This window comes from Bacillus rossius, chromosome 10, assembly GCF_032445375.1.
Source record: "Bacillus rossius redtenbacheri isolate Brsri chromosome 10, Brsri_v3, whole genome shotgun sequence".
Taxonomy (NCBI): domain Eukaryota; kingdom Metazoa; phylum Arthropoda; class Insecta; order Phasmatodea; family Bacillidae; genus Bacillus; species Bacillus rossius.
The window spans coordinates 29,962,340-30,034,428 of NC_086337.1; positions in this window are offsets into that span (position 1 = coordinate 29,962,340).

Here is a 72,089-nt window from a genome sequence, read left to right on the forward strand (position 1 = left end):
GACGATCTTAGTACATTACAAGTAATTTTGTGGAAAAAAAAAATTGGTTTTCTGTAAAATTGGTTTTCTGTAAAGTCGGTTTACGGACGATAGTTTAACGTGACAACGTCATAACAAAACATTGATGAAATGATTGCATACTTCTATGAATAAAATTGAATCATTTTTATTGAATTATTACCATTTTGTATGGATACAAAGAAGGAGTGAAGGGAAATCTACAATTTAATTTATAAATATACCTTTATTTGCACTCTTTAATTCAAATATGTTTATTACTTTAACGAAGGGATTATTTTAACTATAACTTTTAAACATGTTTGCTATTTAACTTCTTCCAATCTGTGTTATTATGTTAATGATAGGACGATGATAGGACAAGTAGGAAACGAATGGGAGTGTTTCAAGTTTAATGTGCCTCGAAAAAGTCAAATCAAAATTGTTGTTCCAATCGAGTGGAAGAGATAAAGATGCGGCGAAAGCGTAAAATGAGCGTAACGGGACAATGTGCGTAACGGGACACTTTTTCGTGCGTGCAGCCGGCGTTCATCGATTTATTTGACGTTGTCACGTCAAAAAAGTATAAAATAATTTATCCTAGGCCCATAGGGATGTAAAACCCCATAAAGATGTATAGCTCCATACATTCCGTCCTGAAAATGTTTCCATTGTAAATTTTTAATACCTATGAAAATGCTTGTTAAGATATAAAAAAAGATAAATGCACTGGGCTCATGCTATAGACAGTTGACACAGTAGTTCATTTTAAGTCACTAACAATTTTTTAATTGCACTGCAAATGATATAAGAACTGCTGTGTGATTTTTCTCAACTACAGCTATATTCCCTACACTCATTATTTTATATTGCGTGCGCTCTACTTTTTTTTTAATCTTGCAAGTGTATTCATAGGTACCTATTAAAAATTCCCATCGGCAAAGCCTAAAGGCGTAGGTAGATCACCTATTTCTTCTTGACATGTTTTGGAAACTTCTATAAACTCCTTGAACATTTTAAGAACTTAATGTACATAGAAGCCTGTATGTATGTTCGTTAATATTTTTAAAAAAGATCGATTAACTTTTTCTCATATTCGACGCAGCAAAAACATTTTGAAGTTTTTAAATTAATGCCTCCAGCATTGAATGTCTTAACGAATTTCATATTATTGCTCCTAAGGTATTTATGCAATCATTTTAAATTTTAAAACACTATTTTTCATCCCTTACACTAATACGTGGTCGTAAAAATTTTTTTTGGACATAAGTTTAAGGTAATGTTAAGAAGGTTATTAATAAATTCCGACCAATTTAATACAAACTAAGTTTTTTTTTCATTTTTTACTTTGTTTTTTACAGTAATAGTTCGTTTCATTAAAAATTGTTTCTGCTAAAGGTTATTGATAAAATGTATAAATTTTACAATTAATTATAATGGATTTGATATTATATTTATTAAAAAAAGTAATGAAATTTTGTCCTTCTATCCTCATTGTTATCACCCTTTGCAGTAATGATTTGTGATATAAAATTAACTATGGACAATAGTTTTCAACAAATTTAAATAGTTAAACAAAATAAACAGTAATTCAATGGAGTACATGGTAAGGAAATTTTATTTCTTTTCTTATTTCAACACCAGGTTTTTTAAACCCCTTGCAGTTACTGTATGTATTATGAAAATTATTTCAGAAAACAGTTTTAGGTAAAAATTATAAGATTTACGAACAATTTTAACGAATTTTATGGCGTGCCTACAAAGGGAATTATGAATTTTTTTTGTCATTATAACTCTGTTAATTCTACCCCTCGCAGTAATGTTTGGTGGTATAAAAAATTATTCAGACAAAAATTGGAGATAGTAATTTAAGGTTTTACAATAAAATAGAACGGATTTAATTGTGCACATGGTACGAAAATTATGATTATTTTAATTCTACCCTTTTATTTTATCAACCCCTGAAACAATGATTCGTCTTATCAAAAATTAATGTGGACTAAAGTTTCAGATAAAAAATGATATATATACGAACAATTCAAACGGATTTTATAGTGTACCTATGTACTAAGGGAGTTATGAATTATTTTTTAATTCTACCCCTTATTTTTTCAACCTCTTGTAGCAGGTTCGTCTAATGAAAAATTGTTTCAAACAAAAGTTTTAGATACAAATTATACAATTAAAACATAATTTGCACTAATTCGATGTTGTGCCTACTCATGTTTTTTTCAACTCCTTGCAGTTATGGTTGGTCATATCAAAAACGTATTAAGACAAATGATTTTGGTATTACTCCTACGAATTATGATTCGTTCAACCGAATATATTTTCCATATTATGGAAGTTACACAGATTATTCTGTTTTTCAATAAACCTTTCCCATTTCTACACCTTAGGTCGGATATTGCTCAGTAACGAACTTGACCAAGATTTTACACAACTAGACTTTATGATTCAGTTTGGAAGTGATTTGTGAAAAATTGCGTCACTTATCGTGTCCACAATATATATATATATATAAAATATACTTTTGATTTGATGGTTTTGAGTTCGTGAGACAAAACCCATGAAACAAAAAACTATATTAAAAAATTCCTAAAGCCAAACCATGGTAACGGCTACAAAAGGTAGTAGGGGAAAGTGGCCCAAAACGATCCCTGCGGGTAAAATGATCCCTCGCCGTTTTTATTATACTGGTGATACTATCCAGAGGCCGCCACCAGAACTGAGTGTAGAGACGCGTAACGAGTCATTTTGTTGATGTTTAGTGCCGGAACAAGCGTATTTTTTTATTTAAACGAGAAAAACGATTTTTGAAGTGCGTGATCTAAGGTAAGTGTTTTGAAAACATAATCACTAGTGTATGTGTGTTTAAGAGATGGGAAATTTCAATAGCGCACGTGTATACACAAATGTCATACAACATTTTGTGGTGTTCATGTAATCTTCCAACATGGCTGTTTTCTTAGGATGTGATGTGATTGTGGATACCAAATTTTGGGCAAAATGATCCCTCTGGTGGATCATTTTGCCCGCAGAGGGATCATTTTTCCCGTTTTTAGTTAAGTGCTGCGAATTTGTTTATTAATCTATTGTAACTAGTTTGAACATGGAAAATAAATTTTAGTAACTTTATTTTATCTTCCTTTACTGAGATATTTGTCTAATAGCTGGGTTTTATTTATTATTTGCTCACCCGAAGAGAAAAAGTTTAACTCAATAAAATGTAGGATATTCAAGGCCATGTTGTAACATTCTATTACACTACACAGTATGTTTCATTTCAGTCAAACACCTTCAAATTGCCCATAATATGTACACATGTTTTTATAATTTAACCATTGTTAAGAAATAGGAAAGGGACCAGGTGTGTTTCCTTGCAATGATTCTGGGTGGATGAAGTTGGAAGTATTTTCACAGTGGTTTGAACATTTTCTTGCTCATGTCAAGCCCACAGAAGATGATCCTGCTCTCCTAATCCTTCACGGGGGCATCTCTCATACACCAAAAACTTGGAGATCATTGATGAGGCGAGGAATAACTTTGTTCCCATGTTGTGCCTACCTCCTCATTGTACGCACAAGCTGCAACCTTTGGATGTAGGTGTGATTTTCCCACTGAGCCACTACCATGATATGGCACTTGAAAAGTGGATGAATAACCATCCTGGGAGAGTGGTGACATTGTTTCAGATTGGTCAAATCTTTGGTGAGTCGTATCTGAAAGCCTGCACTCATCTTTATGCCATTAATGGATTCAGGAAAACTGGCATCGTCCCATACAACCTCGAAATTTTTACAGACATCGACTTCACAGCTGCAGAGACAACTGAACAAGCTGCACCTGATGAACTCGTTATGGGTGATAAAGCTGATGCACCTGATGAACCCGATGTGCCTGATTAACCCAATGTGTCTGATAAACCAGATGTGCTTGAAGAACACAATGTGTCTGATGAACTCGATGTGCCTGATAAACCCATAGATTTTGAAAACAATCAAAACACAGAGCCAGAGGAGCAACAAGCAAACAATGACCTTTGCCTAGCTAGTACCGGCAAACAGCCTACTTCTTTAATAAATCCTACTTCATCTTGTCACACATCTCCAGCAGCTGGTTCATCCACCGCTCATCTACGTGCAGCTATTGATGTCAGGCCTCCTTACGAGCATATTTCGAAAGATGTATCCCTTTCCAGCTCAAGATTTTTTGTAACACCTCAAGCAATCATACCTGTTCCAAAAATGTCAGTAAAAAAGCGTTCTGTCAAAATGAGGAAAAGCCAAGGCACACAACTGTGTTAACAAACAGTCCTTACCGGAACATGCCAAAAGCTAGATCAGGCAGAGATAAAAGCTGCTAGGCAACAAAAGAAGCAGAATTCAGTTACAGCACAGAAATAAGCCAATCAAAAAAGATTTGCTGCTGTTAAATCTATGCCTTATGTTGGTTGTAAGAGGAATAGGCAATCTAAGCTGTCCGAAAGTGACAGTGATTCAGATGGTGAACAAAGTATATGTATTTATTGTGGTGAACTATTTTCTAATTCATTGCCAGGGGAGGGATGGATCCAATGTGTGGCTTGTAGAATGTGGGCACATGATGAATGTGCTGGAGTCGAAGATGACTGTGGAACTTACACGTGTGATTTTTGCAACGAAAAGCGAAAAAACTGCAATGAGGAATGTCCGCAGGAAGCTTTAATACACACAAGTGTTGCCAGAACTTGCTTGTTTTAAAATTTATAATATTTAGGTATTTTGACTCAGTTTTTTCTTACAAGCCATGCAACACTTATTAGCAGTGTGTAATTTTTTTTTTTTTCATTCTATCACTGCTATATTGTTGTAAGTAAAATGTTTTTAGTGTCTTGCCTTTAATAAATAATTACATTTGTGTGACTGGAATGGTTAGTTTACATGCCACATTAAAAAAACTATTTACCCATATAATTTACACAGGGGATCGTTTTGTACCATGGGTGGGGCAAAATGATCATTTTGCAGGTTTGTGTATTATACCTTGGCTCATATATTTCTATTTATTTTAAAAATATGCTAATATTATATGTTGTACTACAGTAACAGAAGACTATGATCAAATAGTTACTTTAAGTCTAGAATGTCTGTTTGTAATTTTTTTAGTGATTTTACCTTAGGGGGATCATTATTGGCCACTTTCCCCTACTTCTTTTAAATCTACCTAAATTCACATAAGCACATATTTTCAGGACAATCGTATGGAGTTAGGTATCTTATTGGGGTAAGGAGAAATTATTTTATACATTTTAGTCCGTTTTAAAAACGCCCTATCAATATTTTTACTAAAATAATTATTTCCTGCTTTCTAGTCATGTTTGCATGAAAATTTGCAATCGTTTTTAAAATCTTTATGTGATTATGAAAGAAACATTTGGCCAATTTCAGGTTTAGTGCAGTGTCTCTGCAAAATTTGTACCAAATAGACGAACAAACAGACAGACTAGTAAGCTAGTTAATATTACAATTTCTTCCAGTTCTTCGTAAAGTTTCAAGTCTCTAGCTCATCGGGAGTTTGTTTAAAATAAATTGCAAATTTTTTACAGAACAGACATACAAACAAACGGACAAGAAAGAGAGTTAATATAAACGTGGTAGTAAAAACATATTTTATTCTACTTTTCTCAAGAAAAAATTCACAGGATGGCTTGCAGAAAAAATACTATGGTTCGGTTGAGTTAAATGCCAGTATTCAAGCTGTGAATCTCGGGGTAATGGTTTTTGTAATCATTTTGCTATTGTTTTATAAAAAAATATAGTATTGAAATATGTTTAATAAATGTGGCGTAATAATGCAGAACACATGTACATCACATGAAAAATCTTTTTTGTAATTTTTAAAAGCAAAACCTAGGCTTGTAATTTTATACAAATATATATTAGACTGTTTTTCTGTCATTATTTTAACTAATTTTAAATATAAATATAAATGTATAGAATTTTGTTTGTTGTTTAACTGTTTTGTGTGTATTTAGAAGTATTCTTAACGTTTGCTGAAAATATTTTATGAACATTATGTCAAAGATATAAAAGAAAATAATGAAATTCGGATTTCTCTTGAAAATATTTTGCTGTAATTCGCCTTTTAAAAATTCTTGAAATGTTTATATGCATTTCTACAGAAAGTTAATTTTTTTTTAAACGAAATAAAATGGTAAAGTTTCATGTTTGTGTACTCACAATATTGAAATCATTAGATTCTGAATATAAGATAGAAGGGAATAACTAAAACATTACAAAAAATATATACAGAATGATTCTGAATTATACCAAAAAACTTTCGGCTGCATGTTGATCACGACAAAAGCGAATGAAAACATTAATACTACATGTGGTCTTAAGTTCTTCCTGAGGCTGGCAAAGGTAGGCTACGTCTTGGAAGATGGGTCTTAACAAATTTGTTATTGTAAGCAATTGAGAAAGTATTTAAAATAGAACACTGGGCGTCAGGATTGCATTTGATTGCATGTCGTTCTACAATCCTCACGTATTTTGTCGCTGTCGTTAAGTTAATTCATTTAAATAGTTAGGGATTGTGACAAGTTAAAACAATATATGAAAAACAAAAGTTTTACCCTGAATTAGTTCAATGAAAATATTTTGCAATAGCAAAAAAAAAAATAATTCGTGGTGCTTTTAGAGCTTTATTCATCTTAACTTTGTCCAGACGCTCAATGTTTTATTTAAAACCCTTTATAATTCTGTGGTTGCCTCAAGCAACCACATAAAACTGCTCTGGAAACACCTCCACTTTTTGAGATGAAATTTTACAGTGGCATTGTGGTTACCTCAGATGACCACACCTATAATCATTATTTTCTTTATTGTTAAGTGCCATAGAGTGAATACTCTAGCTGAAAGAGTTTTGTGTTGGCCACTCTGGTAAAACATTGTGGCTATTAAAATACTAGCACTGATAGAAATACAAAAATTCTTCTTTGTGGTTAGCTGGGATGACCACAAGGCTCTATTCGCACCACTGTTTTGTGCTTGATGTAACAAGTTGCTAGGTTTTACTTCAGATTATCAAAAACAGAAAATTCATATACTGTGGAAGAATTGGTAAGTACACTTATTACAAATTTGTTATTTTATTGATGTAGTCATTTATGCCAAACATGTTCTTAAAAAATTACAATAATTCATTTTATTGGGCCTTGCAGGCTAACCCCCATGCTCTTTATAATCCTTTTGTTTTTTGTATGGCTTATCAACACACTTTTGTCATGGTTTGGTGTTAAAAATATATTCACAGCATGTGCACGGATAATTTTTAAGGTACTGTACATTAATATTTTTTTTGGCAAAGATGATATTGTGAGAATTACTGGAGAGTACAATTCTTGCAGACACACTCTTTATTATTTAAATACATTATAATTTGTACTAAAGTCATTATAAATCGTTTTGTCATCATTTGCAGTTAGAGATTTCATTATGTGAATATAATTTGAGTTGTTAATAAACTGGTACATTAATTATTCAAGGGAAATAGTATCGTTTATGATACTGGTGTCAGAGCTGGAAGGACTGACAGTAGAAAAGATATATATTAAAGGTTTGACCTTCTAACTGAAGATCAAGCATTTATATTGGAGTTAAATTGTTGCGAAATGTTGATAATGTTTCATTGTGTCAATACATGTAATATAATTTCTATAATGATGTATTACTTTCAAGAAATATTATATAATTATTTTTGTTGAAGCTTTTGCTATGTTCCTTTTGCTAGTATTATGATGAAATAACATTGTAAAACCTTTCACTGCAAATTATAACTTTTACATTTTTAATTATGTTCACATTATTGAAATAAATAAGAAACATAAAGCAATGATACTAACAGCACTTTTGCCAACAATTAACGATGTGGTTACCTGAACCAACCACAAATCTATTACAACATTCGTATTCAACAATTCAAGTCGCCGACAATAAAGGATTGTGGTTACCTGTGCTAACCACCACTAAATGCTACTTTCCAAAGACTACACAATGTGAAATTATTTTCAAACTTCAGAATCATTTATAATATCATCTAAGGAAATCCACTAGCATAATCGACAATCTAAACCAAACAAAAAAATTCATGATTATTTGGAGTAAAACAACCGTGGTCAACTCAGGTAACCACAAAACCTTTTACGATTAATTTGAAATAAATGTCTGCTTGTTAAAGGGTTTTAAAGACTTAATTTTTTTTAATTGAAAGTTGGTTCAGCTGTAAGTTCAAAGAAGTTTACCAACCTTGGGCCAGAACTTTAAGACCATTAGTCGTAAAGACGCTTTTGTCGTTATGAACTGCAGCCGAAATTTGTTCGTTAAAGTTAGACTCAGTCTGTTTAATGTGTGCGTACATTCATTTATATACATTCACGTTGATAAATGCTCTATTATGTTCATACACAAATGTGTTTAAGAATATTGTGTGAGCTCGTGTGCTAAATTACTGTGTTGTGCAATTAAATTGGCATACATGCGTATTTATAGATTGATGGAAAAAGGTTATGGGTTCATACTTATAAAAATACGTAAATATATATTCGTACAGAAAAGAAAGTGTTTTGATAGATATTATTTATAATTTTTAAGTAAAGATGCATATAAATGTACACATTAATAAAATTGTATTTTCTGGCTAGTAAAATAAATACCCTAACCATTAATTATTTTTATTTTAATAATTAACGTCGTGTAATTCATTAACTCGGTAGAAACTATTCGCCAAATAAAACACGAGACAGTGAGTGCCCTGTGAAAAAAAAAATGAGTGTGGTTATATGGGTGCCGTGAAAAAGCTACATATTTTACAGTAAATTTTGATTCAAACAAGTTTTGTAGGTGAAAAGCAGTTGTCATTGTACAGATAATCTACAAAGCACTTCCAGCACTTGGATAAATATTCTATGTTACTAAGACATTGTAGGCCCTACAGATATGTGTACGCAAACTATACGAATTGCCATTGTTGATGTTTCATTAAAAAAAATTACAAACGGACTTAAGTATCAGTGTTTCTAAGCAAAGGTATTACATAATATGAAAGTCATAATTCTTTAAATCCTTTTAAAAAATATTTTTGAAAAAAACTGCATGCAAATTTCTGTTACTGTGAAAGTGATTTAAAATTAAATTCTTTATCTAGTACTACTCAGCATAATGTTAAAAAACTTCTAAGATAAATAAACATAATTTCAATTGTTTTCATAAAGTATTTAATGTATCTTATATTTATGTAAACATATCTGTGTGTATGTTTTGAACATGTTTAAAAAAATGACAATATTATTAATATTGATTTGATTAAAATAAAACTATAACTAACTTTCTTAAAGTCATTTTCCAACCATTTAACTAGGCGTTTGTTTCTTTTAAGGATTCTTGCAGTTGGAGAAAATTGATAAATATATATTTTTTATGGACATGCGCCATTGCTAATTTATACTGTATGACACAGAGAAAACTAAAGAATGAACAAAGAAGGATTATTTAGAATATGATTGCACCAGAAATACTTTTTTCTTTTACATAATGAAATAATTTCATCTATCTAAATCACTCTTTAATAAGCCGTAAATTTCTAATTTGCTGAAATAACAACTGCCTAAGCCAATATGGGAATTTTGGAAACAAAATTGTTTTCTTTTTATAAAAATTACTTATTAAAGGAATTTTAAATAAAATTTGGTTTACCAAATCCTTTTATAGAAATAATCGAATAATAGCCAACAATAAACTATAATTTTAATATTTTCTTTACAAATAGTTTAGCTAATTAGGTTTATTACTAAATAACACGACCAAATTTAAAACCAAGTAATTAGTAAACACGTTGATTGGATTGTTTGTGGTTGTTTATTTATGTTAAATCTATTTACAAAAAAAAATGATATGAAAAAATTAAAAAAATTAACGTACATTTAGCTTAAGTTTTAAATATTTACCTAAATAAATCTACTAAAAATTTTCTAAGCTAATTAGCTTTATTTAAGTTTTTGTATAATTTATCTTTTTAAATGTACATTCACTATCTTCCAATAGATTTGCGGCAACATGTGTGGGAAAAAACTCATTGTTACTTCCGTGAATTATACTATTTATGAAAAGTTTTCTCACGTGCGTATTTTTTATACTTAACCAGAGATTCTCTGGAAAATCACGCGGTCAAGTGTCTACTTGTGCTGGATAACGGGAGCACATGTCAAACACAGAAGCCATCCTAAGACAAAAGAACAGCGACGTTTCAGGAACTGTGTTGTCGTTTATTGGCGGAATATACCTACGTTAAGTTTTATTTCTGTGTTCACCTGTGCATTGCTGTATTGTTGTTGCGTTGTCTGGATTACATCATTAGTATCATCTTTATGGTTCCTCCGTTTGTTTCTGTGTTGTCCAATGTCTTTGTTTGTTTGTATTTTCTGTTTTAATTGAAACTTTCTAATAATTATCAACCCACTCTGTTTGTTTGGGCCATCATATTTATTTGACTAATTCCTTTTAAAGAATACTCTGTGCTGTCTATACATTTGACATTTGACATCGGATGATTTGGGCTCGTTTGCTGCGTTTTTTTGTTACCTTCGTTCTTTGTATGTTCTTCATTTTTCTCTATGGCATACAATGCAAACCAGCAAGGACGTATTTTTACAAAAAAAAATAATGGTTATGTGTTTTATCTTTGAAAGATTAGTGAAATGGGAGTGCATGACTTGATGTAAGCTTTTGGTCATACGCCATTACTAAGAACATGTATGTCTGTAGAAGAAAACTACAAAAACCAAAAGACAAAAAACACAAATTAAGCAACAGGATATATACATCACATAATATTCCATAAAAGGAATATGGTCAACAAACAAAAAAAAAATGGATTAACAGAACGAAAAAACCCCCCACAAATGATGAATTGAACACCAAAATAATTCAGCACAACAGTTGAAATGAGACAAAAACACAACAAAACGAAAAGACCAAACTTAACACAATAGTTTTCCAAAACAGAAACAAGCCAGCACAACAGTTGAAACGAAACAAAAACACAACAAAACGAAAAGACGAAACAAACCTAATATAGTTTTCCAAAACAGAAACAAGCGACATTTCGGTAACTGCTATCTGCTCCCGTCAGGCAGAGACGCACATGGTACGAAAACACAGGTGCGATGTTTTCGTGATCCTTAAACGTACGATTCAAATATTAGGGAGACATCTAATTTTGACGTTTAATTTCACAAACAATATTTTTTTTCATATAATTAATTCCTTTACATGTGAATCAACGTTAATAAAAATCTTTAGAGCATAATGTTATCTTACACGAAATATTTTAATAAGAAGATACCCATCATACAAAATGTGTTTGTAGATTACAGTTAGTTTCTTTGTGCAGTTACAAACATCTGTTTTATTTTTTCTTGAATGTATTACCACAATAAGAAATTTAAATACATCATTTTACATTCAGCCTTTATGTAGCAAAATAAAAATAACTATAAATTGTTTTTCCGGATATCATAATTTATGTCAAAATTACTTTGAGCAATAATTAGTATTTTTGAATTTCACTTAACATTCTACTCTGTACGCTGAGTAATATATTAAATTATTTTATGAATTAGCTTGTCCTATTTGATGTTAAATGTAATTATGTGTGTCTAATAGTCTTTTTAATTTTAATATGAAAACATTTTACATTTGGAGATTAAAAAAAGATCGCTTTTTAATATACTCGTACAATTAGTTGAAACAACACTTTTTTTATTTGTTTTCAGGTTTTAATTTTTCCTGGAAATTGCAGCTTTAGTTTAATGTTATTCCTAGCTCTAATCGTAACAAGAATAAATACTAACGTATTAATGCAAATTTGTATAAAAGTAAAATAAACCGCTACATAGAAAAAAATATCATTAACAGTTAGTTAATTTCAACTCCGGTTCAAAATTTATCTCTGCTTGAAAACACAAACGTAATTTTTGTATTCGAAATACATACCTATAATTACCTATAATTACCTATAACTACCTATAATTACCTATCATTATCTATCATTACGTTTTCTGTAAACGACAGAAGTTGCAGTTTCAAAACACTAAATATTTCCAATGAGAATTGTTTCTTGGCATATGTGACGGATAGTTGAGGATTTTAACTTAAATAATAACTGGATAAGCAGGAGTTTTAAAGGTAAATTTCCCCACAATGCCTTGGGCCACCACTGCCTGTTAGCTTCTGCACCTCAAGAAACTTGCCTTCAACCATTTCAGTGCTTCCCGCGTCGCTTACGTCAGATAGTGTCCGCTGCTAGCTCTGTCTTCGGGCTGAAGACATAAGCTATTTATCAATAAATAAATTGCAAAGAAAGATTATCAAGTGCAATAAAATACACTCCACTTGGTGAAATACTGCAGACAACGTTTAAGAAGAATCATTTGAGCAAATCCATTCTGTAAGATATTTTTGAGACACAAAATAATTTATTTATATGAAGAAATTGGCAGGTCATATTAAGTAACTTCAATTTTTAATGTTTAAAGATTTAACAAATATATCTACGAAAAAGTTTGTTTTTTGTTTAGTTTGTTATTCGTCCTTTTTGAATTATTGTTGGGTTTTCAGCTCATCAACAACGGGGTACCCTAATTTAAGAAAGTAAAACACAACCCAGATCAGTAATATAGATGTGAAGGTTGAAGTTAAATTAAAAGTCAAACAATTTAAATAATTTTATACAAATTAACTTTTGACAACTAGTTGCTAAAAACTCAAGTTGGTTATACTGAATATATAAGTAACTTACCATTTTCTAAAGAAATCAGTGTTTAAACATTTTTTTGTTTTTTTATTAAGTACTTTTGTTCACATAACTTACAATAAAATAAATAGGTGAAACGCCCCTGGTGCCCTAAAATTATATTATTTTAATTTAATACAAAAAACCTTGGAAACTGCTGGGCAAAATATTAAGAAAATTAAAGTTATTTACCAGAGGGGGCACGAGGCGGTGAACAAGACAAATTTCACACTCCCTGCACACACGCAACTTGGGAGTTCGTGGATCGTTATATAGAAGGTATATGATAAATAAATACACTACATAAATAATTTGGTCTATAGGTTTCCCTGGTTTATTTTGAAGAGGTTTTGTTTTCGCATTATTTCGATATCACAATCAAGATCTTAGCAAGTAACAAAATATATGGGGGCGCCCCGAAATTATTTAAAGCAATTTATATTATCTCAATTAAACATAGTCACAGAACAAAAATTGAAATATTCCACCCTCTTAGCTTCTTTCGATGATTACATAAATCACAGTCTCATGAATTTTACAAATACATCGTCGATTAAGTTCTTAAGGCACTGTTCGCTGGTATGTATTTAATTAATTTAGTTAATTATATGCAAGTAGAAAATATATTGCTAATATCACCCGGGTCTTCAAAGTATGACGTCGGGGTGGGATAAACTCTCTTCTTAAGGGGACTCTGAGCTCGAGGTCCCGAAGAATATGCGGGGAGCAATTTGTCTCCCCAGCATTGGACCCTGTCTGAAACACAAGTCAAATTCAAAACGAATTAGACCTGCTTCCAGACAGTCATACACAGTCGGCGCGAAAGGCCAGCAAACAGGAATTTGGGGAGGAGAAAAAAAGACCGGATTACTCACCAAACAGGGTGTAGATTCAGGGCTCACGAGATGTCTCGCACCGACATCAGGATGGCGCGCACCGAGAAATCGCGGATGACGCGAAAGAAACCAAATTTTTAAGGAAAATAAAAAAAATTAATAAACTTTAGACAAAAACATGACTTGTACAGCAGCCAGTCAGTAGTAGTAATTAGTACAACTGGGATCACATCCCTTAAGGCAACTGACTACATCTCTTATGCACACGAATTCGCCGTTCCCGCGAAAATCCTCTTAACCCAGAGGACGCCGAGATGACGCGGTACGTAGCCGAAGTCAAGAGTACTGAGTGCGGCGATTGCGGACAAAGATCCTAATTAAAACGGGCTCTAGGGCCCTAGGGAGAAGTAGGAGGAAGGTTCGGCTTTGGACCGAACATATCTGGAGGTGCCCGACGTGGTCGTCGCCACGACTTCAGTTTTTTTTTGCGCCAAAGGGCGACTGCTGCGGTCTCTACCGGCAGGTACAGAAAGCAACATACAATCGACTATTACAGGCCGCGAGGAGGAAGCTTAGGGCCTTAAGGTGTAGCTTGTGGTGCGCTCTGGCGGCCTAAAGGGGAACGCAAGGAGGCGGTGAACTGAACCGCCGCCAGGTGTCACTGGCGTAGTCTCTGCTCGCTGGCCACCAGGGCCGAAGTTGCTTTTTCTGCCGCGAGATGTCGTGGAGGTCTCTGTAGGACAAGGGAGAATGTCCTTGGAGTAGGCCATCGTCTTGGCGAGGTTCACGTCAGGTCACTGCTGCTAGCACAATTTCTCAGAACTAAGGTTGTGGAGAGAGAGGGTAGGGTGGACAGAAAACGCCACTAAGCTGGGAACGGAGGTCCACTGGAGACTCGTTCGTGACGAGACTGCTACTCTCAGCAGGCCTCTAAGAAGCAGCAGCTTGCATGCTAGAAGCTGCTCTATGCAATTTTAGTCCTGCAGGGAATTAATATTACAAACCCGGGACGTGGCTGCAGGCGAGAGAAATTTCAACCGGCTTGCCCACGACTACATTAGACAGCAAAATATCATATTGGCCCCTGAGAAAGGTGCTTCAGTCCACTAACACAAAGTTTAACTACGTGGCGTACACCAGCCTAACAAAGAGTAAATCGCCCTATTGTAACCAAATAAATTGAAAAAAATAAAATTTCCAAAATTAATTTAAAATTATAATAACAAATTAAAAAAGGTGTCGAAATGCCTAATTTAAACCCCACAAAAACCATGTAAAATCCCAGACGAATATTGTTAAAAAATTTCGTACTGTATCGGGTATTCGTACAGAAGACGAATTTTCCTGTGTAGAAAGAGAGATGTCAAATTTTGCCACAAATATATTTCCCAAGTAAAATGCAAATTTTATTTCCGTTAGATATAGACCGAACAAAGACGGCACAGGCGACTACTGTAGGTTAAAGCCTTCCTGTTGGTTTGCAGTACAGCTGCCGCTGTCTGTATGATGCAGTGTTTGGATCTCAGGCAAGCTGCAGTGTGGTGCCCGCGTCACTGTTAACCCATGCGACCCGTAGCGCATCCTAGTGTTTAAGGGCAGACACCACTTCTCCCGGACAGTGTTGTGTCACTGCCTCGACCTTCTTGGTATTGCCCTCTCTTCCTACTGGGGTCTCGAGGGGAATGTTCCGTCTCAGTTTAACTTGATTCGTTTCCATTTCCGTGCCGCTTTATAATGGAGCTTAACAAGGCTTTCTTCAAATTTATGATCTCCTAACGGTCGTTTAGAGGTATCTGACAGTTTTAAATGTTATTTAAACTTGCTAAAGTATTCGGCATTGCCTGGTCTTAATCCCACTTGGGAACTGATTTTCGGAAAACCATGTTCTCAGTTTATGTGAAAATTGGAAATTCAGATTATTATGTTACCGCAGCCCCACTTGGGAGCTAACTTTCTTAAAAGCCCTTCTTAGCGGATGCCTATGTAGCCCAGTATTAAGTATGTTGGCCTCATCTTTCCGGAGAATCCGTGATGAGTGACTCAAGTTAGTGATATTTCGTTTATACCTATATACCTACACTTGGACAATATTGGGGGTGTTGGACTTCCTAGCGCTCAGGACATCGAGCCCCTATGCTGTTAAAATTTTCACCATTAATTAATTAAAAATACTGGTAATGAAATACCAAGAGGTATTTGTAAAGTTACTCTCACCTTTATATTTTTATTAGTAACAAGTTTTATTGATGTTGCACGTAAACTCACATGAATCATATTGCTGTATTCACCAAATCCTCGAAAATAAGTTTATACAACAGCGAAAACTCACGACTTTCTTCTTAAGCGCCAATTTAACACTGTTTTCTACGAAACACAGGACACATTTGTCAGGTTGAGAGGTAGATTTTACGAAGATGCCGTTACTTGAAGCTATTTGGGGTGCATTTGAAGATACAATTCCGTAAATTTATTTTAATTTCAAACAGTAAAACCGTAATCTTTCTGTTAAATACACGGAGGTTCTGGAAAAAATTCTCTAAGGTGAGTTGACCTATGACATAGGTACGGTTTGGGTTTCACTGGCCGTTTTCACGTGGTAATGCAAGCTCCTACCATATTTGGTTCTGGTTGTGAGCTGGGGGCGAAGTGGGATAGAAGCAACCTCAAGTGTGTGTGTGTGTGTTGTGTGTTCTTCTGATGTTACATGCCGGTCTAACACCCACAAGGGCCATGGCTCCTGGAAAGAACCATAATGTAATAATTTGGCCTTTTCAAGGAGTTCTTCATGATGTTGATAATTTTGTCTCACCTAGAAATATATTCCTGGTGTCGGCCATTCAGCCTTACCTAGATAATATCCCTCGTTTTACTCATTTAGCCTTATAAAAAAGTTCTCCCAGTTTTCGCTCATTTGACCCTATCAAATGGTTCTACCTGTGTTGTCCATTTGTTTTCTTAGCAAGCAGAGAAGGCACAAGAGGGATTTGATCATCCTAGGACAAGCCTATGAACGGATGGATAAATTTATTGGTGACGAGAACGTTGTGACCGTGTATGGTCACGAGACGTTAATTTTAGATTCTACACACAAACATTTAAGGACATGAAGAAGCTTACCTTTCATGTTAGCGCGTAGGAATGAACAAACATCTTGTGACATCACGACTCATAGATAGGCTACGGCTTTGTGCGGCAAAGACAGTGCACTTTTAAACAGAAACCATAGACAAAGTGGAGACTTCATTCCTACACAACATCAAATTCAGTGTTACCAACTCCGGAATTAGCAAGAAGAATAAATCCCGGAAATCGGTTATTTATCGATTATGTGAACTGGTATGAAGATCCTTTTAGAACATTCGAGAATAATCTTTATTAAACCAGAGAATTGGAGGGGCAATAGGAGGGAAGGGGGGAGAGAAAATGGATATATAATCTCGGGGTTTTGACTAGTTAGGCATGGAGCAGCAGGACCATTACCACCATCATCATGAGACATGAGAGAGAGAGAGAGAGAGAGAGAGAGAGAGAGAGAGAGAGAGAGAGAGAGAGAGAGAGGGATCGACAGTAGGAAAGGTGTTTTGGAGAACTAAGTATTGGTACGGTTGTAATTATGAAATGGCCAGTAGAGTTTGAATTTTTGATGATAATATACCCTTGATAGTATGTGTAGTATCTGTTGGACTTGTGTTTTATTGTGAATATGATGCACCTGTTTAAAATGTTTAGGTGCTCATAATGTGGATTGGCACTTGTTCTATTTTTTTTTGCACCTTCTGTGCATTTTTCTTGTTTGGCGGCCATATTGCTTTAAATAACTGGATTTAGTGCTCCAAAGACCTTGCCCTTTTTGAGTTGGTTAATAATATTTTGTGGGTAAAGATATTAATCATTTCTAATGTACCTTATAAATGTTGGCATTAAACCAAAGAAAATTATAGAGTTGAATATAATATTTATTGTTATTGTAATTTACGAGATGTGTTAAAGACTAAAATTAACATTGGAACTAATTTTATATGTTTTGGTCACTGTACTGCCACCTTACTTTTTTCAGCATAGGTTTTGTCCCTTTGATTTTGTTTTTATTTGAATTTAATACGCAGGTTAGGCCCCATCTGGGCAAGTGTTTACCTCGTGGTAGGTAACAAGAGTTGATGCTTGCAATGGGAGTTGGGACTCTGATGGGGCCCGGCCTCAACGCATTTAGATTCCTTGAGTCCTTTAATTAAAAAGGACCTTAGTGAAAGACAGGAGTCTGTGGTCTACTTGAGTGTGAGTGTCGGTCAGGGACTTAGCGCTGACCACGTTCTCTGTGAGCCTTGGCTGATCAGTCGTATCTGCCGATCCCATCACATGAACGACTGCATTTTAATGATTAAGAAACATATGGCTACGTATGTGGACTTAATCATGAGTTTAAATTTTGGGTTTTGTGAATCGTCTAGACTTAAAATTAATTAATTGGTTTTTCCCACAGTGTCAAAAAAAAATTAAAATATAACAACGCCCTCTTGTTGGGCATGAATATATGCTACCCATACATCTCCTGCTACTAATCAGAGGCGTAGAACTTCATGTGATAAAATTACAGGTTATCACACTTTACTTCTGTCAACTTAATATGTAATTTTTTGAGATATGTTTCTCTTTTTAGTTCCTCGGGGTGTTTTCTAAAGATTAGTGTGTGGTCCAGCTTTACGTCAAGGTATTTCGGTGAGTCATAACGATCTAAAACCACTCCCACACGATTTCGAGCTTCCTTCTCGCCTTTCAGAACTGCCGTATAATGAGCAAAGGTAGGACATAATACAAGTTCAGTAATTGTTTTACAAGGTAGCATTAACCCAACTTCAGTACCAGCAACAGAATACTCACAAAATTCTAAACCATCTAGCTTACAACTGTTCACTGTGTTACAGAATAGTCATGTGGTATCTCCGAAACCTGTTTTTTTTTTTTTTGTTTTCTTCACATTTACATACTTTCACTTTTGTGGGTGGAGAAATTCCGTTCCTAGCACCATACATTATTGTCAGCGTATGTTGAAAAATAAAATTGCTTACTTTGGTCTTCTTCTGGTTGACTTTGACCATAGTATATCTACTAGCCATTCAAGTGCGCTACTCATTTAGGTTTTCACATACTAAATCTGGTTCTGTGTGAAGTGACTGTTTATTATCCGTGCATGAACTCTCTGGCCTCCAGATGTTCTAAATGGCCAATTGTGTAATGCTGTACCTTATAAAAACCACATAAATGACACTAATGTTTCAAAACAAAATCCATGTTTGCTTGCAATTACTTATATTACTTGTAATAGATGTCCCTGATTGAAATTTAAAAAAATATTTAGTTACATAGGTAGCATACCATATTAAAAAAATCACAGAAACAGCACTAAGTGTAATGTATAGAATTTTGCTTAACCAATTAATAATTTAACTAGCCAAATATATTTTTAATCAAAACTGAAACTGATTGTGCAGAACAATATATGTGTATCAATAACGATTGCAAAAATGACATCAATATCATTAAATCGTAACTGCATAGTTAAGTAGATCGGGATTATACTTGTCTTTCATTGGCTGTAACAGGAGTGCGAGTCTCAAGTGAAAATCATACATTTTTATTGTTCTTACAACCAATGGCATGTTTGTATGTGTGGTATTACAATTTATGAAAAATTCCGTGGTTGCCTGTTGTTTAAAAATATATATTTAACACACATTATTATCCATAATGTAAAATTTATATTTCGATCTTAAAAAAAATAAATTGAACCTCCAAATTTCTATCTTGTACAAATAAAATTTGCAATTTGCAATTTTATCAACTTACTTCTCTAGTTGTATATGGTTTTTCTTTAGGTTTTTTCACATCCATCATTTTTTTATAAAATAGTATTTTAAGTACGTATTACAAGAGTTATTTGTATACACCGAATTTAATTTCTCGTAAATATTTAAGATATATTTTTTTGTAGCTGAGAGAGATATTGTGTAAAATATACTAGAAATAATTGTATTTTTTACCTTGTTAGTATGATATTGGTATAGAGGACATTAAATTTAACTTTATGACTATTGGGAAAGCTTTCTTTTATTTAACTTAATTTTGGATAGTATGGTATGACTTATTTATTATTTTTTTAAACAAATTTTTGGATAGTATGGTATGGATTATTATTTGTACATATTTTTTCTTTCACAATTCCAAATTTTGCGACACAATGCAGCAATTATCATTAAAACCGAATAGGTACTTAATATTTCCAAGAGAAAAAATAACATTTGTGTTTCCGCTTCCACATTGCAAATTAATTGACCACACTCAGGCCTTTTTCGGTTTGGTCAGTTCGGTATTTTTGTAATAATTGATTTTGTAATTTTCGACTCGTAAGCTTACTACGCTCTTGTTTCACATGCACAACAATTCAAGGAGTTTTATATTCAATATAAAAATATTTTTTATGTGGAACATCTTAGCTCTCTGAATACGGCATTTGGTGGGAGTAATTCGTAAATTGAACGGAAGTTGTATTTAACGGAAATGTGTAAACGCAGTGCTGCCATCTGTGGCGGATGGTGCCTAACAAAGTTCACAAAGTCAAAGGGAAATTTGATGGCATGAACTGTTTAGTGAATTTCAACAAGAGTATCAGCATTTTAATAATTTCCTTGCCGAAAATCAGACCCAAATCCGAGGTTTAGTATTTTTTGAAGTCTTTTCCGCTTTTATAGGAGCCGTTACATTAAAAATTTTAACATTTTGGTCTGCTAAGCAAATGCATGAATAATCAACGTAGCTGCTTCAGCAGTGAATTCTAAGCTACGAGATATTCGCGTCAAGAAATGTAGTCGAAAACACAACTAGCGTACATATTTATCACGCTCAGCATCATTAAAAATATTTCTACGTTAAATTGTGTGCGTAAGTTTTGGTTTGTAAGTGTGTTTGCAACATGAGAACACGTTAATTTGCTCGCTACCGACGTTAGAAGTTACACTTCTTTGGCGAGTACTGAAAGTCTCGCTCACGAGTTTTTTTTTTTCTTTTGTAATACGTTATAGCTTCTGTTTATGATGAAAAAAATTGGTTGTCTGTAAAGTCTGTTTACGGACGATAGTTTAACGTGACGTCATAACAAAACATTGATGAAATGATTGCATATTTTTATGAATAAAATTGAATCATTTTTATTGAATTATCACTATTTTGTATGGATACAAAGAAGGAGTGAAATGAAATCTACAATTTAATTGGAAAATTAACATTTATTTGCACTCATTAATTCAAATATGTTTATTACTTTAACGAAGAGATTATTTTAACTATAACTTTAATACATGTTTGCTATTTAACTTCTTCCAATCTGTGTTATTCTGTTAAGGATAGGACGATGATATGAAAAGTAGGAAACGAATGGGAGTGTTTCAAGTTTAATGTGCCTCGAAAAAGTCAAATCGATGGTTGTTCCAATCGAGTGTAAGAGAGATAGATGCGGCGCAAGCGTACAATGAGCGTAACGGGACACAGCGTAACGGGACACAGCGTAACGGGACACAGCGTAACGGGACACAGTGTAACGGGACACAGCGTAACGGGACAATGTGCGTTACGGGACACTTTTTCGTGCGTGCAGCCGGCGTTCATCGATTTATTATACGTTGTCACGTCAAAAAACGGCCAGTGGAAAACTGACAGCTATATTTTTAGGCACACGGGGCTTGGGACCACTCGAGGTTATAACGGGTCGTCTTCGCAAAGCGCTCCGAAGGAAGGTGTGACTTACTGTCTCGTACTGGAACTGATGAGAACAGAATAATTTTCTGGTAAATTACATTGGTCACTACTGTAACGTCGACATGACAGAATTTGCGAGAGCCACAAACTTTCCGATCAGGAAGATTATTTATTTTCATTGCGTCGAGTACTCGGCGGCTATAAAATAACGCTACAATTTTTGTTTTCAGTTTAGTTAGCGCATTGGTAATATTTTCATTCTTTTTCTTTCAAAGTTTCCCCCCCTTTTTTTAAAAAATAATCACTGAAATATTTAAGTTGTATTTAAGAACTAACGTTAAATTTTGAATAAAACTGTTTCTTTCAAAAATTGATTGAATTTTTTTTTTTTAACATTGATGGCTGTCGTATGTTTGGTGAGTAGGCCTATGTATTGGAAAATATATTTTGTAAATTGATTGAATGTTTGATTTTTGGTTGTCGTGTGGTTATAAATCGCATGCGTGGCCTATGTATACGATAAAAAATTATTAAATTATTTGTTATTCCATTGCGTCCTTCACGTCACGTCCATAACTCTATTGTGATTTAAACATTACGGTACACGCGCGTTCTCACATTTACAAATTAGAGTATGATATTTGTGGCAATAATGCAGATGCACGCAAGTCAAATGTTAATATGTAACAATATGTGAATCTGAGGAAAAAGTTATCTTTTCGAACATTTATTCATTTAAAATATTCTCTCTTTGAATTATTTAGCATTGATCTTAATAAATATAATGTTTTTAACATTCTATTACGATTTAGTAAACGTTTCTGACAATGATGTTTACAGGCTCATATTTTGATGTACGAAGATCTTAACGTTTTCCATGAATAATTGCAGAATAATTTACAATATAATTAATATCATCTTATAGTTTTGGTTTAGAATGATTGAAGTGCAAAGATAAACACTAAACTAGTTACTTGCTAGTGTTATTATAACGCAAAATATTTCAATGTAAGGCATTATAAATTTTAATAATTCAGTACAAACTACATAGATTATCAAATTATATAATTGCGTGGCCTATTGCTAGCTTCTTATCATAAAAACATACAAGTTATGGCAAATTTCTACACAGATCTAAGGCCGTGTTCAATTCAACCGGATTTTCTAAGTAGAAGTTTAAGAGTAATTTCATTTCAGAATTAAGAAAAAAAGTTTTTAAAAAAGTTGTAAAAATGTTTTAAAATCTGTAAACTGTAAAAAAAATATAAAGTATTGCATAAGTGTATTTTCCTTAATTGCTGTAGTTAATTTTGATGCCTATTTACAAACTTTTAACAATAAGAATATTAAAATTTTAACTTTTATCCGGTTTGATTTTAAAAATCCCTTTCGGCACAGCCTACAGGCGTAGCTAGATTTCGAAGTACATATTTATTCTGGAAATATTTTGTAAACTTCTATAAACTTCTAGAAATTTTAAGAACTTAATGTACATAACATATTAATGTTCCCTAATATTACAAAATGTTCGATTAAATATTTGCTCATTTTCCATGCAGCAAAAAAAAATAGTACTAATATTTTTAAAAATATCTATCATTGAAAACTATTTTTTCATCCCTGGCACTAAAAACGTAGTCGTATAAAAATTATCTCTGCACCAACTTTCAAGATAATGTTAAGATTGTTTAAAATAAATTCGAATGAATTTTATACTAAGAAATTTTGATTTTTTTTAAATTTAAATCTCTGTTGTTATGGTAGTAGTAGTTTCATCAAAAATTATTTCAGCCATAGTTTGAGATGAAGTTCAGAAATCATCCAATAAATTATAATGGATTTGATAGTATATTCAAAGAGTATGTTTATTTTTACTTTCAAACCTTGTTATTTTAAACCCTTGCAGTACTAATGGTTAGTTAAATGAAAATTAATTTGATTTTGGTTTAGTCGATATTTAGAAATTTTAACAAAATAAGAATGGATTCAGTAGTGTACATGGTAGAGAAGTATAACTTTTTTTATTCCAACCCCAAGTTTTTTCAACCCTTTGAAATAAGCGTTTGTTTTATATAAAATTGTTACAGAAAAACGTTTTGATTAAAATTATATGATTTACAAACAATTTGAACGGATTGGATAGTGTGCCTAGTAAGGGAGTTATGATTTTTTTGACATTCAACCCCTGTTTATTTCACCCCTTGCAGTCTTTGTAGGTCTTATAAAATAATTATTTAAGACAAAAGTTGTAGATAATAATTAAAGGTTTTTCAATAAATTAGAACGAATTTGATAGTGTACAAGGAACGAAAAATTTGTTCTGTGTAAATTGTACCCTGTTTCACCCCTTTGTAGCAACGGCTCATTTGATCAGAAATAGTTTCAGAAATCCTTTTTAGATAAAATTTACAAGATTTACAAACAATTTTAACGGATTCAATTGTCTCCTTATTAAGGGAGTTATGAAATTTTTGTCTTCCAATCCTTGTTATTTATACCCCGTGCAATAATGGTTGGTCATATAAAAATATTTTCGGACGAAAGTTGTAGACAATATTTTTAGGTTTTACACCAAAAATGAATGGATTTAAAAGTGTATAAGGTACGGATTAAATGATTATTTTTCTAGGCTTTTTTTTAAATCCTTGCCGTATTGTTTCGTCTTATTGAAAAGTCTTTTTAACAAAAGATTTAGATAGGAAGGATTAGGTTAAAAAACGCTTTTAACGAATTCTATGGTGTGCATACGAAAAGAGTTATTATTTTTTGATCCTCCAGCCCTAGTTTTTTTTCACCTCTTGCAGTTATGGTTGGACGTATCAAAAATTGACTAGACAAACTTTTTGGTATTATTCCTACGAGTCATAATACGTTCGAACAGATATATAAAATCTAAAAAGGTTTTTTATGGGTGCATATGGTTTCATTTTTCAAAACTCATTTTTTAAGCCAGTCATTCTCAAGCCAATGTATTAAATTTGTGTATCAAACAAACTGAAACTACTCTAACCAAAAAGCAGGAGGAAAAATATTTTGCATGAATAACATAAATAATATGTACATAGTATTAATTTATTTTTTAAATATTTTAAGTAAAGCCATTGAAAAATTGACAAGTTTCATTTTATAAAAAAAAATGCTTTCTTCTAAAATCATCAAGAATAATTCAAATTAACGGGCATGAATAATCCACATTAAAAAAAATTAAATATTTTTTCCCCCAATTTTTACATTAATTAAAGAATAGTTATGTTGATTTTTTCACACATCATCGCGCTTAGTTGGTAAAAAATTAAGTAAGAATTTATAATGAAATATTAACATTCTGATTTTATAAAATTTACAGTTAGAAACTTCTAAATTAAAACTTATTTTATAAATTTCGAAGCATATAATATATTTTTTCCACAGCATGAAAGTCCACCTCTGAAGGGTTAAAGGTGTAAACCTTTTGATAAAATGAAGATTTGAATTTGAGTAGCATACACAAAATGTACTTTTACCATTTTTGAATGTGGTGTTGTTTTGAGCATAAAATTTGGGAATCCTTTGCATCAAAAGATATATATTATAAATTGTTATTGTAAAATTTTATAGTTCAATTTGTTGACTATGTTTTTCGATATCACAACTAGTAAGTTAGTAAACAAAGGTACGTTATGATTTTTACGGATAAACGGGTATCGTAGTAGTCACAAAAACAGGTGTGGAATTTCACATAAGTACATTAATTTTGTACAGTTGAAAACCAGAAAGTGCTATTTCATCTTCTACGGTACAATACTGGGTATGCGTAAAATATTATACTTTCTGTTTAATCAATACTAGTCACAATTAATATTCCATTGTTACGTAAGATAATAAATGTACCTGTATCTAAATTTCAAATTATTTGGGAATAATTACACAAATACATAAATAAATCTTTAATAAATAAAATTATTAATACATAGTAATTATAACAAACCTAAAACTTGTTAAATAAAAAAGAATTTTTAAGATTGTTTAATCTACATTAAAATGAAATAGGTGAGCGTTTCATTTTTTATTCAAAATATTCTCTCTAATGAAATGATAATTTTAAAAAAATATATCAAAATTCACTTAAACGTCATACATAAAAGATACTTAAGTAATATATACTAAAAATAAAAACTGTGAGCTTTACTACTTTCCAATTACCAAACACAAATAGTTTTATTTTAAAATAATTCAAATATGTACTTGACATTTTACTGAGTCTATTGTTTAAGTAAAAATCTTTTGGAATTGGTCTCATGCTTTTCATATGATTTTAAGCACAATATTAGCATTAATATGAAATAAGCGTGAGCAAAACCACCAGTGGTTGGATGCCATAGATCAGAAATATTTTAAAAACAAAATTAGCTCTTTCAAGAAATTTTTGTCCTTATATTATTTATTTTAGAAAAATATTAATTATTTTTTGTTAATGATGGTTGCAGGAACTTTTGCCCATTGTCTAAGAAACTATCTTTGTTTTCGTGTTTGAGCTGCGTCGAAGTGGTAGGTTGTACCGACGTTTCGCTATGATTTGCAGGAAGCATCTTCAGAATCAAGAAAATAGTTGGACTCTTTGTTGCTTACGAGTAGTATAGTTTGGCCGGAACTGGCACAGGGTCCAGGGTCCGGAGCTGTGTGTCCGATCCGCCATCTTGGATTGTGACGTCACGGCGACCATCTTGGAGGAGTGTAACGGGACATAGCGTAACGGGACAAGTTTGACCTTGACCTTTGACCCTCAAAATTCGCCAAAATTGGGCAAAATTGCCCAAAATTCCACAAAATTCGTCAAAATTTACATTTCTGTGAAAAAAATTCCGCCAGAAATTCTCAAAAAATTCCACAATTTAAAAATCAGGATTTCGAAAATCCTCAAAAGTCGTTTTGTCCTAGAAAGAACCCAAATTCCTAAAAGCGGCTTAAAACTCCTAAGAGCTAGCCGCTCTAAGCCGCAGAGGTCATGACCTTGAAAATTAGGATGTCATGACAGCCATTTTGAGTGATGACGTCACCGTTGCATTTTTTGTTACAGCCGCCATCTTTAAAATCTTGATTTATTATCCGATTTTAATGAATTTTTTTTTAAAATTATAAAAAAATTCAATTAATAAAAATTTAATAAAAAATATTTAAAAATCATACATTAACGACACAGAACTCGGAGTCCTCAGTTCGAACCCGACGAGCGCAAAAAAAAATAAAAATGGCGACCGATCCTTCCCCCCGTGGTGACTTTTGGCAGACTGACTCCCACCACTTTTTTTCAAAGCATATATATCGTCACCTAGTATGACATCATGTCCGCCATCTTGTCTTCGTTGCTGGAGACCACCATCTTGTTTTCGTCGGCGAGAGTGCACTGACGCCATGTTAGTTTAGTTCTTATCCGCTAGAGTGCAGTAATCATTTATTACTGTGACACCCGCCATCTTGAAATTTGGCCGCCATCTTGAAAATCGGTAATTATTTAGCTAGAAATTCGGGAAAAGTTCCAAAATTCATTAAATAAATCACTCATTAACTTACATATCGATTCGATCCGCTCCTGTCCTTGGTCCGATACCCGATCGATACAAAACAACTTTAATTAAAAAAATACTAAAAAAAGTGTAAGGTTTGAGATAATAAAAACACAGCAAGTTCTTTTAAAAAATACTTTTATTACATACATACTACACTACTACAAGTACATAAAAAACACAGACAAATTACCAAAGCCTTTTGGATTCCTCGATTCAAACAGTCTTCTTATTGTATGGACTAAGCCTTTTACATGACTTTAAATGTCTATCCGATCCGTTCATCACCACAGCCAGAGACGGACTGAAATTCATAGCACTTATATATAGTCTTATTAGCTGGTACAACGCATGAGTGGAAACAATAACCATGTTCATTATACGTCTCGGAGCATTTTTTATAATGACGATGTAAACTATCGAGACGTGAAATTAGTTTTTTGCACTTATTGCACTGAAATTGTATTCTTTGAACATTATTAGAACAACCGCTTCTCTCATGTCTGCGAGCATTTGAGGTGATAGTAAATGATGCACCACAGTATTTGCACTGATGCGAAGTACGCTCTTCATTAATTGAAGTATTCAATGCTGATGTAACTTCAGCTGATGGTGGAACAGCACATATCAAAGTCTCCTCCAGTGTTGTCAGAGGCGTTGCCAACGGGATCTGCTCCAACATCGTCGGCGCCGAGGTTATGATTCCCGTAGTCGATGGTACATCCTCCATCGAGTACGACGTTAAAGACGGTAAAGATGCCATCGAAGTCTCAAGAACAGGCAATTACGCGACTTATGCACCAGAAGAAACAAACTAGGTGATCCGTACACCGTCGACGACAGTAACAAACTGAGCGTCCTGCTGTCTAGGACTCGCTTATATACATGCACCGTATGGAATAATACGCTAGTCAAATCAAGAACCATTTACAATAATACTAAAGTCAAATCTAAAATTAAAAAAGAGGACCATTTGATCGAAAAAATATCGATCTCTCCAATATACGCCAGGCTCCAAGAGCTACAATTCACGTCATCAGATCCATCTACATTTTGCTCCTATGCTTCAATTGACCATTAGCTGCAAGTGCTCCAACAGCTCCATCAGCTTCAACACGTAATGTACGCAATGTACGCGCAATACATGCAATTTACACGCAATAAATGTAATGATTACACAGTACACACAGGAAACGGAACGTACACACAGTACACACAGGAAACGGAACGTACACACAGTACACACAGGAAACGGAACGTACACACAGTACACACAGGAAACGGAACATACACACAGTACACACACAGGAAGCGGAACGTACACACAGTACACACAGGAAACGGAACGTACACACAGTACACACACAGGAAACGGAACGTACACACAGTACACACAGGAAACTAAACGTACACACAGTACACACAGGAAACTAAACGTACACACAGTACACACAGGAAACGGAACGTACACACAGTACACACAGGAAACGGAACGTACACACAGTACACACAGGAAACGGAACGTACACACAGTACACACACAGGAAACGGAACGTACACACAGTACACACAGGAAACGGAACGTACACACAGTACACACACAGGAAACGGAACGTACACACAGTACACACACAGGAAACGGAACGTACACACAGTACACACAGGAAACGGAACGTACACACAGTACACACAGGAAACTGAACGTACACACAGGAAACTAAACGTACACACAGTACACACAGGAAACGGAACGTACACACAGTACACACAGTAAACGGAACGTACACACAGTACACACAGAAAACGAACGTACACACAGTGCACACAGAAAACGGAACGTACACACAGTGCACACAGAAAACGGAACGTACACACAGTGCACACAGAAAACGGAACGTACACACAGTGCACACAGGAAACTGAACGTACACACAGTACACACAGGAAACGGAACGTACACACAGTACACACAGGAAACGGAACGTACACACAGTACACACAGGAAACGGAACGTACACACAGTACACACAGGAAAACGAAATGTACACACATACAGTAGCGGAAACACACACAGGCTTAGTTGGAAAGCAGAATACAAGAAATAAAAACATTAAATTTTTACTTTCAATATTTTATTACTTCTCAACATTACACACATACAAGTAAAAGAAGCCATTAGTGTATGTAGCCAGCTTTCCTCAGTTCTTTGAGTATGAAGGATATTTCTTTGATGCACGGATAGTTTCCTGCACAAAGCGAGCCATGTAGAAGTCTTAGCCGCTCAACCAATATGTTTGGATCTTTCCATGATGTGTAATCAATCTCTTCTACCACCATCTTACTTGCTTGTTTATTATAAATACTTTTAATATCACAATCATCCCAGTGATCATAATAAGCATTATCAGATTTATTTATTATAACACGACGTTTCCATCGTTTCGGTCTCAGGACATCGCCACATTCTTCGATCTTGTCAGCTCTAGGTGCTTCATCACAGTCTATGCCTTTGTCAACAGCCTCAGAGTCACTGTAACAATCACTGTAGAAGACATCCTCTTCACCCAGATTACCGTATGAATTCGCTATCGATGATGTCGAAGTGTCTTCATCGTCTTCATGCTTCCTTTTTAGGAGTCCATCATTTTTACAAAGAATGGAGGATCTACTGAATATAGGCTTGAATGTATTCTCACTTTTCACGGTGTTGTTACTTCCATTAGTTTCAGTCTTCCCGAAGCCATTAACATCCTTCAATTTATGTTCTTCCTCACGATCGGGTGAGCTAATACCATCACGCTCAGGACAAGGAAAATTATTGTCATAATGCAGATCACTCTTTTTTAGTCTAGTAGATCCTTCGGTGTCCTCTATGCCGTAAGTAGTCTTGACTTTACATGTTCTACCATGTCTTTTTAAGCTGTCAATTCGTGTTAACAACCTGCTACAACGATTACAGCTTAACATGTTGCGTAGTGGGTTTCTAGCACAATCATTCTTCTCATGACGTCTAGCATTCCTTCTCATGACAAAATCCTTGCCACAGTATCTACAGCGGCTTCCTTCCGATTCAGCTATAGATAACAAACCACGATCCATGGTAGCTTCTGTGACTAATGTTAGATATAAACTGTCAGTTTTCTCCAATTGGAACCATTTCTTAAATAGAGTTTTTGTAATATTTCATCAGCGAGAGTTAAGTTATCTAATGCAAAGCAAATTGATGCAAGTAGTTCCGGCTGTCGTCAACAGATGGCGCCACGTGTTGCTTGCAGGTAAATAATATATATATTTCATAATGTGGGATGCGGAACGCTCACTATCGATCGCAAAGGGAGGTTGGCTTCGATAGTATCCAAGGAGAAAAAAGTTCGTCCTTCCTGCTAGTGCTTCTCAGATTTCTCACGGTCCGCAATCTTGGATTGTGACGTCACGGCGGCCATCTTGGATGGTTGTGACCTTGACCTTTGACCTTGACCTTTGACCGGAACCGCAGGAATGATCGCAAGCACACGGATTAACCATCAAAATATTAATAAGAATAATCAGGAGCACACAGAGAAAACCATCGAAATATTGATAAGAATAATCAGGAGCCCACGGAGAAAACCGTCACAAGTTTTCTTTGATATCATTAAAATACAAAAAAATTAAAATTAATAAAAAATAAAAAAAAAACAAAAAAAATTCAAACATTCGGGCTTGTACCAGAACTCTATCTTTGCTCAACAATGAGAAGTTCACAAGCTAGCAGAATGTTTGAATTTTTTTTGTTTTTTTTTTATTTTTTATTGATTTTTATTTTTTTGTATTTTAATGATATCAAAGAAAACTTGTGACGGTTTTCTCCGTGGGCTCCTGATTATTCTTATCAATATTTTGATGGTTAATCCGTGTGCTTGCGATCATTCCTGCGGTTCCGGTCAAAGGTCAAGGTCAAAGGTCAAGGTCACAACCATCCAAGATGGCCGCCGTGACGTCACAATCCAAGATTGCGGACCGTGAGAAATCTGAGAAGCACTAGCAGGAAGGACGAACTTTTTTCTCCTTGGATACTATCGAAGCCAACCTCCCTTTGCGATCGATAGTGAGCGTTCCGCATCCCACATTAATGAAATATATATATTATTTACCTGCAAGCAACACGTGGCGCCATCTGTTGACGACAGCCGGAACTACTTGCATCAATTTGCTTTGCATTAGATAACTTAACTCTCGCTGATGAAATATTACAAAAACTCTATTTAAGAAATGGTTCCAATTGGAGAAAACTGACAGTTTGTATCTAACATTAGTCACAGAAGCTACCATGGATCGTGGTTTGTTATCTATAGCTGAATCGGAAGGAAGCCGCTGTAGATACTGTGGCAAGGATTTTGTCATGAGAAGGAATGCTAGACGTCATGAGAAGAATGATTGTGCTAGAAACCCACTACGCAACATGTTAAGCTGTAATCGTTGTAGCAGGTTGTTAACACGAATTGACAGCTTAATAAGACATGGTAGAACATGTAAAGTCAAGACTACTTACGGCATAGAGGACACCGATGGATCTACTAGACTAAAAAAGAGTGATCTGCATTATGACAATAATTTTCCTTGTCCTGAGCGTGATGGTATTAGCTCACCCGATCGTGAGGAAGAACATAAATTGAAGGATGTTAATGGCTTCGGGAAGACTGAAACTAATGGAAGTAACAACACCGTGAAAAGTGAGAATACATTCAAGCCTATATTCAGTAGATCCTCCATTCTTTGTAAAAATGATGGACTCCTAAAAAGGAAGCATGAAGACGATGAAGACACTTCGACATCATCGATAGCGAATTCATACGGTAATCTGGGTGAAGAGGATGTCTTCTACAGTGATTGTTACAGTGACTCTGAGGCTGTTGACAAAGGCATAGACTGTGATGAAGCACCTAGAGCTGACAAGATCGAAGAATGTGGCGATGTCCTGAGACCGAAACGATGGAAACGTCGTGTTATAATAAATAAATCTGATAATGCTTATTATGATCACTGGGATGATTGTGATATTAAAAGTATTTATAATAAACAAGCAAGTAAGATGGTGGTAGAAGAGATTGATTACACATCATGGAAAGATCCAAACATATTGGTTGAGCGGCTAAGACTTCTACATGGCTCGCTTTGTGCAGGAAACTATCCGTGCATCAAAGAAATATCCTTCATACTCAAAGAACTGAGGAAAGCTGGCTACATACACTAATGGCTTCTTTTACTTGTATGTGTGTAATGTTGAGAAGTAATAAAATATTGAAAGTAAAAATTTAATGTTTTTATTTCTTGTATTCTGCTTTCCAACTAAGCCTGTGTGTGTTTCCGCTATGTATGTGTGTACATTTCGTTTTCCTGTGTGTACTGTGTGTACGTTCCGTTTCCTGTGTGTACTGTGTGTACGTTCCGTTTCCTGTGTGTACTGTGTGTACGTTCCGTTTCCTGTGTGTACTGTGTGTACGTTCAGTTTCCTGTGTGTACTGTGTGTACGTTCAGTTTCCTGTGTGCACTGTGTGTACGTTCCGTTTTCTGTGTGCACTGTGTGTACGTTCCGTTTTCTGTGTGCACTGTGTGTACGTTCCGTTTTCTGTGTGCACTGTGTGTACGTTCCGTTTTCTGTGTGTACTGTGTGTACGTTCCGTTTCCTGTGTGTACTGTGTGTACGTTTAGTTTCCTGTGTGTACTGTGTGTACGTTTAGTTTCCTGTGTGTACGTTCAGTTTCCTGTGTGTACTGTGTGTACGTTCCGTTTCCTGTGTGTACTGTGTGTACGTTCCGTTTCCTGTGTGTGTACTGTGTGTACGTTCCGTTTCCTGTGTGTACTGTGTGTACGTTCCGTTTCCTGTGTGTGTACTGTGTGTACGTTCCGTTTCCTGTGTGTACTGTGTGTACGTTCCGTTTCCTGTGTGTACTGTGTGTACGTTCCGTTTCCTGTGTGTACTGTGTGTACGTTTAGTTTCCTGTGTGTACTGTGTGTACGTTTAGTTTCCTGTGTGTACGTTCAGTTTCCTGTGTGTACTGTATTTACGTTCCGTTTCCTGTGTGTACTGTGTGTACGTTCCGTTTCCTGTGTGTGTACTGTGTGTACGTTCCGTTTCCTGTGTGTACTGTGTGTACGTTCCGTTTCCTGTGTGTGTACTGTGTGTACGTTCCGTTTCCTGTGTGTACTGTGTGTACGTTCCGTTTCCTGTGTGTACTGTGTGTACGTTCCGTTTCCTGTGTGTACTGTGTGTACGTTCCGTTTCCTGTGTGTACTGTGTAATCATTACATTTATTGCGTGTAAATTGCATGTATTGCGCGTACATTGCGTACATTACGTGTTGAAGCTGATGGAGCTGTTGGAGCACTTGCAGCTAATGGTCAATTGAAGCATAGGAGCAAAATGTAGATGGATCTGATGACGTGAATTGTAGCTCTTGGAGCCTGGCGTATATTGGAGAGATCGATATTTTTTCGATCAAATGGTCCTCTTTTTTAATTTGTAGATTTGACTTTAGTATTATTGTAAATGGTTCTTGATTTGACTAGCGTATTATTCCATACGGTGCATGTATATAAGCGAGTCCTAGACAGCAGGACGCTCAGTTTGTTACTGTCGTCGACGGTGTACGGATCACCTAGTTTGTTTCTTCTGGTGCATAAGTCGCGTAATTGCCTGTTCTTGAGACTTCGATGGCATCTTTACCGTCTTTAACGTCGTACTCGATGGAGGATGTACCATCGACTACGGGAATCATAACCTCGGCGCCGACGATGTTGGAGCAGATCCCGTTGGCAACGCCTCTGACAACACTGGAGGAGACTTCGATATGTGCTGTTCCACCATCAGCTGAAGTTACATCAGCATTGAATACTTCAATTAATGAAGAGCGTACTTCGCATCAGTGCAAATACTGTGGTGCATCATTTACTATCACCTCAAATGCTCGCAGACATGAAAGAAGCGGTTGTTCTAATAATGTTCAAAGAATACAATTTCAGTGCAATAAGTGCAAAAAACTAATTTCACGTCTCGATAGTTTACATCGTCATTATAAAAAATGCTCCGAGACGTATAATGAACATGGTTATTGTTTCCACTCATGCGTTGTACCAGCTAATAAGACTATATATAAGTGCTATGAATTTCAGTCCGTCTCTGGCTGTGGTGATGAACGGATCGGATAGACATTTAAAGTCATGTAAAAGGCTTAGTCCATACAATAAGAAGACTGTTTGAATCGAGGAATCCAAAAGGCTTTGGTAATTTGTCTGTGTTTTTTATGTACTTGTAGTAGTGTAGTATGTATGTAATAAAAGTATTTTTTAAAAGAACTTGCTGTGTTTTTATTATCTCAAACCTTACACTTTTTTTAGTATTTTTTTAATTAAAGTTGTTTTGTATCGATCGGGTATCGGACCAAGGACAGGAGCGGATCGAATCGATATGTAAGTTAATGAGTGATTTATTTAATGAATTTTGGAACTTTTCCCGAATTTCTAGCTAAATAATTACGGATTTTCAAGATGGCGGCCAAATTTCAAGATGGCGGGTGTCACAGTAATAAATGATTACTGCACTCTAGCGGATAAGAACTAAACTAACATGGCGTCAGTGCACTCTCGCCGACGAAAACAAGATGGTGGTCTCCAGCAACGAAGACAAGATGGCGGACATGATGTCATACTAGGTGACGATATATATGCTTTGAAAAAAAGTGGTGGGAGTCAGTCTGCCAAAAGTCACCACGGGGGGAAGGATCGGTCGCCATTTTTATTTTTTTTTGCGCTCGTCGGGTTCGAACTGAGGACTCCGAGTTCTGTGTCGTTAATGTATGATTTTTAAATATTTTTTATTAAATTTTTATTAATTGAATTTTTTTATAATTTTAAAAAAAAATTCATTAAAATCGGATAATAAATCAAGATTTTAAAGATGGCGGCTGTAACAAAAAATGCAACGGTGACGTCATCACTCAAAATGGCTGTCATGACATCCTAATTTTCAAGGTCATGACCTCTGCGGCTTAGAGCGGCTAGCTCTTAGGAGTTTTAAGCCGCTTTTAGGAATTTGGGTTCTTTCTAGGACAAAACGACTTTTGAGGATTTTCGAAATCCTGATTTTTAAATTGTGGAATTTTTTGAGAATTTCTGGCGGAATTTTTTTCACAGAAATGTAAATTTTGACGAATTTTGTGGAATTTTGGGCAATTTTGCCCAATTTTGGCGAATTTTGAGGGTCATAGGTCAAGGTCAAACTTGTCCCGTTACGCTATGTCCCGTTACACTCCTCCAAGATGGTCGCCGTGACGTCACAATCCAAGATGGCGGATCGGACACACAGCTCCGGACCCTGGACCCTGTGCCAGTTCCGGCCAAACTATACTACTCTTACGTTTTGGAATTTCAAACTAATAAGATTTTAAGATTTATTTTTCGTCAGTATAGAACACAACCTATTGTAGCAAAAAGTTATTTAATTTTAATGTAAACAATCAATTTAGCAGATAATAATTCTTAATTGATTGGAAAATATGAAAATACTGACAGTTTGTCACCATGGTAGGTGATGTAATCTACTTGCCAGGTCCCCACAACCATGGACAACCATGGTAGTCAATACACGTGTGGATGGTTATTTACGATTCGGATGACTTAATATTTTTGCGGCACGAACGATTTTCCTTTTTACCTTATCTGGCGAAACATCCTTTGACGGTGTTTCGTCTAAGAGCTGAGCCATTAATGTGCACTCCATTGCACACAAAGTCAAAGCCCCACATTCAGACTCTGCACTTGAAACGACTACAGCCGATTGCTTCTTTCCCTTCCAAACGACCGTGTGGCGAAAAAACTTCAAATACAAAGAAAGATACACTTCGTTTGTTGAACCGGTTTTCCCCCACTTTCAACATTAACATATCAAAGTGGAAATTTGCTCAATTCTTTATGAATAACGTAGATGCTAGAGAGAATTTTGTATTCTTAGGGATCGTTTCACATTCTGTTGCCATCTCTTTATGGTGGAAAAATTACTCGTTCAGCAATTTTTTATACTAATGACAACACGAAGTCTACACGCCTGAAAATATTTGGTAATTTTGAAGTCTGAAATAATATGAAATTTTTCAGTTCTTAAAAATCCACGCAAATTAAAAAAACAATCGTAAAAAAATTTCCTAAATATAATTTTTAAAAAATGGCAATAGAACAGTTGCGTCTTTCAAAAGATGCCATTATTAATTAAGAAACACAGCGAAGAAATAAGTAACATTATATGGAGTCACGTATTTATATAATGAGGGTCACAGTGGCTAGGATCATTAAACGTGTCGTTTCAATATGTCTAATTTTGTGAGTATGGTGACTAAAAACGGTGAAAAACGAGAAGTTTTCAATAATTCGAAGCCTACTATATCCCGTTGATTTACTGTGTGGAGTTGACTTTATTTCTTGAATTAAATGTATAGTTGGTAAATATTTTGCTTATTTTTAAAGGAAAAACTGCATACGAGATCACTTTTCTGTAAACAGTATTGTAGACCTATAAATTAGTAAATGTAATTTTTATTTTTCAAAATTTTATTGTTCAATGATTAAAAAAATAAATATTATAAAAATCATTATAAATTTTTCCAACTGAAGTAAATACTTTTAATTTTACTTGCGGTAATACGCTGAACAAAAATATCTTAACAATGCTGAATGAAAACCCCCTTCTTATGGCTTTAAATAAAGACACTAAATTTATTTTGAGTTAAAAATGTTATAAGGTACATATAATATACTCTTAATTTGTGTTTAACTTGTGAAAATTAATTTTTAATAACCTGAAACTTCAAATATTTTTGTAATAAATAATTAAGAAAAATTTTCCGCCTCAAAATGACATTACAAGTGAGATTTGTTATTAAAAAAATAAAAATATCAAGTTACTTCAGTGAATATTTTTTTTGTGTGATCGGTTAATTTAAATTCTATTTTTTCTTTGTATTCACAAATGTTACAACGTACGTATTTCAATTTATTTCATGAATATTACCTTGAAAATACGTACAATCCGTTGTACAATTTTCAAGGATGCTGGATCAGTTTTCATAAAGGATAGTTAACAATTTTTAAGATCTAAACTTAAATTTCGATTTGTATTTTGTGTTAATTATGTTTACCTTTTTAAGTTGAACTTCATCCTAATATTTGTCTTGTAAGTCCCGATCAAAAAGTATTTTTTTCATATGTTAATTATTTAATTATTTAATTTTTTACAGTTATTTGTCTACAGTTAAGAGTATTTTTCCTTTCAAATATGAAATACAGTTTATATTAAATTTTAATGTTGTAATCAACATGTGATTATTAATTAATCTGGGGAAAAAATTAAATTTTATAGTGTAATTCAGTGAAGAAGAAAGAAATAAAATTGTATTTCACTGGTTAAAAAAACTTGATTATAAAAACCTGTTCTGTTGTTTTATGTTTAAATAAAATATGTTTCCCTAAAGGTAAATATTTATACAAAAAGACGTAATGTTAACGACTTATGCTGTAACACCCTTGTGAAATATTTTATCTTAAAAATAAAGTGACTTGAATTGTTTTAATTAAGTTAGATATATTGTAGGTGCCTTAACAAATTTGTTAGAAAAATAATTATGAACTGTAACACAGAAGTACTAAAAAAACTAATAACTTCCACACCAAAAAATGCCGTGTTTCTAATGTACGCACGTTATATGTTGTACTTCTTTGACAAGCAAAAAAAAAGGATACAGTTGATATCAAAAGAAAAAAAAACAACGTAGCGTTCATCATAGTAACAAGACAACAAATTTTAATAATCACGGATGCCATGTTTGTTAAATAAAAAATGTATTAGCTACTAAATTTTAAATGTACTTAAAGAAAACAAAAATTTTCTGAAACTTTGGTAGCTGGTTTCAACATCAAAAACAAATTGCACTTTTAGTTATAGATCTATGTTAAATAATAAATAACCTTAACATTATACATAAGCACATAATTTTCAGTTTTGTTGGTGCATATTTTTATTTCGTTTTAAAATAAACTAAAAGCTACGTTGTATAGCTTGCATTTGAACCAACTGGACGAAACACACATACGCATAGGATTTTATCGTGTTAAATTTTCTTTTGCATGATACGAGCGCATTTCGTTGACTACAAAATTGTCACCACTAATTTGCCTAAAGTATCATAATTTGAAAAATAGTACCGAAATTATATAGGTAGTATGTGCAGTCATGAACAAATTAAAATGAAGTTCTTAAACTTGTGTTTTTCAGTTCCAGGTATTTTATTTGATGATTCTGTATAATGGCATTATGACATTACAAATAGTTTATATGCAGTGTTCGGTTTAAATGGTTGGGTTAGGTACGTTTTAAATACTACAAGAGTTTATTTAAGACTTTTGCAGTTTTTCAATTTCATCTTTACAATTATTACGAAAACGTAACCAATTTTTAGATAAGGAACAAGTGGAGGATTATGGATTTTGATAACAATACATATTACTATACCATACAGGGTTCACAAAAAATTTGTTACAACATCGAAATAAAACAATTGAACAAAAGCTAAAACACATAAAATCATTGTGTATTCTTTCAGATTTAAATCATGTAGGCCTGGTTAAATAGTTCCCAAAGAGTTTTTGGTAAATATTAAATATTGTAGTTGGCGTGCGAAGTCAATAAATTATTTGTGGTGATAAATTGTTATGTGTAACGGTTAAAAAAAATACTCTCACTTACAAAAGCACTTGTCAAACAATTATTGTACAGGTTCGACCTAGCACAGAAAGTTTTTGTTTCATTTTTATTGCATTATTATTCTATAAGAGCTATTTCTGTAAAAAAAATGTCAGGGTAGTTCCGTTGGATTTTTTTGCTTGTCGCCAGATATTTATCAAACATCATTTGCGAGCTTAAAGCATAAAATAAGTGATCACGGGTAAAAAATAACATATGATGATGTTTGAAATACATGTTTTTTAACAATATTTAAATTCGTTAGTGGTATTTTTTGGGTAAATGAAAGTTTGGCTACTTCCTATACAAAAGAATCACTAATTACTTACGCGATATTTAACAAATCTTAAATAACACTTATTAAATATATGTTAAAATATTTGTGACAACATAACAAATTAAAAAGAACTTTAGTGTTGAGCATACAGTGAAAGCCTTTGAATATTAGTGAAATAATGAGCAAAAAATCATAACGTGTGCGACCGCGCATTAGTGGCTAAAAGTTATAAGAATAATTTCTATAGTTACACAGAATATAGTTTTATTGTTTTTGTGTTGAAATATAATGTTTTAAATGCTTCCCTTCAATAAGTACATTCACAGCGTTTACATAAAACAATATTTTATTTGTTCTTAAAAATACAATTTAACGATGATCGGAAAACAGAATTTCAAACAAGTTTGAAATATCTTAGTGTTAATATTTTTATGAATCTTTCAATAGGTGGTCGTGTATGTTTATTGAAATTTTGGCTACTTTATGTTCAGTAGTATCTTAAATAACTGTCAAACATAATATTTGAAGTGGTATTTCATCACATTTCAAAATAAAATATATTAACTGTTCTGTTGTCACATATAAAATAATCAGTACCTTATTAAATTATGGATTAATTAAATTAGTGGCAATAAGTAAGATCTAGACCGCAGTATTAAATATTTTGGTTTACTGGAAAATACATTGTTTTAATAACTGAATTAAACTCATTCCGAGTATTTTGTTATTTTTTTCCGTTAAATAATTAAATTGCAACGTAGTACCGTGTGCTTCAGCATTAATCTTATTTCCTAGGCAACAGCCGCTTGTTAACTAAAATTCCCTATGAACATTTTTTTGGAAGCTAAGTTGATTTGACATGTGATTCGAATTTGGTCAGTCGGTATCTCATAGTTTAAAATTTAGAGAACACAGGCAACATTTTGTGTTGAATAAAGTATTTTCATAAAAAAAATCTCAAATAAAGATATGAACATTTTTTTTATAATGCCCAAACACCATTGATTCTTTGTTTATAAAAAAATCAAATTTAATACAGCCAGCTCAGTTTGCATACATTTTTAAAAGGTTTTTTAGACCAGTAAAATCTTACAAGGAATTATTACATGCAACTAAATGAGTAATTTGGTAGAAATTATCACTTATCCTTACAGTGTCATAAATGGTTAATGCCTTAAGTGTATAAATGTATTCATATCTTAAAACATTATTGTAATTGTTTAAAATATTTTTAATTTAACTTGTGCATAATCATTACTAAATATAATATACTGTTAGTTTTATTAAAATGTGGTTTTATATTTAACACTCTAGTACTATAGAGGAGAAAATTACCGTACACAAAAAGGCGTCAGTAAATTCCACGCTGGTTAAATAACTATGTCAACCAAATTTATTTTTAAAAAAATATTTATTAAACTTGCATTGCGTTAAAACACTATAATTTACTTATTTCTATGGAAACCATATTTAAAACAAAGTATTTCTAGAATGTTTATTTAAAAGGGTTATTGGGTAACTTCTAAAATAAATGGTAGCCTGGGCCTTATAAATAATTAATTATGCACTTATACTTACACATAGGTACATGGCGCTATCACCAGCATCGCATTTGCCTGCTTGAATATAAGCGCACGAAGGCTGGGAATATATTTTTTTTCTCGTTTTTAGCTCTTAGGAAAAAGTAACATTTATTCGTACATGGAAAGACCGTAGAAAGTATTAAAAAAAAGAAGGAATTGTTTAGATATGACGATGTTAAAAATTGAAAGCTAGCACCGAGTGCAGAGAGCACATTTTGCATGAGGTCGGGCTGTAGCTACTGTGTACATATTCGGGCTCTCTGCTCTCGTAATTGCACACTTGTTAGCCGAAAAAAAAAAAAACTGGCTTTTCTGCTTCAGCCAGGTGTACCCGGCGCCGAATCATCTGAATAAAACATTAACGGGATCCGAGTTATTATAATTCCCCGTTTTCTGTGACTGCAAACACTGCCGCCGACATAAACGCAATCCGTTTACGGACAAGATGGAAACTCCAGAAAATGCAAGAGATAAAAATTAATAACGCAAGGACCCGCAAGCAGTATCGCGTAACGCACCGAAAGCGTGCGCTCTGGCTAACTGTTTTGAATTAAATTAAACAAAGAAATTAAGGCATATTTTCTTTGGTCTTAGGACGCATGCAGATGACGTCCGAGCTCTGCGGAAGCCATTTTTAAGTTTCGCCACGTTTATTAAAAGTAATTGCGTTAATGCTGCTGCCTAACTAAAACAATTGTCTTTTGTTCCGTGCGTGGAACAGCCATGCCGTAGCACCGTGCTTTTGCTCATAAAGATAAATTTACTCTTGTTTTAGAGAGACCAACCAAAAAAATAAAACACAAAATTGTTTTGTTTATGAACTCACATTTTGCACCCTCCGCCAGAACGAAATTCTCTTAAGTTGTAACATAAAATACACTAAATATACGGCGTAGCATGAAATAAATTATTTGCGTCAACAAAGTCTGAAATAAAAAAAAAATTGATATTCTTTGACTGAAGGTGAAATTATTTAAGCCAAGAAAAAGTGATTTTTTTTATGTAATTAGAACACACAAGAATGTTAGAAGATATATATAATTGAGTTTTTGGAAAATTTTTGGAATATCCACTTTCTTGAAAACTAGTGTTTGTTATTTTGTAGGGCAATGATAATTATTTCTTTATCGAAAAGGGTAGTGTGTACTGAGTATATTTCTTATAAATAATTATTAGTAACTTTCCCGAACACATTTTGGACTTTATAAAGTGTTTTTATATGAATGGTATTTTTTAATAAAGGACATTCATATTATTTGTTTTAGAGATTTATATACACTACAAAAATAATTGTGTAATTTTACACTAAATGTATGTGGCAGCAGAATTACCAGCGAAAAGAGTGATTTTACATCTATATATGTTGGTATATTTTAATCTTCGGTTAAAGTACATTTGCTAATGTTTGATAAATTGTCATCTTTGTTGCTGTATTTTTACTTTGTACTATATAAAATTACATATGCTTGTATATGTATTTCCAACAACTGTCGGTTAATTTTACTGCATCGTTGAGTAAATTTACAATAACAATGAACGTGTTAATGTGTACTACTTACAAAATATATTTAAGTATTTGTAGTTTACAGCTGTCAATTATAAATGTTTTCTTAAGAGTAAGTTTTTTTTAATTTTATCACTTTTATTGTGCAAGTAAACACTTCTACAGTCTGGGTGACTCAGAGGTATATCGAATCCACGACGTTATGATTGCGTCTAGCGTCTTAAACGATCGTCCATCGTGAACACTAATAAATAAGTGTGTAATGGGAATACCTCTTCCATAAACTAATATAAAATAAATGGTGTTTGGCCAGTATAAACTGCAAAATATTATTTTTGCAACTCTTTGGTAGTTGTAAATTTATTTTGTACTTTTAAAAGGACGCATGATTATGCGTAAAAATACTGTGTACAAACAATAAAAGGAGACTGAATAATTTAACACTTGTAAGTGTAATTTCATCTTTAAAGCCAAATGTGTAACTTAACCGGTTAGTTATTGTAAAAACAGGGGTACATCCGTATATTTGTTCAGAAACATGTAGCACTATTGAGTTTTAGAAAATATAGATACGTGTAAAATTACGCCATCTGTAAAAGTTTCTCAAAATCACATTACAGAAAATGTAGAATCACTAAACATTTGTATGCATAATTTGACAAAGTATTTTTACAATGTGTTTGGCAAGTATTTTTTGACGTATAATTGTGATAAAAATACCTGTATCTGTTTATTTTACTAACAAATTTTTACAGCACACCACACAATAGGTCACGAATGGTTTTAACGATATAAGGATACCAAATAAGCTACTTAATATAAATTACCCTAAAGATAAACGGGTAACAAAATATTATCTGAAGTTTCAAAGTGAACACATTTGTATTTACTTACTTATCATTATAAACTAGCGTTTCTTTGACTGACATGCGTTAAAGCATTTGTAGTTCACATAAATATTTAGTAAATTCCATATTAAAAATAATATTTAGATAATAGCACATCCCAGTTTTATACACACACACGTTATTCCTATGGATTACAATATTATGTTTTACTAAATGTCATAACATATGTAAATTTTAACATCTAGATTATTAAAATGACAGTAAATATATTTATTATTTAAAATATTAGTGACTATATCAAATATGTAAATTTTTGTTTAATTTGTAATAGTGTTTAAATTATGAAAACATAAAGTGTTTTGTGAAGTACGCCTAATTCATATATTGACGAAACTATAACATGTAAGGCTTGCTCACAACAAAGGGTAAATGTTTTGCCCTCTTCATAAAAATATATGAAAAACAGATGTTCAACTATACAAATTCTTATTTTCTAGACCTGTTTACGGAAAACAGTTCACGTAGGAGCCAGAGATTTGATGTGTAGCCAATTTTGTTGATTATTACTTAACGAGCATTCATATAACTTTATTACAATCTTCTCTAAAATTTATTAATAAAATGAACAAAATATTTGTTGATTTTTAAATATATGAAGGTGAAATGATAAATCGATTAAATTTAATTTAAAATGCCATAAAAATTTGGTACAAATAATATGAATGTCCTTTATTAAATATACCATTCATATAAAAAACTGTATAAAGTCCATAATGTGTTCGGGAAAGTTACTAATAATTATTTAATAATAAAATAATAGTCATACGAATGTTGACGGAAATTTCCAGGAGCGGTAAACAGTTATTACATGATTCTGTAATGCAAAACAATAGAGATGCCTAATCTTAGGATAACCGTTTTCCAAATTTCTGTCCTAAACCGAGCTGCGCATAAAGTTCAGTCTTAGTCACGTCATATACTAAAAAAATATCGTATATTCTGGCTAGTCTAGACAAGTTTGAAATTTCCTGTAGTAGAATTCACTTTACATCTATTCTAGGAAAAAATGTACGTGTTAATATTCTGGTAAACATTCTAGCAAAATGTCAGGACAAATAAGTATTTTATATACTTGTCGAAGTAGTTTCCTCAATTATTATGATTTTATAATTAATTTTTGGCCATTATTTACATGGAATTAATTTTATAAATATGTATAGATGTTTGTAAAATGTTTTATTAATTATATCAGAGTTTATTTAATGAATTTAAAACGACTAAATTTCAAATCATTTTTCATTTAATAATAACTGAGAACACGTTATCTAGTGGTTTCAGTTCTTAATCACACTTTTGTATTTTGTTTTATTCGTAAAGCTCTTTAGTTTTATGATACAACTTATAATTCTCAAAACATAAATTTTTTTCCGTTATTCTTGGAACTTAGGTTTTCTAGGGAATAGTATAAATCAAAATTGTATTTATTTATTAATGCCCCGTTCTTTGCGAGATTTTAAAATAAAGAATATTGATTGAAAACGACTTTATGAACATATGCTATTGCTGGTTTTCACTGGAGGGCATATAATACATAAATAATGAACAAAAATATGAGTATATATATAAACACACAAAAAATAAGCAATGAGCAATAAGCAATAAGTCGTTGTCTTTTGTTTAATGCCTAGACATACAAAGAATTCCGTGGAATAAATTTGGTTATAAAATATTAATAATAACAATAACACACAGACTAAGACGGTGTTCTGACAAATATGAGACTGTTGCAACAATAACAGTAAATAAATACAAACAACAACCTGGAACAACACAGCGACCAACAGACGAACCAACGATAAAACAAAAAACATATTCTGTACAACACAAGGATGACAGCATTAGGCTTTCTATACGATTAACGTCAGAGGACCCACACGAACAGATAGTTAAAAAACAGTTAATAGCAGAGTTACGATCCTTTAGTTCATACTAGGATTGAAATATATAATTGCCTATATCATGTGCAAAACCTTTGATTAAACACTTATGGAACAAAAAAACACTATTTAAATAATATTATTTTAAAATGCTGTGTTATGAATTAAATGTAATAAACAAGCAAAAAATAAAGAAGTCAAATTATTTAAGATATTACCCTCTTAAGTCTCGCCTTTGAACGCCATGTTTGATATTTACCTACATGCTAATGTCTTTATTTTATAGAGAAAAAAATTTATTTTTATTCATAGAGAATTTTGTCCCCAGATATTTCGATGTTATCTTCTAACTACAAATTTATTCAGGGAAATACATATTCATGACTTACAGTTTTGGGTCATCGTCATTACTCACTCTTGTTCGATTTCTGTTTCTTCCACAACTGGGTAACATACATACAGATGTTTTTTTCTCTCTATATATAATCTAAGAATCGAAATATTTCTTCATACAAATCAGCAACCATCAAAAATTATTATTTTTTATTTATGTCCATTGTAAAATAGTTACCGCGACAGTCCCTTTCTTAAATTTCCAACAATTTTAAGAGTACGCCTTGCTGTGCGTCTACAGGTAACTAGGCTCATAAGATTGCTATTTTTGGTGCGTGTGGTGGAAGAATTCAGAATAATGATCTTAATCTGGTACCCTAATGCCCCACCCCCGCCCCCCAAATAAAACAAATAGTTGAAGCCTGATCCTTCTTAATGTTCTTTACTTTATCTTAGATTTCCCTCCTTGTCGCCGGGCTGACCACATACCTATGTCTCTGGTTGAACCAATTTCTGTCACCGAAGAGTCAAATTTTTACCAAATTTCAAAACAAATTATGGACACTCCCCACTGAAGAGCTTTTGTCTGTCGGAGAAAAACCAGGAGTGTTTATTGAAATAATTGTATTTTCCATGTTAATACGTCCGAACGTTTTGGATTAGTGATTAATGCTTTTGGCTAGTGCACCAAGTTTTTATTTCCAACAAGTTCGGATAATTTTTTTCCTGAGGAAAATTTCCTTTCCGAAATCAAAATTGGCTGTCGCGTTGTCTCTTCAACTCCCAAATTGCGGAAGGTAACGTCAAACCACAGCTGTATAATCCATCCTCGTACGCCCCATTCAATCCATAACGTCCATCTTTCCATGGAAATTGCTGCGGATACAAACTTTCCTTCTTGCTGATGAGTCAATTGTTCATTACGTAAATATTTTAAAAATACAGTTAACAACCCGGCATATGCTTTCGTAAAAAAATTTAAAAAATTATTCTGAATTAGTAATTATTAAATACTACCAGAAAATTTTATATGGAACAGAGAAATGAATAAAACAAACACATCAACTAGTTTTTAATCATAATTCTGCAGCAGGTGACTTTAACGGAGTGATTGATAGAAAATATCCATAAATTATATAAAACATTTTTGTGGATATACGCCTTTACTGTACAATCACAAAAAATGTTTGTATATTTTTGTCCCGTTACAAGAAACATTAAAAGAACGTATAACCAAAAATGTTTTTTAAAAAATTGTTGTGAAGTGAGCTATTTGAGATTTTGTTAATCTTAATGATTGAAAAATTTACTAAACTTTTTCCAAGTCTTAATATTTTGAAGCCGCCTTGAATACTTAAGTTACAGTAATGGAGTTCCGTTAAAAAGAGCCATGTACCATCTTGGATCCTTATTCATGGCAAGAAATCATAATTGGTTAAAAACCTGGTTGTATACCAAATTAAATATAAGTATTAATTTTACTATAAAACAATTACTGAGATAAGTAATATAATTAGTATCCTAATTCATACCAAGTTCATTAAATATAAACCTCTATTTACTGCAATATTATTATTCTGATATGTGAAAACGCTGTTCAGTTGTTACTGTCGTAAATGTTTTTCAACAAGTTTTCTATGGATTAGTACCACTAAGTTTGTGTTACACCTAGAGACCCGGAAAATTCGCGGGTTCATTTCGTGTTATACTAAAATTTAAATAATTATACCTTAGTGCTGCTTCTGTCATTGGTTCACTGTTAATCTGGAGGACTGAGGGCCAATTAGAGACCCTCACTCATAGAAGTGTCGAATCACAGACCACCCAGTCGAGACGACTCACAAGTCAGCAGTCAATTAACAGTTGGCATTTGCCCGAGTGTGTAGAGGATATTGGAGTCTATCCTGGAGGTCATTGAACCCGCGAATTTTCCGGGTCTCTAGTACACCATATATTGAGAGAGACTATTCAGATTTTCAATGTAAGAACGTAACTTTTATTTCACATTCTTTTTGATATTTTTAAGTCGTGTGCGTAAAGAAATACCATTTACAAAGACATAAAACAATATAGGAAATAGAGAACATACTTGGGGCACACCAAATTAAACTGTTAACAAATAATATAAGGTATACAAACTTAGGACTTTACATACATTGCCGTGAAAATAATTGTCAAACCAAATCAAAAATGTTAAATAAATGTAGGCATTGTGTCAAAATATTTCCTTCAATCAAAGCATTTTACATTGTTGAATTGTTTGATTGTAACATTAAAACACCACTCATTAAAAATTAAAGCATGTATAGATGTAGAAATAATATTTTTCAAACAAATAGTATGTTTTATTTTTTCAGTTATGTTTAAAAGATATGTTGACGAAACTTATTAATTATTTGTTTGTTCTTTTTTTGAGAACTGAAATAAGAGTTTCTCTTTTCCATATGTTCTGGAAAATCACCAGTTGATAAAACAAGCATTAAAAAAAATTTAAAGTACTGATAACAATAACTGATGTTCTGGGCGTTAATAGCGTGATAGCCGAGAGAAATAGTCTATTATGGAAGAATCATTTTAAAACACTGTCGTGTAGTTACCTATTACTTTATTTATCAACAGCGAGAGATGTAGGTAAGTATCCGAAATTGATGTCTGTTAGCTAATGTTCAGTTAAATAACTAAAAATTTAACTAATAATTCTTCCTGAAATATTTCTACAGTTTCCTGATAACAAACACTAGTTTGAACGTTTTTTTCTACCTCAAAATTGTTATAGTGGTACTAAGGAAAACTTTTACAGTCCAATTTTAATTTATTCCTTACTTAAATTCGTTTGTTTAAGAATCAAGGACTTGCAGCAGTATAATAAGCTTCATGATGTTTATAATTTTTTTATTGATGTTTTAAGTTTCGTTTAAATTCAAATGAGATATTTTTTTAAGGGTTGTATTGAATAATCTTATTGATGGACTGTCCAGTTGATACGTGATAAATTTTGAAACGATATTGAGGTTAAATTAACGGCGTCTGTCCCGTTACGTGTCATTATTTTATTTTTACGCACAACTGAGTGGCTTTACTTTAACAAAATCAATATATATATATATATATATATATATATATATATATATATATATATACTTTTTGCGCAATCGACTGGAAAAGTTGAATTTTTACCATTTTTGTACAGTGTGTATGAGGAAAACCAACAAATAATCAAAAACTTAAAATTTTTGGGTTTAAAAGCAATGCTGGTGGCTATTGCGTGGTATGATTTAAAATTATTTCACAAAATTGTATGTTATTTTATTTAACCTTTCAAAATAACAACAATTCTGATAATTTTAAAAGGCCAGGTAAAGTAAAATATAATTTTTTAAAGAAATTAAACCCTATCACATAGCAGCCAGTAAAGTTGACTTTAAACCTAAAACATTCCACATTTATATTCCATTTCATTCTCCTTATCCATACTGCATAAAAACATTAAAAATTCATTTTTGCCAGCTAACTATATAAAATTATGGCATAAATATTTTTTTTAACTGTGTTAAAGTTCAGTTACTGAAAAGTCGGCAAGTTTAACCGTGTGAAATGTAATTATAAAATAATGACCTTAAACGGAACATACACCATTCATAAAAGCAAACTTTTCAGTTTCAAACTTCATTGTATCTTGGAGAATACCCACTATAATCAAATGTGTCATAAATAAATGTTGAAGTGTGTGGATCCCATGACAGGTTAATATTTGGAGTTGCTTAACGACAGGATGTTATTTTATGTTCTACTGAGTAACCAGGAGTAGAAGTTTAAAAGTTATATACGCGTTGGTGAACTAAATGGTTTTATGAAACACACATTGCAGCCAGCAAGTCAAACCAATGATCTCCAACACACAATATTTCATTTTTGTTTCAGATAGGTAGCCTATATAAACCACCCATAAGTTATTTTCTAAAATTTTAATTTACAGACGAAGTTATTTATATTGAAATTTATAGACGTAACACTGCAAAAATATAATAAACTTTTTTTAGATAATTAATTTTTTGCACTAAAATATGCACTATATCCACCAAAATAGTAAGAATTTTTTTTTAAATTGGCAATAAAAAATTACTTTGAAAATATAGCATTTTTGACAAAAATTGAATAAGAAAGTAGTATTGCATTGTAATTATAGCAAATGAGTACAAAAAAGGAATTAAGAAATTTAAAAGCATATAACTTTAAAAAGTAAAATTTAGCCCAAATTAAGAAAATAATAATAAATTTGGGCATATTAATAACTTATAATCTTCAAATTTCGCTCGCGAAGATAAGGCAAAGCTAGGGTGCAACTAATCTTGTAATTCAAATGCAAAATACAATCAAAATACAAGTTATTTATAAGGAAAATTTTTTTAAAGTATTTATGATCAATTTTTTATTTTAAATTCTAAATATTTATTAAGGCGAAGATAGTAAGAAAATCACAACGAAATGAATTCGGGAGAGATGCTTGTATTTAGATCTCTAGGAAGAGTTGCAATTGTGTATAAAGAATTGGAGAAGCTAGAAAGTTTTAATCCTGAAATTAAAAATAAAGTTCCGCAAAATTTTAATCATCAAATAAAGCCAAGGGGCGCAATAAATATGCTCGTGCAAAACAATTTTCAAGCCCAGAAGAACTTAGCGTTATCAAGCTATTTACCTGAGCTAAATTTCTAAATATTTAATATCTTGTTTGAAGTTTAACATTCTTAACGCATGTTTATAAATTTTAAATGAACATTACTCAACAGAACTTAGGTGGATATTAAAATTGCCAAAACGTGTAACTAAAGTACATCTTGGAAGTGTACAACCATTTAGTGAAAATATGATTATGTTGAAGCCAATTGTTATTAGATGATAAATATTTTTGCAAGAAACTGATCGATTTTTTACTTATGTCTTGGATTTTAAGTAATGAAGGGGTAATTTTAGGTAAGTTACACAAAAAAAAAGTATTTAAGAAATTTGTTTTGTACAAAAATCAAATGAGGGTAGAGCACATATTTTTTTAAGAATATGGAAACATTTTCCCACTTAATTATTAAATTCTGATAAGAAAAAATATTATAATGGAATGAACAACCATTTATAAAAAGGAAAGCATATTTAATTTATTTTAAGACCTTTGCCAAAGTAAATATAGTTAAAAATATTTCATTTTAATTTTTAATGAAGTGTGAAAAATGTTCGAAATTAAATTAAATATAGTTTTATTTATTATTTTAAGAAGGTTCTACCTAACACATTTATATAAAAAGAGCTTAAGCGCGTAACTTATAAAACCCTTTTTGACAGTAACACATTTGAGGTGTTTTTTAATGTATAACCAGTCCTTATATTGATTGGTATAAAAAAAATCTTATAAGATAATATAAAATTATATTTTTTAAAAGTACTTTGTACAGTAGAAAATCCATTTCACAAATGTTTTCTTAAACGTAGGTTAAATTTTATTTTTAATGTGTTTTTATCTGATTAAACACACCTTACACCTATCATAAAATTAAGTCAACAAAAATTAATAAAGTTTAATAAATAATTAGGGCTACATGCTTTTGGTCGTGGTTAAGATATGTATTTTGATAATCGTATAGAATATTTACTAAAGAGCGTTATTTAGTAGTTAGGTTTTGTCTGATAAATAAAGTCCATTATATGGATTTATAAATTTAGTTAACCATTTCGTAGACAGAAATAATTGTGTCTTATAAAAATTAACTATACTGTTATTAAATACATTTAAAGATTTTCCTTGCTTGTTATTAATACAAAAATTCTAAAACTAAACGTCCCTCATATTATGTATTTGATTCAAAGAAGCGCGTTTAAATTAAAAAAAAAAACAGATATCACTTCGAATATCTGTGGAGAAAATTAACTCTTCTAAACTTGGCGCGTGAGATTTGATCGCTATTTTATTCCTAACTTCACAGTTGTAACTTCTTCAAAGTAAGCCCATTAAAGACCTGGAGGTTTGTACGGAAATACGTATATTTTTACGATCCCTGTCTTACGTAAGTGGCCGTGGTTGCTAAGGCGAGACTTCCATGTGGCAAGGGTCGTGGGTGCGATATCAAAAATCCAGCAAGAATCACATTCACGAGCAAATGTCGGCACTCAAAAGGTTTTGAGTTCAATTATCATCTTGGAGGTACCATGGCCCTTAGCCTCCGTGCGACGTGAGACCAAGACAGTAAGGCTAGGTTTCACCCGCGCCACACACACACACACACACACACACACACACAAATACTTACACATATATACATACATTGATGTGTAAACATCTTAGCTCTCGGTGGACGGCATTTGGCAGCAATAATTCCAGAATGGAATGGAAGTCACATGGAACGGAAATGTGAGACCACGGTGCTGCCATCTGTGGTGGATGGCGCGAACCAAAGTTCACAAAACCAAAATGAAACATTATAGTATTAACTGTTTAATGAATTTGAAAAATATTCCATGTCGAAAATTAAGTCTAAAGCCGGGGTTTAGTTTTATTTTCCACAGTCTTTTTCGCTTTTAACGTAGCCTTTCCTTTATATATTTTAAAATTTCTGTCTGGTAATAAAATGAATTGATAGTCAACATAGCTGCTCCGGCAAAGTTTTCAAGTGGTGGGTGCGGATGCTAAGAGTGATTCGTGTCAAGAAATGTAGTTCAGAACAAATTGTTCGTACTTTTATCACTTTTGGCATTATTTTAAAGAATTCTACGTTAAATTTCGTGACTGTGTTTCGTATTATAAGTGCATTTGCAACATGAGAACACGCGAGTTTGCTCATTACCAAGGTTAGATGTTACATACTTCTGGCGAGTACTGAAATTCTAGCTGACATTTTTTAAAAAAAACTTTATTAATTATGTAAGGACAAATTCTAAAATTTTTAACTTGTTTGTTACCTACCTTGCATTTGTTGTACTGTCACAGATATTTTCAACATACATTTTCTTAGTGTAATATAATGACTGTAAAAAGTCGGCGCAATTCTTCGTTATTACCATCAGTTGCGTGACGTTTTACACCCATGATATTTCTCCAATTGAACATCTGTTAAAAGTATTTGTGACAAAACAAAAAATGCAGAGGTGGTATCGAGTTAAAATAATTCAAATACCCTTCGAATGAAAGTTATGTCTAAAACATGAAAATAAAATTAACATTGCATTTGATACCGAGCCTTAATACTGATAAAATTCCTCTCTACAGTAACATATCCTAAATATGTGACTATGTGAACTATTAAGTGCTTCCATTTGACCAGTTGACCAATCTCTCCGCAAACTTATCCACAAGCAATTTTTAATGCAATTAATACAAGTTGTTTTTCAATTATAGGTATATTCATTTCTATTTCCATAAACATTGTTTACTAGAAACTAATATGTATGTGTGTATATATATATACACACTTACATAAATATTCGGTGTTAAAATGATAATTTTCAAAAAAATCGAAATATTTTGACACGCCTTATTTCAAAATGGTTTCATTAATAAAAAATTTTTACTTAGAGACCAGCTGTATTTTCGTTTTTTACTTTGAAATGCCTCAATTATCTTATAAAAATTTCTACACAGTTTAAATAGTTCCTTTTTTTGTTCTATTTTCTAAATAAAATTTATTATAATTAGTTTTGTTCAAATTTTTTATTGTTTTCCATAAATATTGATTTTTTTCCAAATTATTCTATTGTTTTACTTGAACTGTAGAATTATAAAATTAACTAAACTTTAAATTAATTAATTTATAAAAAGTAGCATCATGATTTTAACTAAAAAATATGTTTGTTGTTTTTTGATTACGTTACAAAAATTCTTCGCAACTATATAATTTCTGCAAAATATACATTAATTAACTAACTTTATACAAATAAGTCAATGCATGAATTAAAATATATTTGCTTAGCCAATCATTCAAATAATTTTTACTGCAATGATGCAATGCCCTATCGATAATAATCACACATTTATAATGTTAATAGTGGAATTTAAAAATATATAGTAATTTTAAACATGAATTTATTAAAACTATATAATTGAAAATTGCTTTGATTTGTGGTAATATTATTGTAATTTTTATACGTATTTTAATTACTACCCTGTTAACTGTGATGAAATATAATACAAGATAGCGTTATCAATCCAAGGGAAAAAACGCAAAAATAACATTAAAAGAAGAATAAGACGTAACTCAATAATGAAGGGACAAACTTATATACAATCAATTTGATCATATCCATCTGTAATATAGTTGCAAAATATTGAATATTAAATTAAGGGTAAAAAATTAAGAAAACCCTCTTTAATGTGTAAACATTTTAGCTATCGGTACACGGGATTGATAGAAGAAATTTCGTGAAAATGGGACGGTAGTCGTAGAACGGAAATGTGTCACAAAGATGGCGGACCAACGTGTAGTAACATATCCCGTGTAGAGTCATTTTCGTAAACATTAAGGGGCATACCAAACTTACTGGTGTGCCAAATGAAACTTTATGATTGTGAAACTACCCCGGAATATACTTGGTGATAAAAATGATCAAAGTAAAAATTAATCTCAAGTTTTAAAATACTTAAGAAATATGACAATACAATGATCATAATATTTATTCTCCTTAATTCCGAATTGGTTTACTAGCACTTAAGACCAAAGTGTGCTTGTTGATATCAAAGAACGTGGTTCAAATCTCTTCGTTGGATTTTTTTAAAACTCTCTTAATAAAATTTTAATATTGTGTTATTTTATGATATTAATATTTAATAAGATCAATTAGGCTAAAGTTTGTTTGGAGGAAGTATTTACAAACTTATTTCAAGCTTTAAGCAAAAGAAAATATAGAAAAATACACTTAGTGTTATAATATCTGTTTTTAAAATGTTCTGGGTAATATTTTAGTAATTTCACAGAATTTTAACTTATTACGTGTGCTAAAACGTTATGGTATTAACTGTTTATTGAGTTATAACAAGATGAGCAGTAATTTAAAAAAAAATTGGTTGTATGTAAAGTCGGTTTACTGACGATAGTTTAAAGTGACGTCATAACAAAACATTGATGAAATGATTGCGTAATTTTATGAATAAATTTAATAATTTTTAATGAATTATCACTATTTTTTATGGATACAAAGGAGGGGTGAAATGAAATCTACAATTTAATTCATAATTTTACTTTTATTTGCACTCATTAATTCAAATATGTTTATGACTTTAACAAAGAGATTATTTTAACTATAACTTTTATTCATGTTTGCTATCTAACTTCTTCCAATCTGTGTTATTCTGTTAAGGATAGGACGATGATAGAAAAAGTAGGAAACGAATGGGAGTGATTCAAGTTCACTGTGCCTCGAAAAAGACAAATCGATGGTTGTTCCAATCGAGTGGAAGAGAGATAGATGCGGCGCAAGCGTACAATGAGTGTAACGGGACACAGCGCAACGGGACAATGTGCGTAACGGGACACTTTTACGTGCGTGCAGGCGGCGTTCATAGATTTATTAGACGTCACGCCAAAAAAAATTCCTTGTCGGAATTCATGTTGAAATTCGGGTTTTTATTTGAGCCGTTTCTAATAGTTTAAAATTTCCTGTTGTGTCGTGCTGCTCGGCCATCCGCAAGCTATGTTTACGATTCGTGCAGCGAATTCTAGTGGCGGGCGCAGAAAGTACGTGTGTTTGATTTTAATATACAAATTTTGGTATTTTAATAGCAACTATCTTATTTATCCCTTTATTTATCACGCTCGACATGATTTTAAAGAATTCTACTTTTTTTTAATTTTATGTGCATGTTTGGCATTATAAGATTATTTGCAACAGGAACATTATACCACAATAATTATCTTGTTACCGAGTTTAGATATTTACACATTACAGGCGAGTACTGGAAGACACGGAATTAATTTTCATTTACAGTTATAGTCAATATTTACTCTAAAACCACTCTATAACTCGTTGAATCGTTGATAGCAAGTTAAAATTATTATTTTGTAACAATCTGTTTAATGGAATCCACCCATTGGAATATTTATATATAAAAATAATTTCATATGTACTTATATATAACTATATATAACTATATATAACTATATATACTTAAATTAGTCCCCTGTTCCTTCCTTAGCAAAAAAATAACTTGTGACAGTAAAAAAATCCTGTAGTATTAACAAGTATTGATGCACACCAGAAACACAAACCTTAATTTTTGTTTTGTCATAAAAATAAAATAAAACAGATACAAAAATGTAATAAAAGTTTAAATGATCAACTATAAAAATGCAAGTAATGTTAAACTCCCTATACAATAAAGTATAAATGGGCCTTCACATAATGGTTAACAATAGTTTGGTCAAAACTGTAGACTTGTTATATAGGTTCAAAGGGTAATACTATTTATACATATTTTTATTGCACGCTCGGTCTACTTAACATATATTGATAATATTATCCACAAGGCATTTTTGTTAAAATTATTTTTGTTAAGAATATAATTCCCACAAGTGTTTCTTGTATATATTTAAGTCTCTTAACTGTTTTGGCCCAAATTGTATATTTTCTTAATGTGCTTCAACAATATACATATATCATAGTTGTATACTTAAATAATACTTTAAACATTTGTGCATATTTTATACATTACTTTTCGAAAGTTTTATAGATATGTATGGAGTGAATAAATGTTTTATTAAGGTTTTTATAATATTTTAAAGTAATTATTATTATAGTCAAAACATCAAAACTTATACATTAAACTAAAGGGTCTGTTAGAACTTTTCAATTTTTTTTTTTCATATTTCTTGTTATTTCCTATTATCAAATTAGATACCTAAACAAAATCTGACATTAAGGAAAATTAAGTTTTTATTTTATTTTCAGTTAGTTATAACTCGTGAATTAATTGTAATTCGTAGATTGCTGAAACTCTTTATTTTACATTTGTTTTTGCTAGTAACAGAAGGATTTTATTAGCCTTTAATGTATTGTGGTAAAAAAAAACTTTTCACTAAATATGATAATAATTCTATATACCATAAAATGAATTCTGTATGGTGTAAACTTCATTTTGAGCAAATACAATGGCAAAACTACAAGGCTTCATTGTTTTATTTAGCGGATATAGAGAATGGTTAAGCCCTGTTTTTACTTTTAAAATAAGTTAAAACCCTTATATTCGTTCATCTGCAGAGAATAATTCACACAGTATAGTAAGATACATAAGACTTAATTCCAAGTTGACAGAACACAGAAATAATTTTTTATACCATACACTTATAACTTTGCGTTGTAATGCTTTACGGAAACGCATATTCTACATTTATAAATTTCCGGTCCGTTTCAACATTTTCTTCAAATTCGTTAAGTAAAGAAGTGAAATGTGAGTGTTAGTTTCTTAATCTAAATTTATTACATCTCTGAGTAAACGTTAACGGAAAAGAAACTATCACACGAAATCTTCTTTTAAAAAAAACAGACTTAGCTACGTTTTAAATTCCAACCTTAATGATTTTGTAATAAATTAAACATTATATAGACATTATAGTTAACTGCGTGAAACTATATTAAGTTAATTATTAATGACCAAGATACCTCATCATTTCTATTCAAATTTTACAATATAGGTGTGGGAAAGACTGCATGTGGTAAATTATTTTTCCCCCATAAAAATGATGTAATTTATTCAAAAAAAACTATTTCAAATTATGTGTATGTGATTTTCAACCAATTTAAAATAGAACACTCAGATTCATAAACCTTTTAAAAGTTAATATAATATACATTTAATTTGTTTACTTAAATAACAATTAAAAAATTAAGAGTTGTATGGTTAATTTATTAAGTTTTACGCAATTTTCTAATATTTTGCTGTGAATTATCATATTGATTACTATATTTAGAGTATGTAGTATTAATTATGCTATAGAATAATCTCTATGTTTTTAAGCGTTAAATAATGCAATGCATATTCCCAGTACTCGTACATGTTTTACAGAAAACGTCCTGTCCTTTTGACTATTTTAACATTTGGCATATCATATGAACTGAAGTTACTGTATTTTATCTCTATGAAATTTTTAATAAGAGAGACCATGTTTTAAAAGATTGCAAAACCTGTGTAGGGTTTTTTGTGTGAATCATGAAAATCAGTTAAAATACTAATGCATTCTGTAAACAAAACCTTTAAAACCTAAAGAACTTTTTCCAAAACTTCTGGAAATTAAATTATCTTGGATTCTACGATAGTCGCAATATTAAATTATATTAACATTTCTGATAAAATTGATACCCACATTATTGCGAAGGAATCATGTTTAAATAAATATTTTCATTTATATTTATATTTTAAAAAATACTTAAATACGTAAGATGCATTTTTTGGTAAATATAAATATATCAATGTTTAAATGCTAAATTATTAAGATATTATGAAACCATTTATATTTATAGATTTATTTTAAAAAAACTGAATTTTAAGTTTTTATTTACATCTATTATATTTAAAAAAGCAGTCATAATACGAAGTTGTATTAAATTGATAGAGATTTTCCATACGTTTTAAAACACATTAGATATCCTACAGTGTTTAACTTAGATACTTCTTGTACTTCAGTCAAGAAAGTAATTTTTGGGTGTTAAATTACATTAAAAATAATTAAAAGAAGTAAAATGTGTTTTTCAGAGGTTTTGAAAGCCTTTAAAGCCAATAAACTATTAATATTATAATTTATTGTAAATTATACGTATAAAACGAGCAAAAATTTTTATATTGAATTTTCAGGATAGATTATTTCTTATGAATAAAGAGAACTAAACTAGAATTTTTTTCCAAAGTTCCGATTGACTCACCAGATTCACTTCCTTTTAGGTAAATGTAGTTTACTTCATTCAATTTAATAGGTTTCCCGATTTTCTCACTGTACGATTCCACGAGTATTCTGGTTCCAATCAATTTTTTTTCACCATCACTGAAAAAAGTGTTAATATGATTCACAGAACTGGTAAACTTACAAATATTATTTTTAAAAGATTCATTTTCTGGGAAAAACATGTACTTCTAGTTAGCTAAATGACTATATTAAATTCTATAATTTAATAAATTTTTGTGTAGCTATTATTTTCGATTATTGACACAGTTTCACCGAAGGAGCACAACACAAATAAAAAAATTTCGTTTAAATAGGAGATCATTCCAGGTTTTATGAATTATTTATTAAAGGATAATGAACTTTAAATTACTTCTTATTCGCAACTTAATTTATGCAAAATTTTTACTTCGTAAAACCAGCCAAATAAATTGAAGTAAAACATTAAAACGATAGTGATACTATGAGCTACCTTTTCCACTTAATTAAAACATGCGTTATAGCTAATGTTTGAGACTCGTCCTCAAAAATGTTGATACTTTCGTTTTTTCGTCACCATTACTTTTATTTAAAGGCTTCTTCCAAAATTTATTTCGATTACACCCTGACATTTCATTTTTTTTTTGCCACAAATATTTTAAATAGACATACACATAGTAAAATATCACGGGTGTAAAAGGATTGCGCAAATTATGATAATAACAACTATTTGTGTTCCTTTTATTATACACACTAAATTAATATATATGTGGAAAATATTTGTGGCACAACAACAAAAGTAAGGAAGATAGGCATACAGCAGTAAAAATTTCATAAATAGCGTTAAATAATAGAAATAACAAAAAAAATTAAAAAAAGATTTTATCGTATTTTTAAGTTAAGCACGTGTAAACTTGTAGACTTTTTTAGTAGCCAAAATTCAGCAAAATGAAGAAAAAAATATTGTATACATGTTTGCATAATAAGCTGGAAAAATTCAGTTTTTTTTTAGCATTTATGGGCAGTGTGGATAATGAGAACTGAATCAAATAAATAACAACTTTTTTTTCGTGTTTAAAGGAAATTCTGGTGGCTACTGAGTGGTATGGTTTAAAATTATTTCACAAAGTTTGTTTTATTATTATTTAACCTTTTAAAATCACAAAAATTCTGACGATTTTAAAAGGCCAGGGAAAGTAACATACACTTTTTTTTTTTTTTAAGAAATTAAACCATATCACATAGCATCCAGTAAAGTTGACTTGAAATCTAAAAATTTCTAGTTTTATATTCCACTTCATTCTCCTTATACATACTGGACAAAAAAAGGTTTTAAATACAGCTTTTCCATCTAATTCTACAAAACGTATGTGATACATATTTATTTCATTTCGTGAAAGTTCAGCCACTCGAAAATTCGGTGGGTTTAAACCGTGTGGAACGTGAATATAAAATAATTACCTGGAACATGACATACACACTTAAGAGAAAAATTTTCCCATCGATTACCACGAAAATATAATTTTAAGTAAAATCTTGAGTAGTGTGGTGAATTAAAAAAAACTTTAATTAATCTACTTATGTATTTAATTTAAAGTGCTTAGTATTTAATTAAATTTGTATTGAACTGCACGTAACCAGTTCTTGCCATGTTTAACAAAATTCGTTTTTATTTTGTTGCTAGGATTCATTTTTTTTCTTGTTTAAAGCAGCTCGTTAATTTTGTTACGAATTCCAATTCCTAGACCTGACGTCCATCAACAACCACTAATTGATCGGGGTGTGTTGACGAGACAGCATAGGAACAGACAACCACGTCCATCTTATTCGTTTTCATTCAACACAAAAATTCAAATTATTATATTTTAAAACGTCGCCACGTTTTTGGTCACGCGGATGCGTTTAGTATGCGCGCCGCCGCCGCCAGAAGCGACGGGAACATATAGTCGAGAGACCGCCCCGGTAAGAATATTTACATGTGGCTCACGGAGACTTTTTTCTCCCTGCCGTGATTGGATCTATTCTAAATGTGCTTCCGGAGGAAAGTTAGCGGGACAAGGATTGCGGGGGGGGGGGGGGAGGGGAAGGAGAGGGGGTAAAAAAGGGCACAATCAACAGTCTTGGAGGGAGAGGGCGGGGCCGTCATTAATTACAAGCTGTCTGGACAGGCGTTACAAGCGCTATGCCAAGGGACGGTGTGGGCGGGTGGGAGGGGGGGGGGTAAGGGTTGGTTTCGGGTTGGGGGGGGGGGGGGGGGAGAACGAGCGAGAGAGATAGGTGTTGCTCCATTTGTTCCTGTGGGAGAGAGCTTCCAGGAGTATTCTCTCCCCGAGTTTTGCGGAAGGCACTAACGGGCGAAAAAAAAAAAAAAATTCCCATCTGTTGTGCAGTCCTTAGATAATTACTGAGGAATTCCACCTCTAGCTCTCTAGTTTTTTTTTTTTTTTTTTTTTCAGGGAGTTCAACCGAAGTGTGGGAGAAGGTTTTTGGCGGGGGGGGAGGGGGAATTAAAAATGGTATAGCGAAGTGTCGGAGTGGGTGGTTCCCCGGGTGTTAAGGGGGAGGTTGGAAGTGTGGCGTCGGCTCTGCCTTGACGCCTGGGATTGTGACTGGGAATAATTACGCCAGCGTCGGGCCGCGGGTACAGCAAGGGCCTCGGTTAAGCATCGGTCGTTGCCTGGAAGCGGAGAATTACTCTTGGGCAAGAACCAACCCCCCCCCCCTTACCCCCCCCCCCCCCCTTACCACCACTCCACCCCACCGACAGGAAAGCAACCGTCCGGTCTGCCCTGCGGTCCTGTTCCAGAAAACAATAGCACCTCCTTTTAGCTGGATTTCGTTGACTTCATTCCATTTACTAGGGTGCCCGATTTTTCCTCGAGTTTTCTGGTTCTAATCAATTTTTTTTGTTGTTGTTTCATCCCTTGAAACGAGTGTTAAAATGATTGCACTAAAGGCCCCTCCCCCCCCCCCCCCCCCCCCCCCACCCCAATCCCACACACACACACACACACACATCAGTTAAAACTGTCAGTTCCGACTTATCAGTAGTAACTTAACAGTCCGAACTGCCGTGTGTGTGGCAACAACTGTTGGTCCGAACAATCGATCAATCAGTCCCATCAGCTGACTGTCGTGGAAGATATATCTGTTCCTGAAATTTGGTTACTTTGCTCATTTTTTTTTTGTAACTTAAAAGTGCAACTAAAATTGCAGCCTTCAAAGTTTCTTTCAAATTCTACGATGAAACGATACATCCAACAACAACAGCAACCGCAAGACATCGTGTATGCGAGAAGGCTTCGGTTCAGTCCAAACTGTCAGTTAGAACTAGGAGCTGGATTCACCGTGAGTAGGGGCCTTAAAGCTCAGTCAACGCTTTTCAACCACAGGGACTTGAAATAACTAACTCAGTTACTATTAGCGCCTGCGTTTCTTTTTGTGTGGTTTAGCAGTGGGAAGACATCGCGTCCACGTAGTAATGAAGCTTAGTTTGGTGATGGGTCAAGAGTAAATTTACCAACTATATTTTAGTTTAGGACTTAACTTTGTGTTGTTTTAGATCCCCTTTGAAGCCAGCACACAATCACGTGACATTACTCCCAACACAATCGGCGTCATACTAGTCGCACTAACGACTAACATAAATACTCATGGAATTAGCTTTAATTGTGAGTTTCCAGCACCGTTAATGGAAAATAAATTTTCACGTAAAAATTACAGATATTTGTAAATTCATAGATCTCCATTAAAAAATATGTATTACTATAAAAAATAGTGTTCCCAGTCTGGGTTCATATTATTACCTAGGCATTTATGCTTTGTGTTGTCCCAGTACCTCCAATTTTTAAAGTTATTTGTAAACCGTTCCCTTGACATTTTCCCAGTATTAACTGAGCACAATTATAAGCATGATTGACCAAAATTAGGTCTAATTATTGAATTTGCGACTCTATTTCTCATAGTTTAAAAAATTATGCTAGATTGAAACATCAATTAAAATATAAAATTATGCGTCGTCAATTTTTGTAAGAAATAATCAGTGATATTTCGAAAAACGTACTTCGTATATGTAAAAATAACCGTAGCCACGTGTTGTACACAGTTAAAATATCTTTTTTGTAACATTACATAACCGTTTCTTGGCAACTGGTTTCCAGAGGAAGCTTTTTTAAAAGTACAAAGTTTTATTTCTGTGCTTTGGTAAAGTCAGTTTTTTGGCCATCAAACATTATGGTGACGTCAAAATAAACCTGAAGTCTCAAAATAACATTCATTTTAATTTAAATATTTTGTGGTCAATATAGGCTATAAAGACACTGTTTTATTGGAGACTACAAAATAATATTTTTGTACTGAACAAAATTATGTGTATTGACCAAATATATGACACAACACAACGTTTTTTTAGAAGTCTTTAATTTATGCACAAACAAACTTTCCTTTATATAGCATTAATAACATGGTAAAAGTTCTTTAGACTTGAAATCTAACACACACATTTTTTATTGCACACAGATTAAAATTTAGAATCAAATTGAAGCGTCAAAACCACATAATTTATGAGCATAGCTCACAATTTTTATTAAATAGTTTTATTTATTTACTGAGGTTAGCCTAACAACCGGCTTCTTAATGCCATTAACTGGCCAGAACCTTCTGTGAGAAAGGAAAACAGAGTTGGTAACATGCTGCTGAACTACAGCATAGCTTGCTTGGCATCGCGCAAACTCCAGTGCGAATCCACAACTTCTTCAAATCCACCTAGAACAGCAAACGCATGGAAAAAAAATAGCTATTTTGTTAATAATAATAATAGCCCACACATAGTTTTCACACGTGCGAGAGTTTGTATTTACCAGAGTTATTTTCCCGATGAACATTCAGAAAGAAGGTTTTCCCCCATTTCATTACAAACGTTTAGAGGTTGGGAAGGCCGTAATAAATATTACATTATTACATCTCTTCCCCCCTTTCCCCTTAAAACAAATCATGGAAAAATGCGCAAAAACAAAATCAGTTCAGTATATGTTAAATTATTTCTAATCGTGTGCCACCAATAGTCCCACGACAATCCACACGCCTCTTCAGTATTTATTTTATTTTTATTTAAATTTAAAAATTCTTTTGAAATCAAGAATTTCATTTTTTAATTATAAATTTTCTTTTAACTGTCCAGTTTCTTTTCCGAGGCATATTTTTGTGTGTTCCTTTTATTCCTATATAAAGCTTTGCTATAACATGCAGCTTACTAAGAAGAGGTGTAATTATTACTCTTAAGTAACATTGCCTAAATGTTACTATAAATACACCGTAATTTGACAAAAAAAATGAAATATTATTTCAATATTGTTTAAAGGTTTTTTTTCATATCTATTATTGCTAGTTCATTGGAGGTTTATCTGTGTATTTTTACCTGACTTTAAAACAATACATGAAATCTCTCAACATCCACTGCAGGGAAAAAATATTAGAGAATATTTAAAATATAATTTTTGTATCCAAAGAGTACCCAATGCAATGAAGAGTAATCTTCCATACGTGGAAAAATATATTGAGCGAGTTTTGGACACCATCTTAAATATTTTGGAAACAGTAAACATCATGCCTACGAGACGTATCAAGGGTTAAAATATTGACGGTCAAAATTAATAAAATATGCATTAACTTACTAGCAACCATTATATTTTGGAAGATTTTGAAAATGGTTCCCCTTTGGTATACCTATACTTAAGTGGGAACAATGAAAAAAAAAAATATTATTGGCACTGAGGTTGTTTACGTACTGTTTTTTTTTCCTTGTCAGATGTTATTAATATTCATCAGCATGAAATGTAACATGTTGATGATGGTCTTTTATCACATAAACCAATATCAGAAATATTTTAATTTTGGTAGTGATTATGAGAAAAAAATTTATTTTTCAAAGTTTTGGTTTGGATCTTTAAGATACACTATAGCATATTTGTTTAATTTAATAAATACACTTGACACATGTAAACTTACTTGACAGCTACAACATAATATTATTCTTGTTTATGAAGCGGAAAAATTTCAGGGAAATTATAATAATAAGATTCGCAATCCACAGTTTTTGGTTAAATTTGTGGTATGAACGCGATTTTCCTGATTAACTTAAACAAAAAAAGTTATTAAAATAAATTTATAAACAAGCTGAGTTTTTTTCGTTTCGACAATCCTTTTCTCCGCTCAGAGATATTTTTTTTCCTTTTTATCTTGCTGATTGACCATGCCGACGACGAGCCGTTGGCGGCCCTGCATAAAAATTTGTGAAAATGGTTAGTTAGTAAGCATTTTCTGGGCTTCAGGTTGTAGGCCCTTGTCCAGGTAATTTTGTTTAACGACGTTTCGGCAGTCATTGCAGCTGCCATCATAAGGTGGACTAAGTGGTAGTGAGTATAGTAGCTGCAATGACTGCCGAAACGTCGCAAGACGATTGATTATCTGACACGGGTGTACACCCAGGAGCCAAGGACAAAAAAAAATGCAGACAGTGGCCGTGAAAGCCTGCGTGATCTTTATGGTAGTTTGTAAGTTTCGTTGGTGGTGATGAGGAGGGGGGGATGGGGCTGGTTATCTGTCTGCAGCTCGCAACGTCTCGCGAGCAAAACTTTCCCAGGGTTCGAGGCCTTCCCGGCTCGTTGCAAGAAAAGGCGCGCAGATTCCATGGGAAGGGTAGGGTGGGGGGGGGGGGGGGTCCAGGGAGGTTCGACGGTGGCTGCAGCGACCTGCTAGCTGACCTCCTCCCCTCTGATTTATAACCTCTGAGCTCGGCTCCCAGGCTTCGACCCCTGGATGCGCCGAGGGTCGCGGACAGGTTATGTCGCCCCCTCCCCCTTGCTTGACCACTCGTGACCAACCTCATCCCAACCTCCCCCCCCCCCTTTTCCTTCTTTCCCCAACCTTCCTTCTCCTTCCATCGTGTCCTCCGGAATCTCAGACCACCGATACGTCTTCTTGGAGACTTGCAGAATACTTTCCAATGCCGCTTTTCGAGATGTCTGGGTGTTGGGCCGAGGTTCGATTCCCATCCGGGGAGGATATTATATATATAAGTATATATTTTCCTTCCAAAAATCTTCTCCCCGGGGTTCACGACCGGGTGCTTGTTGTCATCTCTTTTTACCTTCGTCCCGCGGAAGGCAATGGCCGAACCACCGCAGAATCGTCCTGCCTCGGTAGGCGCAGGGGGGGCCGCCATGTCCGAAAGCTCGACGAGGTGGTAATATTTATAAATGTATCTTAATTTTGTAGTTGCACATTATCATATTGACATTCTCGGATATCCTATAGTTTTAAAAAATTACCAGGTGGGTTATACAATAAATCCGTTAATTCTATTACAAATTTTAGATTGAAAAATAAAATAAAATAAAAAAAATTTAACTATTCTTTTTTATTTTAAAACCGTAATTTGATAAAGATTTTTTTCCAAATGTCTAATGATTTCAAACTCTCGGTAGTAAAAATCTCTAAAGAAAAAAAAATTGTAAAATACTTCAAATTATTTAAATAATTAGTTTGGTTACAAAACATTAATTGAATTGGTCACCAAACAAAAACCACTTTCCAACTAAAGAAAGTCGTTCCCAAAATTATTTTTTTTTTTTTTCGGAATTGTATTAAATTTGGGATAATTTATCGAGAAGGTGTATTACGATTGGGTGATGCGGGTTTGAGTAATTTTAAATTGTTTCTTGACATCATCTGATTATTTTTTTATGACCGTATTATTTTATAAAAAAAAAATTGACCACTTCCAGGAATAAATTCCAGATGCCACTACACACCCAAGTTGTTTATCCACGTCTGCACCTAGGAGCCCGTCACAGCCGTGTTTATTGCAAGCGGCCGACGTGACGCAGGATGAGAAATGATAATTGCGAAGGGAGCTGGGTCCTTTCGCACGTGGCTGCAGGGTTAAGAGTTTTGGAAAGAGTGGAACAAGGAATGGGGGGGGGAGGGAGGAGGATGCGGGCGCGTTCGGAAGAGAGAAGTGAAAAAAAAAAATGAAATTTCGGCATTTTTTGGGGGAGGGGGGGTAAGTGGTAAGGGGAATGAGAGAGAAAAAAAAAGGACTGGTTCTGCAGACGCGAGCGCCCAGACGCTGGAGCTCCCTAGCGAGCTAACCGTCGCGAACCCCACAGCCTCGCGTTAACGACTTTTCCTCCGCGCATCTTCTCTCTCTATCTCTCTCTCTCTCTGTTCCGCTCGCGCTTCCAGCAGTTCGTCGCAGCCTTCCAGACGTGTGCTTCCCTCCCACCATCCACCATCCACCCAGTGGAAACCCCGCCGGGCATGTCTGTCCAGCAAGACCTCATATCCGACGGCGCAGCTATCTCTTGTCATCGGGCGAGTTGCGCCCGGCCACTGTACTCACTTGTCCAGTGCCCGCGGGCGTAGATCCTGGGGGGGGGGGGGCCCGGACCCCCCTCCCCCCCACCAGAGGAGGCCCAGCTTGCGCTTTCAAAATCCTGATAGTATGTTACATGGAATACTTTCTTGAGTGCTTAAAAGTTATCCGCTTTTTGCATGCATACACGCCGAAATATGGACCGTTTACAACACAGAAGCACCCTACCCGAATATGACTTGTGTCGGTTAAAAACCCACGCTCAACAATTTCGGACCGTGCGGACCTACAGGTTTGCGCTCCTTCTATTACCCATTACAAACACTGTAAAAGTTAGTTTTTTTTTTTTTGCTTCGAACTAACAAAGAACGCTGGTTACAAACGAGGAATCTTAAAATATTTACGTTTGACGTCGTAAACTTAATTTTACTGTATTTTCTCACTTTGAACACGAACTTAAATGATCATCTTCAAGTATTAATAAATCATTTAAAAACTGAAAAAAAAATTGTATTAAGAATTTTGTTTTTGGTCCAATATTAATTTTGAATAACTACGTTTTTAAAACTTTTGTAGGGCCTATATGATTATATCTTATCTGCACTTGTGAAAATAAAACTATTTAATTTATTATTAGAGTGTTATTATTTTTTCTTATGCTTCAAAATAATTTATGTACTCTGTAAGACAAACGTGTATCTCTTACTGCTATTTTCCTATACTTAGTACTTTTCAAACAATAGTACTATAATAAGCATGAAGGTGGAAAATGTTTCGTTTAGGTCAAATATTAGACTACAGCAAAAAAGCTCTTCTTATTTATGCCTGTGTACCATGTTTATACATAGTAACACTGAACTAGCATGGTGGAAACCAGCGTAATTTATACGGGAAATATCACGGGAAATACAAAAAGCCATTGGACAATTTTCGTTAAAAATTCGTACATTTACTGTAATTTATAACAGTGTAGGGCAAAAGCAATAATTTCTATGCTTGCGATATGTTTTACGCAAAGTGATAATTTTATTCCTAAACAACGTTTTATTTATATATATTATATTTGGTTTTTATAATTGGTTATTTAATTGAACAAAAACGATATATTCTCAAAGGCGAAAACTCTAAATATATATTTTTTTTGTTAAAGAATGAGTATAACTATTAACAGTAAAAACTACGTAGACACTGTACAGTACATTATTTATTTTCTTGCACTGTCTAAAAAAATTTAATTACTACTGAAAAAAACTTGTTCAAATTAAGCTTAAACAGACTAAAAATTATCCTGCTCATACAAAGCACTAAAAAGAAGTTTAAAAAAACGTTTGTTTTTTAAACTGTAATTAAGCCAAAGGAAATTCTAACCAAATTATTTTCAGAAACCTTGTAATCCAGCATGTAAATGTAAATTATCAGTTGACTTAATGGTTTACATAAATTCTTCTGTGAACTGTACAGAAATCGGTTCGGTTTAAAATACAGAAAACAAATTATTATATTAAAAACCTAATTCAAATATTTACTGTCCTTCAAGTTAAAATTAAATCGGTCGAAAGATGGATGATTTCATAAATTAAAACCTAAATCTTAGGATAATTTCGTTTACCCTACAATATCCTAGTTTCGTATTTGAGAAAAAAATCATGGAAGCGCATTATTGAAAGAATGTTCAAAGGAATATGCAAATATAGACAAAGATATTTTTTAAAAAATTTTTAAAACTATTCTCAAGTTATTTTTCTTGGAGTAAGTACCATATTGTTTTCACTGATATACAGTGAAAGATTTAATTGAATACTCATTGAACATCAGAGTTAATTTTCATGCTTCAGTGCATTTACCCACGCATTGACTAGTTTGTAATAAGGGTAGAAAAAAGTGATTAAATTAATTTTATAAACTGAACACAACGTGACGTAAAGAAGATGATGATAATTATTATTATTTTATTCGGTGTGATGTCCGTAATAAGAAGAAATAACCATCCGAGGCGCACTGCACTCCGGTCAAAAGACGCGAACACCACGTGAACACAGACCACGTGCTAAACACGTGGGCGGGTGACGTCACAGGCGGGGGAAACCGATTCCGCCATTACGCGCGCGCATTTCCAGTTCAATGAATGTTTACCCTATATTTCAAAACACAACACGCCTGACAAGAGAGAGAGAGAGAGAGAGAGAGAGAGAGAGGTTGAGAGATCGTGTGTGTGTGTGAGCGTGTGTGCGTGTGTGGCGGGGGGTGAGAGAGAAAGTCGATGTGCGTTGGAGCGAGAGGACGAACCGTATAGAAAATGGCGGATCGCACGGAAAGAGATGTATCATAATAAAAAAAAAAGTAACAGGGGTGGGGGGGGGTTTAAAAAAAAAGGGAGGCACCAACAACACACACATGGAGTCACGCGGGCGGGGACTAAATCGAGTGATGGCGCCGAAGGGGGGGGGGTGGGGGTGGGGGGGGGAGAGGTGGAAGGGATGCTAACCACCCACACCAAACCCGTCCGCTAACAATACAATCAATGACCGAAGTCCTGTCACCAATGTGAAGCATTCGACTGGAGGGGGAAATCCCGAGTATTTGGTGAGGGGGAGGAAAATCAAATCCAACCCCTCTCCCCCTCCGGACCCACGGGTCGCTCCCGCACGACGGAGCGCCGACACAAATCGCCGGGTGTTGTGATGTGAAACTGCGAGAGAGTTTTTATTTTTTTTTTTTCAAATTTTTTTTCCCTCGCGCGGATAACGGGTGGAGGGGGTGGAGGGGCATAATTTTTTACACATACACACGCACACACATGGGAAAACGCCGCGGCGCCGTGGCGGGAGGGGGTGTGTTATGTCGACCGGGGGGGATCTTTGTATCGGGAAAAAGGGGTGGTGGTTCGCGAGGTAGCGGCGGGTGACGCTCGGTCGGGGGTGGACGTGCGGCGACCGGGAAGGGTTGGCGCGCTAGAGGGGGTGGGTGGGGAGAGAGGATTGTTATTGAACCATCAGGTAGTATTAGCAAGGCCTGCTGTCTCGCCGGGCTCGCCAGTCGTGCCCCGGCGCGGTTGTGCCCGTTTCGAGTACCCCGTACGTCCCCGAGAAAGAAAAAAAAAACCTTCCTCATTTAAAAAAAATATTCCCCTATAATTTAATTTTTTTTTTCCGCCTTTAAATTCCTTCATCGCCCGGTGGTCGACCCTCCGTAAAAACCCTTCGACGCCCTCACAGCCGGTGTGGGTGCTCCACGAGTGGCTTCGAAGTACCTGCCGTCAGTCGCGCGCGGTTTTCAAAGACGACGATGGAAAAAAAAAAAAAGCGTGCCAGGAACAGCCGACGGCGAGACACCAACGCGTTTGTTCGTCGCTTCGGACTAAGCGGTACGAATCCCCAGTTAAATAATAAAAATATATATATGTTCGGCTGCCTCTTCTTCCAGGACGGCCGCGCCGCAGATTCGGGACGGAACGACAGGACGAAGGAAGGTGAGTGCGGTGGCTGTCTCTCCTCTCTTCTTGTGTGCGTGTGGCCCTGGAACCTCTGGATCCCTTGCGCGTGTGCCCGGGTCGATGAGTCAGGGCTTCCAGTTTGGCGACTTCTGGTCCTGCGTGACCCCTGGGATCCTTCCTTCCTCCCTCTTCCTGCACCGGTGCGCGGTCTTTTGTGCCGCCCCTGTTTTAAGATTCCCTGCAGCCGGGGCGCGCTCCAAGCATGCGTGGACCTTCTACCACTCCCCCCTTTTCTCCTGCTGTTCCTTCGACTCTCCCCCCCCCCCTTTTCCCTTTCCCAACGTCGCCACTCCTGACCCCGGCGACTTGTCCGGCTCTTTCAACCCTTGCAGGGGAAAAAGGGCTATACATGTATACCTGCGCCTTTTTCGCCCTTCCGCCGACCCCTCTCTCTCTTTTATTTATTTATTTTTTTTTTTTTTTCCCTCCTGTGCTGCAGAGACGAAGATTCTGGTCGATGCTCGAGATGCGAGGTAGCCCCGGCTTTCCGGCGCATGCGCAGAAAAGGAGGTTTACCCTTTTCCCGTCATTTCTTTTTTTTTTAATTCCCACATCTTTTCGATGGATGTAATTTTTTTTTTTCGCTCCTCGGTAAGTTCCCTCTTCTCTTGCGTGTGTACATGCATACGTGTGTGTGTGTTGTGCGCCAGGCCGTTATCTTCGGTTTTCGCATCTCATCTTGGCACGTAATCCTGTGGCAAGTGTTCTCAGCGTTGCCAACATCCTCCTCGACCAGAGGAATATAAACCCCAGGGTATTACTTAATGCATGAAATTATCACTTTGCGTCCGGTTTTTTTTTTTTGCCGCTTGGGAGATCTTCTTAGTTTCACAAACGTCATTCTACCAACATTTTCCCCCCTCACTTTTTTTAATGTATAACGTTTTGGTACGCCTGATTCTCGACAACTATAAAGTAAACATTTCAGACAGATATCATTGGCACTTCTTCTTTTTCGTCTGCCAATTTTATATTTTCTGGAACGCCGTTGTGATAAAAAGTGGCAAATAACACACTGTTCACCGCGGCTTTGAGGTTATGTTCCATCACATGATGCCACGTAAAGAAATAAAGAATATAATTTCGGTGAAACTCGTGTTGATTGTGAATGCGTTTAACTTTTTTTTTCAACTTGGAAAAAAAAAATTATGGTTATTTTCACAGAACTTTCAGAGAATAAGTACTCGAGCAATAATAACGCTCATCTTCGATAATTATGGAGCTGGAGTCGCCAAGGTATATGATGGTTGTTAACAGCACGGCCAAGCTTGTGTGTGTGTGTGTGTGTGTGAACGTCTGCAGAGGGGTTACTGGGGGGGGAAGAGGGGGGACGAAGGGGAACAGTTCCGTTAATATCCTTGCAGCGGGCGAGGTACTCGCCTGGCACGGTGATAGCCATCAGGACCCTGGGAAAAGGCTCCAGGGGTGGCCTTGATGGGGAGGTGGGCGGTGAGAAAAGTGGGGTTGGATTTCGCGTGTCGAGAAAGGTTTGGGGGGGCGGGGGAGGGGATAGTTGATGTGGGGCCACGGCGCACAGGGCTAAATATCAAAACATGGAGCTGAAGATTTCTCGGGAGAATGTAAACTACCCGGTGCTGCTAATTACTTTTTATATTACTCTCAGATACACAGAGGATGTAACTTCTCTCTTTGCCTCCCCTCCTCCCCTTCAGCCACGCAAAAAACCCCCATCTAGTTCCCTACCCCTCCCTTACCCCCACGAACCTTCCTCTTTTGCTTCTTCCACCATGGAAAAAAGTATCTCCTTCTCTTTCGCGAATATTTTTATAGACGCCAGCCCCGGGAGCGTCATTACACTCATATTTTATTCTTTGTGTGCAGGCTGAAGAAAGGCGGAAAAAGCAGGGAGGACCTAAAGTGTAGCTCTAATATCAGTAGAAACAATGTTTGCGATAACGTAAATAAAAAGCGCCGAAAATTCGTCATACATACTTTTAATAATAAAAAAAGTAATACAGGGCTTAGTAAAAAAAAAGGGGGGGGGGGGGTTAATGTGATCCGCCATCTTGAAAATGTGGCTTGTCGTATATTCTCCCTGAATAGAAAAAAAAACTTTTAAATGTTAATGTGTTTCTCAATGTTTTTAATTTATGGAAACTCGTCGAA